This window comes from Electrona antarctica, assembly GCF_951216825.1.
Source record: "Electrona antarctica genome assembly, chromosome: 4".
Classification (NCBI taxonomy): domain Eukaryota; kingdom Metazoa; phylum Chordata; class Actinopteri; order Myctophiformes; family Myctophidae; genus Electrona; species Electrona antarctica.
This window is the reverse complement of record NC_136809.1, coordinates 281,109-353,197: the sequence shown is the minus strand read 5'-3', so window position 1 is coordinate 353,197 and position 72,089 is coordinate 281,109. Positions and strand designations below refer to the sequence as shown.

The 72,089-nt window shown below is 47.2% G+C and overlaps 2 protein-coding genes across 2 annotated transcripts in view; one reads left to right on the top strand and one right to left on the bottom strand.

Moving 5' to 3' along the window:
* Positions 1–10,564, top strand: part of slc8a1a (solute carrier family 8 member 1a) — a 42,459-nt gene extending 31,895 nt beyond the window's left edge. Inside the window, exons 19-20 of the mRNA XM_079499537.1 lie at positions 5,513–5,655; positions 8,878–10,564. Coding sequence (XP_079355663.1) covers positions 5,513–5,655; positions 8,878–9,111 — 377 coding nt within the window. The 3' untranslated portion in view covers positions 9,112–10,564. The remainder of the gene's footprint in view (positions 1–5,512; positions 5,656–8,877) is intronic.
* An 11,092-nt stretch (positions 10,565–21,656) lies between these two features.
* On the bottom strand, positions 21,657–68,231 carry LOC306922141 (voltage-gated delayed rectifier potassium channel KCNH1-like; the record flags this gene model as incomplete). Its single annotated transcript, XM_079499536.1, has 20 exons — positions 21,657–21,713; positions 21,848–21,935; positions 48,530–49,047; positions 49,753–49,923; positions 50,564–50,923; positions 51,089–51,285; positions 54,495–54,575; positions 56,587–56,758; positions 57,345–57,425; positions 57,802–57,920; positions 58,880–59,126; positions 62,757–62,936; positions 63,052–63,165; positions 63,642–63,752; positions 64,992–65,159; positions 65,989–66,107; positions 66,675–66,803; positions 66,891–66,997; positions 67,472–67,595; positions 68,159–68,231. 20 exons carry the CDS (start codon positions 68,229–68,231, stop codon positions 21,657–21,659), a joined length of 3,216 nt encoding a protein of 1,071 aa, XP_079355662.1.
* Between the last annotated feature and the right edge of the window lie 3,858 nt (positions 68,232–72,089).

Below are 72,089 nucleotides of genomic sequence, written 5' to 3'. Positions count from 1 at the left end.
CGGCAGCAGACAGCAGAGTGAGATGTTCCTCAGAGATGTTTTAATTCAGCGACACAGCATACAGCATACACCTCCGGACGGCATGACGCCGTCCGTTAGACTGACCCAGTTTCATAGAAATCTAATGGTTTAAGTACATTTACAATACACATAGCACCAGACTGGCCTTTGGCCACTCCCCAAGATAGGTAGAATCAGGATCACTGTGGCCCTTTGATCCACTGTTTAGCATTTAATTGCCCCTAGGTGTGACTCAGGAACTCAACAAACCATCCCCCTCATGTGACTGTCCTTCTCACTCCAGGTGGAATAACAAAGACAGGCCTTGCAGACGAAATGACTAGTGGCATAATTACTATAGTCAGACCTACTGAATAACAGGATCACCATATGCTATGCCCAAGAACATGAGATATTGTAAGAATAATTGGTTCCCAGATTCCACACTGCCCTTGCAGCATTTGCGCTAGGTGCAATGTAAACAGCACACAACACAATATTACTGAATTTGCGCGGTAGATAAAAGGGTCGCATACTTAGACATAGTATTTCAATTTCCTGGTTACACAACGACTCCCTCACAGTGAATTGGGAACACCATTTATCGTTTATGTAAACCGTGATCCCTCCTCCTTGGCTCTTAGCCGAGTCAGCTGTCCTGTCACAACGTACCAGAGTGAATCCGTCCAGGGAAACTAGTGAGTCCGGAACCGTCTCGTCCAACCACGTCTCGGTGATCACTTGCAGACACGACTCCCGGTACTCGTGTAGAACACTGGTGTTTAATCGTAGCATATGATCTACTCATATGATTGGACAATATACGGTGACATCACCATATGTATTATATTGCCTATATATGGACATCCTGTGATGGTGTCTCTCACCCACAGATTCCTCTCTCTCTGGTATTAACCCAGTGTCTCTCGCCCACAGATACCCCTCTCTCTCTAGTATTAACCCAGTGTCTCTCGCCCACAGATACCTCTCTCTAGTATTAACCCAGTGTCTCTCGCCCACAGATACCTCTCTCTCTAGTATTACCTCAGTGTCTCTCGCCCACAGATACCTCTCTCTCTCTAGTATTAACCCAGTGTCTCTCGCCCACAGATACCTCTCTCTCTAGTATTAACCCAGTGTCTCTCGCCCACAGATACCTCTCTCTCTCTAGTATTAATTCAGTGTCTCTCGCCCACAGATACCTCTCTCTCTCTAGTATTAATTCAGTGTCTCTCGCCCACAGATACCTCTCTCTAGTATTACCTCAGTGTCTCTCGCCCACAGATACCTCTCTCTCTAGTATTAACCCAGTGTCTCTCGCCCACAGATACCTCTCTCTCTCTAGTATTAACCCAGTGTCTCTCGCCCACAGATACCTCTCTCTCTCTAGTATTAACCCAGTGTCTCTCGCCCACAGATACCTCTCTCTCTAGTATTAACCCAGTGTCTCTCGCCCACAGATACCTCTCTCTCTAGTATTAACTCAGTGTCTCTCGCCCACAGATACCTCTCTCTCTAGTATTAACCCAGTGTCTCTCGCCCACAGATACCTCTCTCTCTCTAGTATTAACCCAGTGTCTCTCGCCCACAGATACCTCTCTCTCTCTAGTATAAACCCAGTGTCTCTCGCCCACAGATACCTCTCTCTAGTATTAACTCAGTGCCTCTCGCCCACAGATACCTCTCTCTCTCTAGTATTAACCCAGTGTCTCTCGCCCACAGATACCTCTCTCTCTCTAGTATTAACCCAGTGTCTCTCGCCCACAGATACCTCTCTCTCTCTAGTATAAACCCAGTGTCTCTCGCCCACAGATACCTCTCTCTCTCTAGTATTAACCCAGTGTCTCTCGCCCACAGATACCTCTCTCTCTCTAGTATTAACCCAGTGTCTCTCGCCCACAGATACCTCTCTCTCTCTAGTATAAACCCAGTGTCTCTCGCCCACAGATACCTCTCTCTCTCTAGTATTACCCCAGTGTCTCTCGCCCACAGATACCTCTCTCTCTAGTATTAACCCAGTGTCTCTCGCCCACAGATACCTCTCTCTCTCTAGTATTACCCCAGTGTCTCTCGCCCACAGATACCTCTCTCTCTAGTATTACCTCAGTGTCTCTCGCCCACAGATACCTCTCTCTCTCTAGTATTAACCCAGTGTCTCTCGCCCACAGATACCTCTCTCTCTAGTATTACCTCAGTGTCTCTCGCCCACAGATACCTCTCTCTCTCTAGTATTACCTCAGTGTCTCTCGCCCACAGATACCTCTCTCTCTCTAGTATAAACCCAGTGTCTCTCGCCCACAGATACCTCTCTCTCTAGTATAAACCCAGTGTCTCTCGCCCACAGATACCTCTCTCTCTCTAGTATAAACCCAGTGTCTCTCGCCCACAGATACCTCTCTCTCTAGTATTACCTCAGTGTCTCTCGCCCACAGATACCTCTCTCTCTCTAGTATAAACCCAGTGTCTCTCGCCCACAGATACCTCTCTCTCTCTAGTATAAACCCAGTGTCTCTCACCCACAGATACCTCTCTCTCTCTAGTATTAACCCAGTGTCTCTCGCCCACAGATACCTCTCTCTCTAGTATTAACCCAGTGTCTCTCGCCCACAGATACCTCTCTCTCTCTAGTATTAACCCAGTGTCTCTCACCCACAGATACCTCTCTCTCTCTAGTATTAACCCAGTGTCTCTCGCCCACAGATACCTCTCTCTCTAGTATAAACCCAGTGTCTCTCGCCCACAGATACCTCTCTCTCTAGTATTAACTCAGTGTCTCTCGCCCACAGATACCTCTCTCTCTAGTATTAACCCAGTGTCTCTCGCCCACAGATACCTCTCTCTCTAGTATTAACCCAGTGTCTCTCGCCCACAGATACCTCTCTCTCTAGTATTAACCCAGTGTCTCTCGCCCACAGATACCTCTCTCTCTCTGGTATTAACCCAGTGTCTCTCGCCCACAGATACCTCTCTCTCTAGTATTACCTCAGTGTCTCTCGCCCACAGATACCTCTCTCTCTCTAGTATAAACCCAGTGTCTCTCGCCCACAGATACCTCTCTCTCTAGTATAAACCCAGTGTCTCTCGCCCACAGATACCTCTCTCTCTCTAGTATTAACCCAGTGTCTCTCGCCCACAGATACCTCTCTCTCTAGTATAAACCCAGTGTCTCTCGCCCACAGATACCTCTCTCTCTAGTATAAACCCAGTGTCTCTCGCCCACAGATACCTCTCTCTCTAGTATAAACCCAGTGTCTCTCGCCCACAGATACCTCTCTCTCTCTAGTATTAACCCAGTGTCTCTCGCCCACAGATACCTCTCTCTCTAGTATTACCTCAGTGTCTCTCGCCCACAGATACCTCTCTCTCTCTAGTATTACCTCAGTGTCTCTCGCCCACAGATACCTCTCTCTCTCTAGTATAAACCCAGTGTCTCTCGCCCACAGATACCTCTCTCTCTAGTATAAACCCAGTGTCTCTCGCCCACAGATACCTCTCTCTCTCTAGTATAAACCCAGTGTCTCTCGCCCACAGATACCTCTCTCTCTAGTATTACCTCAGTGTCTCTCGCCCACAGATACCTCTCTCTCTCTAGTATAAACCCAGTGTCTCTCGCCCACAGATACCTCTCTCTCTAGTATTACCTCAGTGTCTCTCGCCCACAGATACCTCTCTCTCTCTAGTATTACCTCAGTGTCTCTCGCCCACAGATACCTCTCTCTCTCTAGTATAAACCCAGTGTCTCTCGCCCACAGATACCTCTCTCTCTAGTATAAACCCAGTGTCTCTCGCCCACAGATACCTCTCTCTCTCTAGTATAAACCCAGTGTCTCTCGCCCACAGATACCTCTCTCTCTAGTATTACCTCAGTGTCTCTCGCCCACAGATACCTCTCTCTCTCTAGTATTAACCCAGTGTCTCTCGCCCACAGATACCTCTCTCTCTAGTATTAACCCAGTGTCTCTCGCCCACAGATACCTCTCTCTCTAGTATTAACCCAGTGTCTCTCGCCCACAGATACCTCTCTCTCTCTGGTATTAACCCAGTGTCTCTCGCCCACAGATACCTCTCTCTCTAGTATTACCTCAGTGTCTCTCGCCCACAGATACCTCTCTCTCTCTAGTATAAACCCAGTGTCTCTCGCCCACAGATACCTCTCTCTCTAGTATAAACCCAGTGTCTCTCGCCCACAGATACCTCTCTCTCTCTAGTATTAACCCAGTGTCTCTCGCCCACAGATACCTCTCTCTCTAGTATTAACTCAGTGTCTCTCGCCCACAGATACCTCTCTCTCTAGTATAAACCCAGTGTCTCTCGCCCACAGATACCTCTCTCTCTAGTATAAACCCAGTGTCTCTCGCCCACAGATACCTCTCTCTCTAGTATAAACCCAGTGTCTCTCGCCCACAGATACCTCTCTCTCTCTAGTATTACCTCAGTGTCTCTCGCCCACAGATACCTCTCTCTCTCTAGTATAAACCCAGTGTCTCTCGCCCACAGATACCTCTCTCTCTAGTATAAACCCAGTGTCTCTCGCCCACAGATACCTCTCTCTCTCTAGTATTAACCCAGTGTCTCTCGCCCACAGATACCTCTCTCTCTCTAGTATTAACCCAGTGTCTCTCGCCCACAGATACCTCTCTCTCTCTAGTATTAACCCAGTGTCTCTCGCCCACAGATACCTCTCTCTCTAGTATTAACCCAGTGTCTCTCGCCCACAGATACCTCTCTCTCTGGTATTAACCCAGTGTCTCTCGCCCACAGATACCTCTCTCTCTCTAGTATTAACTCAGTGTCTCTCGCCCACAGATACCTCTCTCTCTGGTATAAACCCAGTGTCTCTCGCCCACAGATACCTCTCTCTCTCTAGTATTAACTCAGTGTCTCTCGCCCACAGATACCTCTCTCTCTCTAGTATTAACTCAGTGTCTCTCGCCCACAGATACCTCTCTCTCTGGTATAAACCCAGTGTCTCTCGCCCACAGATACCTCTCTCTCTAGTATTAACCCAGTGTCTCTCGCCCACAGATACCTCTCTCTCTAGTATTAACCCAGTGTCTCTCGCCCACAGATACCTCTCTCTCTAGTATAAACCCAGTGTCTCTCGCCCACAGATACCTCTCTCTCTCTAGTATTAACTCAGTGTCTCTCGCCCACAGATACCTCTCTCTCTCTAGTATAAACCCAGTGTCTCTCGCCCACAGATACCTCTCTCTCTAGTATTAACTCAGTGTCTCTCGCCCACAGATACCTCTCTCTCTCTAGTATTAACCCAGTGTCTCTCGCCCACAGATACCTCTCTCTCTCTGGTATTAACCCAGTGTCTCTCGCCCACAGATACCTCTCTCTCTAGTATAAACCCAGTGTCTCTCGCCCACAGATACCTCTCTCTCTAGTATTAACCCAGTGTCTCTCGCCCACAGATACCTCTCTCTCTCTCTAGTATTAACCCAGTGTCTCTCGCCCACAGATACCTCTCTCTCTCTAGTATAAACCCAGTGTCTCTCGCCCACAGATACCTTTGCCTCCAAGGTGTCTGCCACTCAGGACCAATATGCCGACGCCTCCATCGGAAACGTAACAGGAAGTAACGCCGTCAACGTCTTCCTGGGGATAGGCGTGGCCTGGAGCATCGCCGCCATCTACCACCAATCACAGGTCAGTATACTGGAGCCAACCACAGCTCAGTGGGCGTGGTCTATCTACCACCAATCACAGGTCAGTATACTGGAGCCAACCACAGCTCAGTGGGCGTGGTCTATCTACCACCAATCACAGGTCAGTATACTGGAGCCAACCACAGGTCAGTATACTGGAGCCAACCACAGGTCAGTATACTGGGGGGTGTGTTCTCTCCTCCGCGTCATCAGTGCCCATATACCCTGGGCGGGGTTTGGAGAAAGGGTCTTTCTGTGTGGAGTTTACATGTTCTCCCCGTGTCCCCTAGGGTAGGTACCCTCACATGTTCTCCCCGTGTCCCCTAGGGTAGGTACCCTCACATGTTCTCCCCGTATCCCCTAGGGTAGGTACCCTCACATGTTCTCCCCGTGTCCCCTAGGGTAGGTACCCTCACATGTTCTCCCCGTGTCCCCTAGGGTAGGTACCCTCACATGTTCTCCCCGTGTCCCCTAGGGTAGGTACCCTCACATGTTCTCCCCGTGTCCCCAAAGGGTAGGTACCCTCACATGTTCTCCCCGTGTCCCCTAGGGTAGGTACCCTCACATGTTCTCCCCGTGTCCCCTAGGGTAGGTACCCTCACATGTTCTCCCCGTGTCCCCTAGGGTAGATACCCTCACATGTTCTCCCTGTGTCCCCTAGGGTAGGTACCCTCACATGTTCTCCCCGTGTCCCCTAGGGTAGGTACCCTCACATGTTCTCCCCGTGTCCCCTAGGGTAGGTACCCTCACATGTTCTCCCCGTGTCCCCTAGGGTAGGTACCCTCACATGTTCTCCCCGTGTCGCCTAGGGTAGGTACCCTCACATGTTCTCCCCGTGTCCCCTAGGGTAGGTACCCTCACATGTTCTCCCCATGTCCCCTAGGGTACCGTTGAATGCCACTGACCTTGTCCCTTTCTCTTTGCAGAGGTTTGCGTCATCTGTGCATTTAACAATGTAGATATTATGTCCACTAGGGGGAGTAGAGAGCTATATAAAATCTGCCACCAGTCAAATCAACAGAGACAGAGAGAGAAATCAAACATCATACATAATGCACGTGGTTTTCTGTTAATGTTGACACAATATTAACAACTAATAATGTTGTAGAAGACAATGACGTGACGTGAAAAAAATTATATTTCCGTTTGTTTTCAAATTTTACACAGAAATAAATGCAAATTAATTGAAATGAGTCTTAATTATCAGCCCTGAAAATATATGACCGTCATCTTTAATATTTGTATAGGCTATTTAGACATAGTGCTAATTATTATTAATTGTAACTGATGTGAGCGCGTCATCGTACCAAAACCTAACGTTCTCATGGAAGACAGTTGACTGGCCCTTAAATAGGCTACCCGCTGCTATAGGCCTAAATGGCGTTATATCATTATCAACAATGATAGTATGATTTTTTTTAAAGGGTTAGGCTTATGTCTTTTTCATAAATTGCTTTGGACATGTGGAAAACTTAGTTAAACATGCAGAGTGACACATTAGGCATTAGGCCACTACTTTACCTGGATAACATCATCTTTTCGTTTTGACATTAAATAATAATCCTACCGTCACGTGTAGCGTTTGGTTTCATTAGCGTGATCGTGACAAAATAGCCTACAGCTGCTGCTGCCCACAGAGCATACATGAACGGTAAAGATACCAAGGATTGGACAACATGGAAGTAACACTGACTCGAAGCCGTTTATAAATCAGTCAGTGAACGGACGAGTCAACTTTTCACCTCCGTTTGGTGTGTCGTCGTCGTCCCCCCCACGCACAATCAGAAGCGTTTTCAAAGAGACGAGTAGGAAGGATATAAAGGCAGCCTGAAAGGCAAGCATTTGCATTCCAATGGGTTTGGAGCGTTGCGCTCTACGCGCAACGGCCAGGCATCAGGTCTGGTGTTTGGGAACCTCTAACACAGGCTGAGACACTAAAACTAGAATTTGGGGGAAGGGCGTAGTGCGGGCTGAGACTTTTAGACATAGAATGGTGGATATTTGCTCAGTTAATAGGCCTACTTGTAGTCTTGTACCATAACAGAAGGAAGTATCAAGCAAATGTGCACTGACGGCGCATGGAACCTTGGATGCATAACAGCCGATCACTTGTTATTTAATTAAGCCACTTACACATTTAGCTATGAGGTTTTTTAATTATGTCTTTGTGTGTATAGCGGCCTACATATAAGCATGCACAGCTATGTTATAGCCTACTTGGGGGATCCGTAGCCTAAATGCATGTCAAACTGTGGGTCCTTGAAATTAAACGGGTTGAGAAACACTGCTAGAGCCATACAAATCTTCTCTTATGGGGGTCCCTATGACATATCTTTTCAAATGGGTCCATGCAATCACCGCTGCGCTCTGAAAATAGCTGATCTACAAGCTCACAACGTGTCGAGGAGGACGCATTTCTGTATAATACAATTTTGTATAATCCGGGAATCAAACTAGAGGCAACCACTATAACACCACCACTTCAGCTGTGAAGAATGAGCATCCACCGGGAGGTTGATGGTATTTTATATCCCTATTTAAATTTTGACCTGTCCCTTAATACTTCCTATACTATATAGGATAATTTGAGCATAAATACCTTTTATTAGCACATGCATTCCATATATTCCATAGGGCTGGACCACACTTATGACATCATCAACTTGCAACAGGAGGAACAGTCCCTGAGTGAATGTTTCTCTATTTATGACAGAAATACAATATCTAAAGGTGTTTTTATTTTTTATTTTTAGTTATAGAGAGAAAGTATATAGTAGTAATAGTATGTTTTAAGGCATAGGCCTACTTGTCTTATTAGCCATGCAGGGTTCATGCACTACTATAAAAACATACTCAACGGCTCCACCTGCTGGTTGATTTTGGAACTGATTTTCCGATATGTGCAAAAGGAAAAAAACAGCTAAATGAAATGGGACGAGACGAATGGCACTTAACTGTAGGTACCCTCACATGTTCTCCCCGTGACCCCTAGGGTAGGTACCCTCACATGTTCTCCCCGTGTCCCCTAGGGTAGGTACCCTCACATGTTCTCCCCGTGACCCCTAGGGTAGGTACCCTCACATGGTCTCCCCGTGTCCCCTAGGGTAGATACCCTCACATGTTCTCCCCGTGTCCCCTAGGGTAGGTAACCTCACATGTTACCTACCCTCATGCTAGCGTGTTCATTATGTATTATTATAATGTATATGTTATATATTTCCAGGGCCGTGAGTTCCGCGTGGATCCAGGAACGCTAGCGTTTAGCGTCACCGTGTTCAGCATCTTGGCGCTGGTGGCCGTGGCCGTGCTGATGTACCGTCGCAGGCCGTCCATCGGAGGAGAGCTGGGAGGTCCGAGAGTCCCCAAGATTCTCACCAGCGCTTTGTTCTTCAGCCTGTGGCTCATGTACATCGTTCTGTCCTCCCTGGAGGCCTACTGCCACATCAAAGGCTTTTAGACCACGCCCACTGCCACATCAAATGATTTTAGGCCACGCCCACTGCCACATCAAGGGCTTTTAGGCCACGCCCACCGCTACATCAAAGGCGTTTAGGTCACGCCCGCTACCACATCAAAAGCTTTTAGGCCACGCCCGCTGCCACATCAAAGGCTTTAGGCCACGCCCACTGCCACATCAAATGCTTTAGGCCACGCCCACTGCCACATCAAATGCTTTCAGGCCACGCCCACCGCTACATCAAAGGCATTTAGGCCACGCCCGCTACCACATCAAATGATTTTAGGCCACGCCCGCTGCCACATCAAAAGCTTTTAGGCCACGCCCACTGCCACATAAAATGCTTTAGGCCACGCCCACTGCCGCATAAAATGCTTTAGGCCACACCCACTGCCACATCAAAGGCTTTTAGGCCACGCCCGCTGCCACATCAAATGCTTCTAAACGAGGCGTACTGCCACATCAAAGGCTTCTAAACGAGGCGTACTGCCACATCAAAGGCTTCTAAACGAGGCGTACTGCCACATCAAAGGCTTCTAAACGAGGCGTACTACCACATCAAAGGCTTCTAAACGAGGCGTACTGCCACATCAAAGGCTTCTAAACGAGGCGTACTGACACATCAAAGGCTTCTAAACGAGGCGTACTGCCACATCAAAGGCTTCTAAACGAGGCGTACTGACACATCAAAGGCTTCTAAGCGAGGCGTACTGCCACATCAAAGGCTTCTAAACGAGGCGTACTGCCACATCAAGGGATATTAGACCACTCCCACGATACTAGCTGGTGTGAGCTTGTATCTCTGGTTGGAGTTAGTTTGTAGACCGGCTATTTTCACTACACGCTTCACTACACGCTTCACTACACGCTTCACTACACGCTGCCTTGAGATTTTGACTACTAAAAAAACATGTTGAAGATCCCTGCTATATACATGTGTAGTATAGTGTGTTGCGTGTGTGTGTGTGTGTGTGTGTGTGTGTGTGTGTGTGTGTGTGTGTGTGTGTGTGTGTGTGTGTGTGTGTGTGTGTGTGTGTGTGTGTGTGTGTGTGTGTGCGCGTGTGTGGCTGTGTCTGTGCGTGTGTGCGTGCACACACTTGGGTCACAAGTTCGGTTGTATTCATGTGGTTTTAGTGACATTTCACTTTATTGAACAATTTAACCATAAATATATGTTTCTATTCCTTAGACTTTGAGCTGTTTGATAGAAAAATGATTTGATCACGTTTTGGACAAACTGACGTCCTGTTGTTGTGTGTTCGTGTTAGATCGTTCCATGTATCTGTTTGTTGTTGTATAATGTATGTAATGCACATATTGTATGTATAATGCACATGCATATTGTATGTCAAGCTGATATGTTTCAGTCAAACCACATTTTATTTTATTTATGTTTTTTACTTCTGGGTTTGAGTAAATCAGTTTCTCAGTCCAGTTGGTCAGAAATGGAACACTGAAAATAAAGCTCCAAAATTATCTAAAAAAAAAAAAGTCATGTAATGTATTCATTTATAGTAGCGTGTTTTCACATTAAGCAGCCTAGCATTAGCCTAGCCTAGCCTAGCCTAGCCTAGCCATTAGCCTAGCCTAGCATGTTTTCACATTAAGCAGCCTAGCATTCCTATTCTGGAGGATGTGGTAGATCTGTTCTGGGAGTTTCTGGAACAGTTTGCATTTTTTACTATAATTTCAACACCCAATATAGAATATTGTGTTCTAACTTGAATGATTTAAACACGGAGGCTACGATGGAGTCTGAAGAGGTGAGACTTCAGACTATACGGTCAAAGATTGGGAGTGAATCTGCAGCCTGCAGACTGCATGGAGTGAATCTGCAGCAGACGGCAGGGAGTGAATCTGCAGTCTGCAGACGGTCTGCAGTCTGCAGTCTGCAGACTGCATGGAGTGAATCTGCAGTCTGCAGTCTGAAGACGGTCTGCAGTCTGCAGACGGCATGGAGTGAATCTGCAGTCTGCAGTCTGAAGACGGTCTGCAGTCTGCAGTCTGCAGACTGCATGGAGTGAATCTGCAGTCTGCAGTCTGAAGACGGTCTGCAGTCTGCAGACTGCATGGAGTGAATCTGCAGTCTGCAGTCTGAAGACGGTCTGCAGTCTGCAGACGGCATGGAGTGAATCTGCAGACTGCAGTGAATCTGCAGTCTGCAGTCTGAAGACGGTCTGCAGTCTGCAGTCTGCAGACGGCATGGAGTGAATCTGCAGTCTGCAGTCTGAAGACGGTCTGCAGTCTGCAGACTGCATGGAGTGAATCTGCAGTCTGCAGTCTGAAGACGGTCTGCAGTCTGCGGTCTGCAGACGGCATGGAGTGAATCTGCAGTCTGCAGACGGTCTACAGTCTGCAGACTGCAGACGGCAGGGAGTGGGTCTGCAGTTCTGACTCCAGCACCGCTCCCTCTGTCCAACCTGGGGAGAGCACCGGACTGAGTTGATTTCTAATCAACGGCAGAGCAACATATCATGATGAGGTAAGTACAACCCAGACCTCTACCGTAACTCTTTATCTGCCCACTAGGTGGCAGCATAAGCACCTAACCAAGTCTGATCGAACCCTACAAACCCTCCCGCGCACTCAGATCAGCCAACGCAGAGAAGCTGCGGAAGTACCTTCACTAAAAACGCCGGGACAACGCTCCACACGTCCCAGACTCTTCTCCCATCTAAACTATGGAATGAACTTCCCATTGCAGTGAGAACTACAGACTCACTCCCAATCTAAACTATGGAATGCACTTCCCATTGCAGTCAGAACTACAGACTCACTCCCAATCTAAACTATGGAATGAACTTCCCATTGCAGTCAGAACTACAGACTCACTCCCAATCTAAACTATGGAATGAACTTCCCATTGCAGTCAGAACTACAGACTCACTCCCAATCTAAACTATGGAATGAAAATCCCATTACAGTCAGAACTACAGTCTCACCTCCAATCTTCCACCGTAGTCTGATAACCCACCTCTTCAGACTCCATCTTAGCCCGTAGTACTTGCCCTAGCCTCGACGACCTAACTTAGATAGCATTTTATGTAGACATAGCACTCAATAGTGTATAGTTTAATTATATAGCTATTCCACTATTAGGTTCTTAGCTTATGATTCACATATGAATCAAGTTAATTCCATAATTTAGATGAGTCTGTAGTTCTGACTGCAATGGGAAGTCCATTCCATAGTTTAGATTGGGAGTGAGTCTGTAGTTCTGACTGCAATGGGAAGTTCATTCCATAGTTTAGATTGGGAGTGAGTCTGTAGTTCTGACTGTAATGGAAAGTCCATTCCATAGTTTAGATTGGGAGTGAGTCTGTAGTTCTGACTGTAATGGGAAGTCCATTCCATAGTTTAGATTGGGAGTGAGTCAGTAGTTCTGACTGCAATGGGAAGTTCATTTCATAGTTTAGATTGGGAGTGAGTCTGTAGTTCTGACTGCAATGGGAAGTTCATTCCATAGTTTAGATTGGGAGTGAGTGTAGTTCTGACTGTAATGGGAAGTTCATACCATAGTTTAGATTGGGAGTGATTCTGTAGTTCTGACTGTAATGGGAAGTCCATTCCATCTTTTTTGTTCTTGCTTACTGTATATCGCTCTTGATTAAGAGCGTCTGATAAATGACTACATTATAAATTGTAAATAAAGATGCATGATATTGAAATCAACGCGGTATCCACATTTTTAAATGCATTTTTTTGTTGTTTCTCTGGTGAATGTAGACACTAAGCCCCTCCTCCCCACGAACAGCTGACACGCTTAAAGAGACAGAGACATAGTGCAGGCACACTGTAGTAGTGTCACGGAGATGCCAAAAGCCGCTCGTGGCAGGAATCAATCTCTTCCTGGTTTGTAGACCAGCTGGTGGATGAAAATTAAGCTCCACCCACAGCTGGTGGAAAGACCACCAGATGTCTACAAACCAGGAAGAGACTCCTGAAGAGACTCCTGAAGAGACTCCTGAAGAGACTCCTGCCGCGAGCGGCTTTTTGCTGCACATGGAAGCCCAAGTGTGTTTACACCCACAAGCAGACTGGCTGCTCTGCTGCAATACAAAGCCATTAAGGATGGTATTTAATATTAATAATTATAATAATAATAATAACAGTAACAATAATAACAATAATAATAATAACAATAACAATAATAATAACAACAATGGAAACAGGCATGTTGTCCCTTAAGGCTGGCATTTAATAAAAGAAAGAAAGCAGGTTCAATTAATTAATCATGAGTGTCACTTGGAGGAACGTTAAGGGTTAAATGAAATCGGTGGGGGGGGGGGGGGGGGGGTCATCAAGTTCAACTGGAGGTCATCAGAGGTCACAGTGAGGTCAGGGGTCAAGAAGGTCACACTGGTTCACAACATGCGGTCCTGGTCTCCCGTGGGGTCGGTCCTGTATGGTTCTCATAATGCTAATGCTAACGCTAAGCTAAATGCTAATGTTCTCATAATGCTACAGCTCGTCATATAAAAATATTATGCTTTTCAATGTTTCTAAAGATATATTTCTAAAACTGTTTCAATATGTTTCTAAATATATATTTCTCACACGCTGAACACAGCTGTGGATGCTTCAGATCATCGGCTGTTTACACCGTCACTACGAGAACAATATTCAGGACTTCTGGCGTTAATAATAGCATGTCAGTCTGCGTGTCGGGGGGGGGGGGGTGGGGGGGGGGGGTCTAGTCGGGGGGTCGCGACCTCTGTGGACCTCCGCTGTCATCTTCTTCGGGTGTTTTTTTGGGGGTGCCGTGCGTCCGTTGGCGAGCCTCCCGATCCATCATGGCGTCTTCAGGTGAAGTGTGGTACGTATGGTACAACCGCATGGTTTCTCCATCCATACAATGCAATACGTCTTCAGGTGAAGTGTGGCATCCTGCTGCATGTCCTGAAACACAACGTGATATACTGTACAATCACATGGTTTCTCCAACACACATAATACATAATATCGTTGCTGTCGGGAGGACACCTCATAACTCAACTTTTGAGGTTTTTGATTTTATTTCATTAATCAGTGCTACTGCACACCCTTTACGTCTGTGTGTTGTTTCATTAATCAGTGCTACAGAACACCCTTTACGTCTGTGTTGTTTCATTAATCAGTGCTATTGAACACCCTTTACGTCTGTGTTGTTTCATTAATCAGTGCTACTGAACACCCTTTACGTCTGTGTGTTGTTTCATTAATCAGTGCTATTGAACACCCTTTACGTCTGTGTGTTGTTTCATTAATCAGTGCTACAGAACACCCTTTACGTATGTGTGTTGTTTCATTAATCAGTGCTACTGAACACCCTTTACGTCTGTGTGTTGTTTCATTAATCAGTGCTACTGAACACCCTTTACGTCTGTGTGTTGTTTCATTAATCAGTGCTATTGAACACCCTTTACGTCTGTGTGTTGTTTTATTAATCAGTGCTACTGAACACCCTTTACGTCTGTGTGTTGTTTCATAAATCAGTGCTACTGAACACCCTTTACGTCTGTGTGTTGTTTCATTAATCAGTGCTACTGAACACCCTTTACGTCTGTGTGTTGTTTCATAAATCAGTGCTACTGAACACCCTTTACGTCTGTGTGTTGTTTCATTAATCAGTTCTACTGAACACCCTTTACGTCTGTGTGTTGTTTCATAAATCAGTGCTATTGAACACCCTTTACGTCTGTGTGTTGTTTCATTAATCAGTGCTACTGAACACCCTTTACGTCTGTGTGTTGTTTTATTAATCAGCGCTATTGAACACCCTTTACGTCTGTGTGTTGTTTTATCAATCAGTGCTATTGAACACCCTTTACGTCTGTGTGTTGTTTCATTAATCAGTGCTATTGAACACCCTTTACGTCTGTGTGTTGTTTCATTAATCAGTTCTATTGAACACCCTTTACGTCTGTGTGTTGTTTCATTAATCAGTGCTATTGAACACCCTTTACGTCTGTGTGTTGTTTTATTAATCAGTGCAATTGAACACCCTTTACGTCTGTGTGTTGTTTCATTAATCAGTTCTATTGAACACCCTTTACGTCTGTGTGTTGTTTCATAAATCAGTGCTACTGAACACCCTTTACGTCTGTGTGTTGTTTCATAAATCAGTGCTATTGAACACCCTTTACGTCTGTGTGTTGTTTCAATAATCAGTGCTACTGAACACCCTTTACGTCTGTGTGTTGTTTTATTAATCAGTGCTATTGAACTCCCTTTACGTCTGTGTGTTGTTTTATTAATCAGTGCTATTGAACACCCTTTACGTCTGTGTGTTGTTTCATTAATCAGTGCTACTGAACAACCTTTACGTCTGTGTGTTGTTTTATTAATCAGTGCTACTGAACACCCTTTACGTCTGTGTGTTGTTTTATTAATCAGTTCTATTGAACATCCTTTATGTCTGTGTGTTGTTTCATTAATCAGTTCTATTGAACACACTTTACGTCTGTGTGTTGTTTCATTAATCAGTGCTACTGAACACCCTTTACGTCTGTGTGTTGTTTCATAAATCAGTGCTACTGAACACCCTTTACGTCTGTGTGTTGTTTCATAAATCAGTTCTATTGAACACCCTTTACGTCTGTGTGTTGTTTCATTAATCAGTGCTACTGAACACCCTTTACGTCTGTGTGTTGTTTCATAAATCAGTGCTACTGAACACCCTTTACGTCTGTGTGTTGTTTCATAAATCAGTTCTATTGAACACCCTTTACGTCTGTGTGTTGTTTCATAAATCAGTTCTATTGAACACACTTTACGTCTGTGTGTTGTTTCATTAATCAGTGCTATTGAACACCCTTTACGTCTGTGTGTTGTTTCATTAATCAGTGCTATTGAACACCCTTTACGTCTGTGTGTTGTTTCATAAATCAGTTATATTGAACACACTTTACGTCTGTGTGTTGTTTCATAAATCAGTGCTATTGAACACCCTTTACGTCTGTGTGTTGTTTCATAACAGTGCTACTGCACACCCTTTACGTCTGTATGTTGTTTCATAAATCAGTGCTACTGAACACCCTTTACATCTGTGTGTTGTTTCATTAATCAGTGCTACTGAACACCCTTTACGTCTGTGTGTTGTTTTATTAATCAGTGCTACTGAACACCCTTTACGTCTGTGTGTGGTTTCATAAATCAGTGCTATTGAACACCCTTTACATCTCTGTGTGTTGTTTCATAAATCAGTGCTATTGAACACCCTTTACATCTGTGTTGTTTCATTAATCAGTGCTATTGAACACCCTTTACGTCTGTGTGTTGTTTCATTAATCAGTTCTATTGAACACCCTTTACGTCTGTGTGTTGTTTCATTAATCAGTGCTATTGAACACCCTTTACGTCTGTGTGTTTTATTAATCAGTGCTACTGAACACCCTTTACGTCTGTGTGTTGTTTCATAAATCAGTGCTACTGAACACCCTTTACGTCTGTGTGTTGTTTCATTAATCAGTGCTACTGAACACCCTTTACGTCTGTGTGTTGTTTCATAAATCAGTGCTACTGAACACCCTTTACGTCTGTGTGTTGTTTCATAAATCAGTGCTACTGAACACCCTTTACGTCTGTGTGTTGTTTCATAAATCAGTGCTATTGAACACCCTTTACGTCTGTGTGTTGTTTCATTAATCAGTTCTACTGAACACCCTTTACGTCTGTGTGTTGTTTCATAAATCAGTGCTACTGAACACCCTTTACGTCTGTGTGTTGTTTCATAAATCAGTTCTATTGAACACACTTTACGTCTGTGTGTTGTTTCATTAATCAGTGCTATTGAACACCCTTTACGTCTGTGTGTTGTTTCATTAATCAGTGCTATTGAACACCCTTTACGTCTGTGTGTTGTTTTATCAATCAGTGCTATTGAACACCCTTTACGTCTGTGTGTTGTTTCATTAATCAGTGCTATTGAACACCCTTTATGTCTGTGTGTTGTTTCATTAATCAGTTCTATTGAACACACTTTACGTCTGTGTGTTGTTTCATTAATCAGTGCTATTGAACACCCTTTACGTCTGTGTGTTGTTTCATAAATCAGTGCTACTGAACACCCTTTACGTCTGTGTGTTGTTTCATAAATCAGTTCTATTGAACACCCTTTACGTCTGTGTGTTGTTTCATTAATCAGTGCTACTGAACACCCTTTATGTCTGTGTGTTGTTTCATAAATCAGTGCTACTGAACACCCTTTACGTCTGTGTGTTGTTTCATAAATCAGTTCTATTGAACACCCTTTACGTCTGTGTGTTGTTTCATGAATCAGTTCTATTGAACACACTTTACGTCTGTGTGTTGTTTCATTAATCAGTGCTATTGAACACCCTTTACGTCTGTGTGTTGTTTCATTAATCAGTGCTATTGAACACCCTTTACGTCTGTGTGTTGTTTCATAAATCAGTTATATTGAACACACTTTACGTCTGTGTGTTGTTTCATAAATCAGTGCTATTGAACACCCTTTACGTCTGTGTGTTGTTTCATAACAGTGCTACTGCACACCCTTTACGTCTGTATGTTGTTTCATAAATCAGTGCTACTGAACACCCTTTACATCTGTGTGTTGTTTCATTAATCAGTGCTACTGAACACCCTTTACGTCTGTGTGTTGTTTTATTAATCAGTGCTACTGAACACCCTTTACGTCTGTGTGTGGTTTCATAAATCAGTGCTATTGAACACCCTTTACATCTCTGTGTGTTGTTTCATAAATCAGTGCTATTGAACACCCTTTACATCTGTGTTGTTTCATTAATCAGTGCTATTGAACACCCTTTACGTCTGTGTGTTGTTTCGCAAATATTGAACCAATGGAAAGTAATAAAAAACGCATTGGACAAAACCTCTTAACTCCATTGGACCCTCAGACTGTCTGCCAAAGCAGCTAACTCCACCCCCTCTCTCCCTCTCATGGAAGTAATTGAGAATATCTAAAGTCACAACACCAACTTTGATATAAAATAACCCAAAAAATATATGGTTTTATTAATTTCCTTAAAATGTATATTTTTAATTTCCTGAAAAATGAACATTTTGGAGTTATGACATTTCCTCCCAACAGCAGAGATATAATATGTCTTCAGGTGAAGAGCGGCACCTTGCTGCAAGTCCTGAAACCATACATGCTGTACAACAACAGGGTTTCTCTATCCAGACAATGCAATACCTTGTTGGGACAGGTTTATAGGCACCAATGTCCTCTGTCTTTCTGTCTCGCTATCCTCATCTGTACGTGTCCAAACCATCTCACTATCCTCTGTACGTATCCAAACCATCTCACTATCCTCTGTACGTATCCAAACCATCTCACTGTCCTCCTCTGTACGTGTCCAAACCATCTCACTATCCTCTGTACATGTCCAAACCATCTCACTATCCTCTGTACGTGTCCAAACCATCTCACTATCCTCCTCTGTACGTGTCCAAACCATCTCACTGTCGTCCTCTGTACGTGTCCAAACCATCTCACTATCCTCTGTACGTATCCAAACCATCTCACTATCCTCTGTACGTATCCAAACCATCTCACTATCCTCTGTACGTATCCAAACCATCTCACTATCCTCTGTACGTATCCAAACCATCTCACTATCCTCTGTACGTATCCAAACCATCTCACTATCCTCTGTACGTGTCCAAACCATCTCACTATCATCTGTACGTGTCCAAACCATCTCACTATCCTCTGTACGTATCCAAACCATGTCACTATCCTCTGTACGTATCCAAACCATCTCACTATCCTCTGTACGTGTCCAAACCATCTCACTATCCTCTGTACGTGTCCAAACCATCTCACTGTCCTCCTCTGTACCAATCCAAACCATCTCACTATCCTCTGTACGTATCCAAACCATCTTACTATCCTCTGTACGTGTCCAAACCATCTCACTGTCCTCCTCTGTACGTGTCCAAACCATCTCACTATCCTCTGTACGTGTCCAAACCATCTCACTATCCTCTGTACGTGTCCAAACCATCTCACTATCCTCTGTACGTGTCCAAACCATCTCACTGTCCTCCTCTGTAGGTGTCCAAACCATCTCACTATCCTCTGTACGTGTCCAAACCATCTCACTATCCTCTGTACGTGTCCAAACCATCTCACTATCCTCCTCTGTACGTGTCCAAACCATCTCACTGTCCTCCTCTGTACGTGTCCAAACCATCTCACTATCCTCTGTACGTGTCCAAACCATCTCACTATCCTCTGTACGTATCCAAACCATCTCACTATCCTCCTCTGTACGTGTCCAAACCATCTCACTATCCCTCCTCTGTACGTGTCCAAACCATCTCACTATCCTCTGTACGTGTCCAAACCATCTCACTATCCTCTGTACGTGTCCAAACCATCTCAATCTGGCCTCTCTGGCTTTATCTCCAAAACATCTGACATGCGCTGCTGTCCCTCTGATGTAGTCTGTTCCTGATCCTATCCATCCCTGTTACTCCCAGAGAGAAATTCAACATTTTAGTCTCTGCTACGTCCAGCTCTGCTTCCTGTCTTTTCCTCAGTGCGACTGTCTCTATAGCCCTTTCCACACCTAAGCGCAAAACGGTCGACAGCCACGCACTTCTTAAGCTCTGCGCAGCTTAAATTCAGAGTTTTTAGACAGCTGGTGGATGGAAAAGAAGCTCCACCTCCGCGGACTTTTTGTGCGGAGGAGAGCGTTTCCGGGAATCTGGCCGTCGCGCAAAAAGTCTGCGGAGGTGGAGCTTCTTTTCCATCCACCAGCTGTCTAAAAACTCAGAATTTAAGCTGCGCGCAGCCGAGAACGTGCGCGGCTCTTTCCATAGTGTGGCAGCACCTTAAATCTGTCTATTTGTCTGTATGCCTGCCTGCCTGCCTGCCTGCCTGCCTGCCTGCCTGCCTGCCTGCCTGCCTGCCTGCCTGCCTGCCTGTCTGTCTGTCTCTAAACCAAACACTACAGCTAACCCAGAGTCTATGATATTTATGGTGGAAAAAGTACTCAAATGGTATCATTACTGCAATACAGAAATACTCAGTAAAAGTCCTGAATTCAAAATGTACAAAAGTGTTGGCATCAAAGTACTCATTATGCAGAAGTCTTCAAATGTATCAAAAAAGATCACACCCGTGTGAACTGAGTGGTGTAAGGTATTATATAGCCTGATCAGCTGTGGTCTCACGTAATGTTTGACGTAATGAAATCAGCATCAACCAATCAGCATCAACCATGCTCATTTTTTGAGCACAGACAGACAGACAAACAAAGCCAGTTGTAGGAGTGGTTTACACCACTCAAAAATCATTTGAAAATAGCCGTCATAATATTCAACAGACAATAATAAATTAAAATGGGAGAAGTGTAATATAGGGCTGAAGTGGTTAAAATGGGAGAAGTGTAATATAGGGCTGAAGAGGTTAAAATGGGAGAAGTGTAATATAGGGCTGAAGTGGTTAGTGTATGTTCTGTAATAATCTAAATCTACAAAGTAACTAAAGTTTAAAAATAATTGTAGTTGGATAAAAGTACAACATTTGCTTTTCTAACCCTTTCCTCTACTAGGGGGGGGGGGGGGGGGGTGTTGGTATATAGGGGGGGGGGGGGGGGGGGGGGTGTTGGTATATAGTCTATTTCATTGGCCTTAAATATTGTCTATATTCATACATTCATGAATCCAACTGCCAAACATGACACAAATGTAAAAATAAAAATCATTCTGCTTTAAGTAACATGTGACATGTCAAACTAGGGGTTTTTCATGATTCTGATTCCATTCCAAGCATTAGTTTTGCACAAAAAACACTCCTTGGGCTACAAACGGCAATAGCCGTCATGACAAATGTGATGAGGTCAGCACATTTTGGGCACCTTTAGGCAAGTGGCTATGGCCGTTTTTCCCCCCAAGGATTGTATTATGTGTAAAACTAATGCTTGGAACCCCCTAGTTTGACACGTCACATGCTACTGAAAGCAAAAATAAACTTTGAAAATCTTGCCTTATATAGGATGTTAATGGTATGGTCACATATAAACCGTATATAGGATGTTAATGGTATGGTCACATATAAACACCTATAAAACAAATTGCTCAATGCCGACAGCCGGTCAGCAAGTGGATTCATGAATGTATGAATATAGACAATATTTTAGGCCCATAAAAAAAGACTATACACCAAATGACCCACTTTAAACAAAATAAGCCTGTGTTGACTGCCGGGGACTGACTTCCTGGAACTGAGCTGGGACTTGTAGTTCTCTCTAACCTCCCTGGGACTTGTAGTTCTCTCTAACCTCCCTGGGACTTGTAGTTCTCTCTAACCTCCCTGGGACTTGTAGTTCTCTCTAACCTCCCTGGGACTTGTAGTTATATCTAAGCTCCCTGGGACTTGTAGTTCTCTCTAACCTCCCTGGGACTTGTAGTTCTCTCTAACCTCCCTGGGACTTGTAGTTCTCTCTAACCTCCCTGGGACTTGTAGTTCTCTCTAACCTCTCTGGGACTTGTAGTTCTCTCTAACCCCCCTGGGACTTGTAGTCCTCCAGAGTTCCTGCATGGGGTTCAACAGAATTCATATTTACCGCTTACGTGGCCTTTGCTACTTTGGTTCTCTTCATCCTTTTCCTCCTCATCAGCGTGACCTAAAGGAGTATTACAATTAGTATTATTAATTATACTATTACAATAATATGTATAAGACCTGAGGAGTTTATCACAACATTATAAGTATTATAATAATATTATTATAAATATTATAATATAATATTTAAAAGACCTGAGGTCTCTTCAAGCCTGCGATGAGCAGCAGCAGTCTGGGCCGCGACTTGGTGAGCCAGCTTCTCAGTAGCGTCCCCTTGGGAAACCTGCAGGTATTACAACCACAAAAACTTATTGTATTGTTTTCCAAATAACGTAATCATTGTTAGAGTGTGTGTTCAGTAACAGTGTTAAATAGCTCTATATTGTGGGAGTAATCATTGCTATAGAGTGTGTTCAGTAACCGTGTTAAATAGCTCTATATTGTGGGAGTAATCATTGCTATAGAGTGTGTTCAGTAACAGTGTTAAATAGCTCTATATTGTGACAGTAATCATTGCTATAGAGTGTGTTCAGTAACAGTGTTAAATAGCTCTATATTGTGACAGTAATCATTGCTATAGAGTGTGTTCAGTAACAGTGTTAAATAGCTCTATATTGTGACAGTAATCATTGCTATATAGTGTGTGTTCAGTAACAGTGTTAAATAGCTCTATATTGGGACAGTAATCATTGCTATAGTGTGTTCAGTAACAGTGTTAAATAGCTCTATATTGTGACAGTAATCATTGCTATAGAGTGTGTTCAGTAACAGTGTTAAATAGCTATATATTGTGACAGTAATCATTGTTAGAGTGTGTGTTCAGTAACAGTGTTAAATAGCTCTATATTGTGACAGTAATCATTGCTATAGAGTGTGTGTTCAGTAACAGTGTTAAATAGCTCTATATTGTGACAGTAATCATTCCTATAGAGCAGGGTTCCCCAATAGGCGGCCCGCGGGCCATTTGCGGCCCGCGGAGCGCCCCCTTGTGGCCCCTGGGCAAGACCTCGACCTTGCACGTGCGGACTCGGCCCCCAGCCTGGTACCCTAGTCAAAATATGGCCCTTGAGGAAAATTAATTGGGGAACTCTGCTATAGAGTGTGTGTTCAGTAACAGTGTTAAATAGCTCTATATTGTGACAGTAATCATTGCTATAGAGTGTGTTCAGTAACAGTGTTAAATAGCTCTATATTGTAACAGTAATCATTGCTATGAGTCCTTGTTGTAGTCATTGTTGTATTGTTGTAGTCCTTATTGTATTGTAGTTTACAAATCGTCATCAGGTATCCATCCTGGTCTAACAAGGTAACCAGCATCCATCCATCCATCTTCAACCGCTTATCTGTAGTCGGGTCGCAGGGGCAACAGCTCCAGCAGAGAGCGCCACACTTCTCTCCCCAGAGCAACATTAGTGACTTCCTCCTGGGGGATTCTGAGGCATTCCAAGGCCAGTGAGTCGATGTGTTCCCTCCATCTGGTCCTTGGTCTGCCCGGGGTCTCCTCCCAGTGGAGATATAATCCATCTGGTCCTTGGTCTGCCCCGGGGTCTCCTCCCAGTGGAGATATAATCCATCTGGTCCTTGGTCTGCCCCTGGGTCTCCTCCCAGTGGAGATATAATCCATCTGGTCCTTGGTCTGCCCCTGGGTTTCCTCCCAGTTGAGATATAATCCATCTGGTCCTTGGTCTGCCCCAGGGTCTCCTCCCAGTGGAGATATAATCCATCTGGTCCTTGGTCTGCCCCGGGGTCTCCTCCCAGTGGAGATATAATCCATCTGGTCCTTGGTCTGCCCCGGGGTCTCCTCCCAGTGGAGATATAGTCCATCTGGTCCTTGGTCTGCCCCGGGGTCTCCTCCCAGTGGGCTGTGCCTCGAGGACCTCCCTAGGGAGACACCCGAGAGGCATCCAAACCAGCTGCCCGAACCACCTAAGCTGGCTCCTTTCCAGGTGAAGAAAACCAGTATGCCCACCCAGACCCCTCCAAGCCTCCTGATGCCCTTCCATAGCACCCATACCCTCCCTAGCACCCATACCCTCCATAGCACCCATACCCTCCATAGCACCCATACCCTCCATAGCACCAGGGTCATAGACCTCCATAGCACCCATACCCTCCATAGCACCAGGGCCATAGACCTCCATAGCACCCATACCCTCCATAGCACCAGGGTCATAGACCTCCATAGCACCCATACCCTCCATAGCACCAGGGCCATAGACCTCCATAGCACCCATACCCTCCATAGCACCAGGGTCATAGACCTCCATAGCACCCATAGCCTCCATAGCACCAGGGCCATAGACCTCCATAGCACCCATACCCTCCATAGCACCAAGGCCATAGACCTCCATAGCACCCATACCCTCCATAGCACCAGGGCCATAGACCTCCATAGCACCCATACCCTCCATAGCACCAGGGTCATAGACCTCCATAGCACCCATACCCTCCATAGCACCAGGGCCATAGACCTCCATAGCACCCATACCCTCCATAGCACCAGGGTCATAGACCTGCATAGCACCCATACCCTCCATAGCACCAGGGCCATAGACCTCCATAGCACCCATACCCTCCATAGCACCAGGGCCATAGACCTCCATAGCACCCATACCCTCCATAGCACCAGGGTCATAGACCTCCATAGCACCCATACCCTCCATAGCACCAGGGCCATAGACCTCCATAGCACCCATACCCTCCATAGCACCAGGGCCATAGACCTCCATAGCACCATACCCTCCATAGCACCCATACCCTACATAGCACCCATACCCTCCATAGCACCAGGGCCATAGACCTCCATAGCACCCATACCCTCCATAGCACCCATACCCTCCATAGCACCCATACCCTCCATAGCACCAGGGTCATAGCCTCCAGCATCTCTGGGTAAACCATTCATCGAGGACAAATCAAACATTAAACTGTGTTTCTTTGTCAATGGGTTAGGGTTAGGGTTAGGGTTATGGTTACCTATGTAACCCTGGCGGTGAATGTTAATGGGAAACAAACATTAAACCTATATGCTCAATAATTTAAAAAAAAAAGTGAGGGGCGCTAATATATTAATATATTAATATATTAATATGTTAATATATTAATATATTAAAGTCTAACTCATGTTGATTAGGTGATGCAATGGTGATGTAAAACAAACGGTGCAAACACAAACATTAAACGCCATTAACAATAAAGAGAACAATATGACGTAATGAGGCACATTATGACGTACATTTTCCCTTCATTGTCAATGCGTTTATACAAAGCAAACATTGAACTAAAGACAAACATTAAACCTGTCTATAGGAGGGGCTAGCGCCCCTCAAAAACACAACTCACATTAAAACACCTACAGATTTTTATAGACATGCTAATTAGCTTTTGACGCGGAGCAACGTTTTAAGTAAAAACAACAAAAGTAACAATAGAGAGCCTTCTAACCAGTCCTACAGCCTCACAACGGATAAGAATCACACAATGATAATAATATTAATATTCCTCCGTTTGGACTAAATCATACTTACAAACAACTTGCCTGAAATTCATCGAGAGTCAGAGATCTTAAAAATAAATAAATACATAAATATAAGCCCCGATATAAATCGTTCACAAACGCAACATGAAGTTAAAGTCCATCGGCTGTGTGTGTGTGCGCGTGTGTGTGTGTGTGTGTGTGTATGTGTGTGCGTGCGTGCGTGCGTGCGTGCGTGTGTGTGTGTGTGTGTGTGTGTGCGTGTGCGCGTGGGCGTCCGTGTGCGTGCGTGCGTGTGCATGTGTGCGTGCGTGTGCATGTGTGCGTGCGTGCGAGCGTGCGTGCGTGCGTGCGTGCGTGCGTGTGTGTGTGTGTGTGTGTGCGTGCGTGCGTGCGTGCGTGCGTGCGTGCGTGCGTGCGTGCGTGTGTGTGTGTGTGTGCGTGCGCGCCCCCAGGCTCTCTTACCAATTGACCCCGCACATTTGTTAGGTTGTGAACCGTCGGTTCGCGCTGAGCCGCATATATGAAGGTCTGGCTGGAAGCTTCACCACTGACTGAGCGCTCACAAAGCCCAGGGGGAGGGGCCTGTGGAACAAAGCAACGCCCACTCAGCACTTCTCGCTCTGCCCGGCTTAGAACGGCTGACCGGGCGGCGGCGGCCAATGGCAGCGCTCAGAGGACGCGTTGCCACGGCGACCAGCAGTTGGCCGCTATAAAAGGTTGGCAGGCCTCTCTCTCTCTCTCTCTCTCTCTTTTTGTGTTTGTTTTCTCGGGACAATGACAGGAACGAGAGGTCAGCCAAACTGTCATGGCTGACCCCTCACAGAGGAGGAGGGTCCCGGGGACCCCCCAGGGACCCCCATGGGTCCAGGGACCACTAGGGATCCCCCATGGACCCCCAAGGGACCATCTCTGGACCCCCCAGGGACCCCCAGGGGTTCAGGGACCCCCCAGGGGTCTGGGCCCAGGGACCACTAGGGATTCCCCAGGGACCCCCAGGGGCCCAGGGACCATCTCTGGACCCTATAGGGACCCCCAGGGGCCCAGGGACCATCTCTAGACCCCCCATGGACCCCCAGGGGTCTGGGCCCAGTGACCACTAGGGATCCCCCAGGGACCCCCAGGGGCCCAGGGACCATCTCTGGACCACCCAGGGACCCCCAGGGGCCCAGGGACCAACTCTGAACCCTATAGGGACCCCCACAGGGACCATCTCTGGACCCCCCAGGGACCCCCAGGGGTCTGGGCCCAGTGACCACTAGGGATCCCCCAGGGACCCCCAGGGGCCCAGGGACCATCTATGGACCCCCCATGGACCCCCAGGGGCCCAGGGACCAACTCTGAACCCTATAGGGACCCCCACAGGGACCATCTCTGGACCCCCCAGGGACCCACAGGGGCCCAGGGACCACTAGGGATCCCCCAGGGACCCAGGGACCATCTCTGGACCCCCCATGGACCCCCAGGGGCCCAGGGACCATCTCTGAACCCTATAGGGACCCCCACAGGGACCATCTCTGGACCCCCCAGGGACCCACAGGGGCCCAGGGACCACTAGGGATCCCCCAGGGACCCCCAGGGGCCCAGGGACCAGAGGGAGTACAACGAATCATGTTCAACCCAGATTCGGCACAAACAAGGGACTAAATTATTTTCGCTCCTATGCCACCAAAATGTGGAACGCCCTACCAACAGTCATTAAGACATGCGAATCCCTTGACTCCTTCAAAACCGCTCTCAAAGGGCACCTACGGATGGCTGCAATTCGAAACTGGCCCCCGTAAAATCTGAATCCCCCCCCACCGCCCCCCCTTTTTTCCCCTCACTGTATATGTTTCTTTTCCCTTTTTACCTCCATTATGATGAATTCCTGTACTGTTCTTTGTCTATATAGAAGTGTCTATTTGTACGTCTCTAAATGTTTTGATGAATTGAACATGGTGGACCCTGTTGTAAACAAGTGTAATGCTTAATTGGGTCGTCCACTCACAGTTAACAGCCTTTGTATTGAGTTTGTGCTTGAAATGTACTGTAATTCTGCAAACTGTTAATACAATTTTCAATCAATCAAAAACTCTGGTCCCCCCTGGGCCCCTGCATCTCTGGTCCCCCCAGGGACCCCCAGGGTCCAGGGACCATCTCTGGACCCCCCAGGAACCCCCAGGGGCCATCTCTGGACCCCCCAGGGACCCACAGGGGCCCAGGGACCACTAGGGATCCCCCAGGGACCCCCAGGGGCCCAGGGACCATCTCTGGTCCCCCCTGGGCCCCTGCATCTCTGGTCCCCCCAGGGACCCCCAGGGTCCAGGGACCATCTCTGGACCCCCCAGGGGGCCCAGGGACCATCTCTGGACCCCCCAGGGACCCCCAGGGGCCCAGGGACCATCTCTGGACCCTATAGGGACCCCCAGGGACCATCTCTGTCCCGATCACATTTCTTTGCTGCCGATCCGATTCAGATCATTTGGTTCTGAATACCGATTTTCTTTTAGAACACGTTTATATGCCATAATATCTCAACAGTACAATATCCAACATCACAGAGAATATCCAGTGTAATATCATGATATGGATATAATATTTATACTAGGGATGTCCCTACAGAGACTATAGAGGAACCATCGTTCATTTAAACCTGGTACAGTACAGACTATAGAGGAACCATCGTTCATTTAGACCTGGTACAGTACAGACTATAGAGGAACCATCGCTAATTTAGACCTGGTACAGTACAGACTATAGAGGAACCATCGTTCATTTAAACCTGGTACATTACAGACTATAGAGGAACCATCGTTCATTTAGACCTGGTACAGTACAGAGACTATAGAGGAACCACCGTTCATTTAGACCTGGTACAGTACAGAGACTATAGAGGAACCATCGTTCATTTAGACCTGGTACAGTACAGACTATAGAGGAACCATCGTTCATTTAGACCTGGTACAGTACAGACTATAGAGGAACCATCGTTAATTTAAACCTGGTACAGTACAGACTATAGAGGAACCATCGTTCATTTAGACCTGGTACAGTACAGACTATAGAGGAACCATCGTTCATTTAGACCTGGTACAGTACAGACTATAGAGGAACCATCGTTCATTTAAACCTGGTACAGTACAGACTATAGAGGAACCATGGTTCATTTAGACCTGGTACAGTACAGACTATAGAGGAACCATCGTTAATTTAGACCTGGTACAGGACAGAGACTATAAAGGAACCATCGTTCATTTAGACCTGGTACAGTACAGACTATAGAGGAACCATCGTTCATTTAAACCTGGTACAGTACAGAGACTATAGAGGAACCATCGTTAATTTAAACCTGGTACAGTACAGAGACTATAGAGGAACCATCGTTAATTTAGACCTGGTACAGTACAGACTATAGAGGAACAATCGTTCATTTAAACCTGGTACAGTACAGAGACTATAGAGGAACCATCGTTCATTTAGACCTGGTACAGTACAGAGACTATAGAGGAACCATCGTTCATTTAAACCTGGTACAGTACAGACTATAGAGGAACCATCGTTCATTTAGACCTGGTACAGTACAGACTATAGAGGAACCATCGTTCATTTAGACCTGGTACAGTACAGACTATAGAGGAACCATCGTTCATTTAAACCTGGTACAGTACAGAGACTATAGAGGAACCATCGTTCATTTAGACCTGGTACAGTACAGAGACTATAGAGGAACCATCGTTCATTTAAACCTGGTACAGTACAGACTATAGAGGAACCATCGTTCATTTAAACCTGGTACAGTACAGACTATAGAGGAACCATCGTTCATTTAAACCTGGTACAGTACAGACTATAGAGGAACCATCGTTCATTTAAACCTGGTACAGTACAGACTATAGAGGAACCATCGTTCATTTAAACCTGGTACAGTACAGAGGCTATAGAGGAACCATCGTTCATTAAAACCTGGTACAGTACAGACTATAGAGGAACCATCGTTCATTTAAACCTGGTACAGTACAGACTATAGAGGAACCATTGTTCATTTAAACCTGGTACAGTACAGACTATAGAGGAACCATCGTTCATTTAAACCTGGTACAGTACAGACTATAGAGGAACCATCGTTCATTTAAACCTGGTACAGTACAGACTATAGAGGAACCATCGTTCATTTAGACCTGGTACAGTACAGACTATAGAGGAACCATCGTTAATTTAGACCTGGTACAGGACAGACTATAGAGGAACCATCGTTCATTTAAACCTGGTACAGTACAGACTATAGAGGAACCATCGTTAATTTAGACCTGGTACAGTACAGACTATAGAGGAACCATCGTTCATTTAGACCTGGTACAGTACAGACTATAGAGGAACCATCGTTCATTTAAACCTGGTACAGTACAGAGACTATAGAGGAACCATCGTTCATTTAGACCTGGTACAGTACAGAGACTATAGAGGAACCATCGTTCATTTAAACCTGGTACAGTACAGACTATAGAGGAACCATCGTTCATTTAAACCTGGTACAGTACAGACTATAGAGGAACCATCGTTCATTTAAACCTGGTACAGTACAGAGGCTATAGAGGAACCATCGTTCATTAAAACCTGGTACAGTACAGACTATAGAGGAACCATTGTTCATTTAAACCTGGTACAGTACAGACTATAGAGGAACCATCGTTCATTTAAACCTGGTACAGTACAGACTATAGAGGAACCATCGTTCATTTAAACCTGGTACAGTACAGACTATAGAGGAACCATCGTTCATTTAGACCTGGTACAGTACAGACTATAGAGGAACCATCGTTAATTTAGACCTGGTACAGGACAGACTATAGAGGAACCATCGTTCATTTAAACCTGGTACAGTACAGACTATAGAGGAACCATCGTTAATTTAGACCTGGTACAGTACAGACTATAGAGGAACCATCGTTCATTTAGACCTGGTACAGTACAGACTATAGAGGAACCATCGTTCATTTAAACCTGGTACAGTACAGAGACTATAGAGGAACCATCGTTCATTTAGACCTGGTACAGTACAGAGACTATAGAGGAACCATCGTTCATTTAAACCTGGTACAGTACAGACTATAGAGGAACCATCGTTCATTTAGACCTGGTACAGGACAGACTATAGAGGAACCATCGTTAATTTAGACCTGGTACAGTACAGACTATAGAGGAACCATCGTTCATTTAGACCTGGTACAGTACAGACTATAGAGGAACCATCGTTCATTTAAACCTGGTACAGTACAGAGACTATAGAGGAACCATCGTTCATTTAGACCTGGTACAGTACAGAGACTATAGAGGAACCATCGTTCATTTAAACCTGGTACAGTACAGACTATAGAGGAACCATCGTTCATTTAAACCTGGTACAGTACAGACTATAGAGGAACCATCGTTCATTTAAACCTGGTACAGTACAGACTATAGAGGAACCATCGTTCATTTAAACCTGGTACAGTACAGACTATAGAGGAACCATCGTTCATTTAAACCTGGTACAGTACAGAGGCTATAGAGGAACCATCGTTCATTAAAACCTGGTACAGTACAGACTATAGAGGAACCATCGTTCATTTAAACCTGGTACAGTACAGACTATAGAGGAACCATTGTTCATTTAAACCTGGTACAGTACAGACTATAGAGGAACCCTCGTTCATTTAAACCTGGTACAGTACAGACTATAGAGGAACCATCGTTCATTTAAACCTGGTACAGTACAGACTATAGAGGAACCATCGTTCATTTAGACCTGGTACAGTACAGACTATAGAGGAACCATCGTTAATTTAGACCTGGTACAGGACAGACTATAGAGGAACCATCGTTCATTTAAACCTGGTACAGTACAGACTATAGAGGAACCATCGTTAATTTAGACCTGGTACAGTACAGACTATAGAGGAACCATCGTTCATTTAGACCTGGTACAGTACAGACTATAGAGGAACCATCGTTCATTTAAACCTGGTACAGTACAGAGACTATAGAGGAACCATCGTTCATTTAGACCTGGTACAGTACAGAGACTATAGAGGAACCATCGTTCATTTAAACCTGGTACAGTACAGACTATAGAGGAACCATCGTTCATTTAAACCTGGTACAGTACAGACTATAGAGGAACCATCGTTCATTTAAACCTGGTACAGTACAGAGGCTATAGAGGAACCATCGTTCATTAAAACCTGGTACAGTACAGACTATAGAGGAACCATTGTTCATTTAAACCTGGTACAGTACAGACTATAGAGGAACCATCGTTCATTTAAACCTGGTACAGTACAGACTATAGAGGAACCATCGTTCATTTAAACCTGGTACAGTACAGACTATAGAGGAACCATCGTTCATTTAGACCTGGTACAGTACAGACTATAGAGGAACCATCGTTAATTTAGACCTGGTACAGGACAGAATATAGAGGAACCATCGTTCATTTAAACCTGGTACAGTACAGACTATAGAGGAACCATCGTTAATTTAGACCTGGTACAGTACAGACTATAGAGGAACCATCGTTCATTTAGACCTGGTACAGTACAGACTATAGAGGAACCATCGTTCATTTAAACCTGGTACAGTACAGAGACTATAGAGGAACCATCGTTCATTTAAACCTTGTATCAAAAGTCAAAGTCGTACGATTTGTCAGTGCAGTGAAATTTGTTCTCCGCATTTGACTCATCTCTTGGAGCGGTGAGCTGCAGCCGTGCCACGCTCTGGAATCATTTGATTAGTAGATCAATCCAACCCTTGATGCTGAGTGCCAAGCAGCGACTGACCCCCCAATCCAACCCTTGATGCTGAGTGCCAAGCAGGGACTGACCCCCAATCCAACCCTTGATGCTGAGTGCCAAGCAGGGACTGACCCCCCCAATCCAACCCTTGATGGTGAGTGCCAAGCAGGGACTGACCCCCCCAATCCAACCCTTGATGGTGAGTGCCAAGCAGGGACTGACCCCCCCAATCCAACCCTTGATGCTGAGTGCCAAGCAGGGACTGACCCCCCAATCCAACCCTTGATGCTGAGTGCCAAGCAGGGACTGACCCCCAATCCAACCCTTGATGCTGAGTGCCAAGCAGGGACTGACCCCACCATTCCAACCCTTGATGCTGAGTGCCAAGCAGGGACTGACCCCCAATCCAACCCTTGATGCTGAGTGCCAAGCAGGGACTGACCCCCCAATCAAACCCTTGATGGTGAGTGCCAAGCAGGGACTGACCCCCCCAATCCAACCCTTGATGCTGAGTGCCAAGCAGGGACTGACCCCCCAATCCAACCCTTGATGCTGAGTGCCAAGCAGGGACTGACCCCCAATCCAACCCTTGATGCTGAGTGCCAAGCAGGGACTGACCCCCCCAATCCAACCCTTGATGCTGAGTGCCAAGCAGGGACTCACCCCCAAGCCAACCCTTGATGCTGAGTGCCAAGCAGGGACTGACCCCCAATCCAACCCTTGATGCTGAGTGCCAAGCAGGGACTGACCCCACCATTCCAACCCTTGATGCTGAGTGCCAAGCAGGGACTGACCCCCAATCCAACCCTTGAGGCAGAGTGCCAAGCAGGGACTGACCCCCCAATCAAACCCTTGATACTTAGTGCCAAGCAGGGACTGACCCCCCCAATCCAACCCTTGATGCTGAGTGCCAAGCAGGGACTGACCCCCCCAATCCAACCCTTGATGCTGAGTGCCAAGCAGGGACTGACCCCCCCAATCAAACCCTTGATGCTGAGTGCCAAGCAGGGACTGACCCCCCAATCAAACCCTTGATGCTGAGTGCCAAGCAGGGACTGACCCCCCAATCAAACCCTTGATGGTGAGTTCCAAGCAGGGACTGACCCCCCCAATCCAACCCTTGATGCTGAGTGCCAAGCAGGGACTGACCCCCCCAATCCAACCCTTGATGCTGAGTGCCAAGCAGGGACTGACCCCCCAATCCAACCCTTGATGCTGAGTGCCAAGCAGGGACTGACCCCCAATCCAACCCTTGATGCTGAGTGCCAAGCAGGGACTGACCCCCCCAATCGAACCCTTGATGTTGAGTGCCAAGCAGGGACTGACCCCCCCAATCCAACCCTTGATGCTGAGTGCCAAGCAGGGACTGACCCCCAATCCAACCCTTGATGCTGAGTGCCAAGCAGGGACTGACCCCCCAATCAAACCCTTGATGCTGAGTGCCAAGCAGGGACTGACCCCACCATTCCAACCCTTGATGCTGAGTGCCAAGCAGGGACTGACCCCCAATCCAACCCTTGATGCTGAGTGCCAAGCAGGGACTGACCCCCCAATCAACCCCTTGATACTTAGTGCCAAGCAGGGACTGACCCCCCCAATCCAACCCTTGATGCTGAGTGCCAAGCAGGGACTAACCCCCCAATCCAACCCTTGATGCTGAGTGCCAAGCAGGGACTGACCCCCCCAATCCAACCCTTGATGCTGAGTGCCAAGCAGGGACTGACCCCCAATCCAACCCTTGATGCTGAGTGCCAAGCAGGGACTGACCCCCCCAATCCAACCCTTGATGCTGAGTGCCAAGCAGGGACTGACCCCCTCAATCCAACCCTTGATGCTGAGTGCCAAGCAGGGACTGACCCCCCCAATCCAACCCTTGATGCTGAGTGCCAAGCAGGGACTGACCCCCAATCCAACCCTTGATGCTGAGTGCCAAGCAGGGACTGACCCCCCCAATCCAACCCTTGATGCTGAGTGCCAAGCAGGGACTGACCCCCCAATCCGACCCTTGATGCTGAGTGCCAAGCAGGGACTGACCCCCAATCCAACCCTTGATGCTGAGTGCCAAGCAGGGACTGACCCCCCCAATCCAACCCTTGATGGTGAGTGCCAAGCAGGGACTGACCCCCCCAATCCAACCCTTGATGCTGAGTGCCAAGCAGGGACTGACCCCCCCAATCCAACCCTTGATGCTGAGTGCCAAGCAGGGACTGACCCCCCAATCCAACCCTTGATGCTGAGTGCCAAGCAGGGACTGACCCCCCCCAATCCAACCCTTGATGCTGAGTGCCAAGCAGGGACTCACCCCCAATCCAACCCTTGATGCTGAGTGCCAAGCAGGGACTGACCCCCCCAATCCAACCCTTGATGGTGAGTGCCAAGCAGGGACTGACCCCCCCAATCCAACCCTTGATGCTGAGTGCCAAGCAGGGACTGACCCCCCCAATCCAACCCTTGATGCTGAGTGCCAAGCAGGGACTCACCCCCAATCCAACCCTTGATGCTGAGTGCCAAGCAGGGACTCAACCCCAATCCAACCCTTGATGCTGAGTGCCAAGCAGGGACTGACCCCCCCAATCCAACCCTTGATGGTGAGTGCCAAGCAGGGACTGACCCCCCCAATCCAACCCTTGATGCTGAGTGCCAAGCAGGGACTGACCCCCCCAATCCAACCCTTGATGCTGAGTGCCAAGCAGGGACTCACTCCCAATCCAACGCTTGATGCCGAGTGCCAAGCAGGGACTGACCCCACCATTCCAACCCTTGATGCTGAGTGCCAAGCAGGGACTGACCCCCAATCCAACCCTTGATGCTGAGTGCCAAGCAGTGACTGACCCCCCAATCAAACCCTTGTTGGTGAGTGCCAAGCAGGGACTGACCCCCCCAATCCAACCCTTGATGCTGAGTGCCAAGCAGAGACTGACCCCCCCAATCGAACCCTTGATGCTGAGTGCCAAGCAGGGACTGACCCCCCAATCCAACCCTTGATGCTGAGGGCCAAGCAGGGACTGACCCCCCCAATCCAACCCTTGATGGTGAGTGCCAAGCAGGGACTGACCCCCCCAATCCAACCCTTGATGCTGAGTGCCAAGCAGGGACTGACCCCCCAATCCAACCCTTGATGCTGAGTGCCAAGCAGGGACTGACCCCCCCAATCCAACCCTTGATGGTGAGTGCCAAGCAGGGACTGACCCCCCCAATCCAACCCTTGATGCTGAGTGCCAAGCAGGGACTCACCCCCAATCCAACCCTTGATGCTGAGTGCCAAGCAGGGACTGACCCCCCAATCAAACCCTTGATGCTGAGTGCCAAGCAGGGACTGACCCCCCCAATCCAACCCTTGATGGTGAGTGCCAAGCAGGGACTGACCCCACCATTCCAACCCTTGATGCTGAGTGCCAAGCAGGGACTGACCCCCAATCCAACCCTTGATTCTGAGTGCCAAGCAGGGACTGACCCCCCAATCAAACCCTTGATACTGAGTGCCAAGCAGGGACTGACCCCCCCAATCCAACCCTTGATGCTGAGTGCCAAGCAGGGACTGACCCCCCCAATCAAACCCTTGATGCTGAGTGCCAAGCAGGGACTGACCCCCCCAATCCAACCCTTGATGGTGAGTGCCAAGCAGGGACTGACCCCCCCAATCCAACCCTTGATGCTGAGTGCCAAGCAGAGACTGACCCCCCCAATCCAAACCTTGATGCTGAGTGCCAAGCAGGGACTGACCCCCCAATCCAACCCTTGATGCTGAGTGCCAAGCAGGGACTGACCCCCCCAATCCAACCCTTGATGGTGAGTGCCAAGCAGGGACTGACCCCCCCAATCCAACCCTTGATGCTGAGTGCCAAGCAGGGACTGACCCCCAATCCAACCCTTGATGCTGAGTGCCAAGCAGGGACTGACCCCCCCAATCCAACCCTTGATGGTGAGTGCCAAGCAGGGACTGACCCCCCCAATCCAAACCTTGATGCTGAGTGCCAAGCAGGGACTGACCCCCCAATCCAACCCTTGATGCTGAGTGCCAAGCAGGGACTGACCCCCCCAATCCAACCCTTGATGGTGAGTGCCAAGCAGGGACTGACCCCCCCAATCCAACCCTTGATGCTGAGTGCCAAGCAGGGACTGACCCCCCCAATCCAACCCTTGATGCTGAGTGCCAAGCAGGGACTCACCCCCAATCCAACCCTTGATGCTGAGTGCCAAGCAGGGACTGACCCCCCCAATCCAACCCTTGATGGTGAGTGCCAAGCAGGGACTGACCCCACCATTCCAACCCTTGATGCTGAGTGCCAAGCAGGGACTGACCCCCAATCCAACCCTTGATTCTGAGTGCCAAGCAGGGACTGACCCCCCAATCAAACCCTTGATACTGAGTGCCAAGCAGGGACTGACCCCCCCAATCCAACCCTTGATGCTGAGTGCCAAGCAGGGACTGACCCCCCCAATCCAACCCTTGATGGTGAGTGCCAAGCAGGGACTGACCCCCCCAATCCAACCCTTGATGCTGAGTGCCAAGCAGGGACTGACCCCCCCAATCCAACCCTTGATGCTGAGTGCCAAGCAGGGACTCACCCCCAATCCAACCCTTGATGCTGAGTGCCAAGCAGGGACTGACCCCCCAATCAAACCCTTGATGCTGAGTGCCAAGCAGGGACTGACCCCCCAATCCAACCCTTGATGGTGAGTGCCAAGCAGGGACTGACCCCACCATTCCAACCCTTGATGCTGAGTGCCAAGCAGGGACTGACCCCCAATCCAACCCTTGATTCTGAGTGCCAAGCAGGGACTGACCCCCCAATCAAACCCTTGATACTGAGTGCCAAGCAGGGACTGACCCCCCCAATCCAACCCTTGATGCTGAGTGCCAAGCAGGGACTGACCCCCCCAATCAAACCCTTGATGCTGAGTGCCAAGCAGGGACTGACCCCCCCAATCCAACCCTTGATGGTGAGTGCCAAGCAGGGACTGACCCCCCCAATCCAACCCTTGATGCTGAGTGCCAAGCAGGGACTGACCCCCCCAATCCAACCCTTGATGCTGAGTGCCAAGCAGGGACTGACCCCCAATCCAACCCTTGATGCTGAGTGCCAAGCAGGGACTGACCCCCCAATCAAACCCTTGATGCTGAGTGCCAAGCAGGGACTGACCCCCCCAATCCAACCCTTGATGCTGAGTGCCAAGCAGGGACTGACCCCCAATCCAACCCTTGATGTTGAGTGCCAAGCAGGGACTGACCCCCCAATCAAACCCTTGATGCTGAGTGCCAAGCAGGGACTGACCCCCCCAATCCAAACCTTGATGCTGAGTGCCAAGCAGGGACTGACCCCCCCAATCCAACCCTTGATGCTGAGTGCCAAGCAGGGACTGACCCCCAATCCCACCCTTGATGCTGAGTGCCAAGCAGGGACTGACCCCCCAATCCAACCCTTGATACTGAGTGTCAAGCAGGGACTGAAGCCCCAATCCAACCCTTGATACTGAGTGTCAAGCAGGGACTGACCCCCCTAATCCAACCAATGATACTGAGTGTCAAGCAGGGACTGACCCCCCCAATCCAACCCTTGATGCTGAGTGCCAAGCAGGGACTCACCCCCAATCCAACCCTTGATGCTGAGTGCCAAGCAGGGACTGACCCCCCAATCAAACCCTTGATGCTGAGTGCCAAGCAGGGACTGACCCCCCAATCAAACCCTTGATGGTGAGTGCCAAGCAGGGACTGACCCCACCATTCCAACCCTTGATGCTGAGTGCCAAGCAGGGACTGACCCCCAATCCAACCCTTGATTCTGAGTGCCAAGCAGGGACTGACCCCCCAATCAAACCCTTGATACTGAGTGCCAAGCAGGGACTGACCCCCCCAATCCAACCCTTGATGCTGAGTGCCAAGCAGGGACTGACCCCCCCAATCAAACCCTTGATGCTGAGTGCCAAGCAGGGACTGACCCCCCCAATCCAACCCTTGATGGTGAGTGCCAAGCAGGGACTGACCCCCCAATCCAACCCTTGATGCTGAGTGCCAAGCAGGGACTGACCCCCCCAATCCAACCCTTGATGCTGAGTGCCAAGCAGGGACTGACCCCCAATCCAACCCTTGATGCTGAGTGCCAAGCAGGGACTGACCCCCCAATCAAACCCTTGATGCTGAGTGCCAAGCAGGGACTGACCCCCCCAATCCAACCCTTGATGCTGAGTGCCAAGCAGGGACTGACCCCCAATCCAACCCTTGATGTTGAGTGCCAAGCAGGGACTGACCCCCCAATCAAACCCTTGATGCTGAGTGCCAAGCAGGGACTGACCCCCCCAATCCAAACCTTGATGCTGAGTGCCAAGCAGGGACTGACCCCCCCCAATCCAACCCTTGATGCTGAGTGCCAAGCAGGGACTGACCCCCAATCCAACCCTTGATGCTGAGTGCCAAGCAGGGACTGACCCCCCAATCCAACCCTTGATACTGAGTGTCAAGCAGGGACTGAAGCCCCAATCCAACCCTTGATACTGAGTGTCAAGCAGGGACTGACCCCCCTAATCCAACCAATGATACTGAGTGTCAAGCAGGGATTGACCCCCCAATCCAACCAATGATACTGAGTGTCAAGCAGGGACTGACCCCCCCCCCAATCCAACCCTTGATACTGAGTGAACTCAGTTTGGCTCAACCCAGAGCCAAAAGCAATTCCACTTTCATCCATAGGGGGCGCCGCAAATGCGAAAAGTTTGTCGCAAAATCATGATTGCGACTTTTCTAGTTATATGAGTTATAATACTAACCTGCTACTAGTTATAATGACTAATACGGACTCAATTGAAGGGAGCAACTACCAGCTGTGGGGTGTGGGGAACATACCAACTACCAGCTGTGGGGTGTGGGGAACATACCAACTACCAGCTGTGGGGTGTGGGGAACATACCAACTACCACCTGTGGGGTGTGGGGAACATACCAACTACCAGCTGTGGGGTGTGGGGAACATACCAACTACCAGCTGTGGGGTGTGGGGAACATACCAACTACCAGCTGTGGGGTGTGGGGAACATACCAACTACCACCTGTGGGGTGTGGGGAACATACCAACTACCAGCTGTGGGGTGTGGGGAACATACCAACTACCAGCTGTGGGTTGTGGGGAACATACCAACTACCAGCTGTGGGGTGTGGGGAACATACCAACTACCAGCTGTGGGGTGTGGGGAACATACCAACTACCAGCAGTGGGGTGTGGGGAACATGCCAACTACCAGCTGTGGGGTGTAGGGAACATACCAACTACCAGCTGTGGGGTGTGGGGAACATGCCAACTACCAGCTGTGGGGTGTGGGGAACATACCAACTACCAGCTGTGGGGTGTGGGGAACATACCAACTACCAGCTGTGGGGTGTGGGGAACATACCAACTACCAGCTGTGGGGTGTGGGGAACATACCAACTACCAGCTGTGGGGTGTGGGGGACATACCAACTACCAGCTGTGGGGTGTGGGGGACATACCAATTACCAGCTGTGGGTTGTGGGAAACATACCAACTACCAGCTGTGGGGTGTGGGGAACATACCAACTACCAGCTGTGGGGTGTGGGGAACATACCAACTACCAGCTCCTGTTTACACCTGGGAAAAACTGAATCCATTCTCTTTGGCTCTAATAGTAATCTCAGCAAGGCAAATGGCTTCTTGGCTAGAGTGGGTGACAATGTTATCACACGTAAAGATGAAATTACCTACCTAGGTTCCATCCTGGAGGCTAATCTTTCCGGTGATAAAATGGCCACCAACGTAATCAAAAAGGTCAACCATAGAACAAGATTCCTTTACAGGATCTCCTCACTGGTCGACAAAAACACCTTGAAGACCTTAACAGGAGCCCTTGTACAGGGTTTCTTTGACTATGCATGCACCTCCTGGTACCACATCACCTCAAAGGCCCTTAAAACCAGGCTCCAGACTTCCCAAAACAAACTGGTCAGGCTCCTACTTGACCTCGCCCCCAGAACCCACCTCACCCCTGCCCACTTCGACAGGCTGGAAGGAATTAGGGTCGACGACAGAGTACAGCATCTTGCAATGGGTCTGGTCCACAAGATTCGATACACCACCACCAAGATACCCATGTACCTGTCTAGATACTTCCTTAATGTTAACGAAGTCCACACCCACAACACCAGAGGGAGTGCAACGAACCATGTACAACCCAGATTCGGCACAAACAAGGGACTAAATTATTTTCGCTCCTATGCCACAAAAATGTGGAACGCCCTACCAACAGTCATTAAGACATGCGAATCCCTTGACTCCTTCAAAACCGCTCTCAAAGGGCATCTACGGACGGCTGCAATTCGAAACTGTCCCCTGTAAAATCGGAATCCCTCAAACACGGACGCAAGGACAACACAAGTGACGGTCGCGGCCACACAGCCAACTCAAGGTATGGCCACTGAGCCGACTTGGGGACCCAACGCAAGGACAACACAAGAGACGGTCACGGCCACACAGCCAACTCAAGGTACGGCCACTGAGCCGACTTGGGGACCCAACACAAGGACAACACAAGAGATGGTCACGGCCACACAGCCAACTCAAGGTACGGCCACGGAGCCGACTTGGGGACCCAACGCAGCTCCTCCAAGGAAAACAAACAATTGAACGGAGCTGAACGTGAATCCCCCCCACCGCCCACCCCTTTTATTTCCCTCACTGTATATGTTTCTTTTCCTTTTTACCTCCTTTATGATGAATTCCTGTTCTGTCCTTTGTCTATATAGAAGTGTCTATTTGTGTGGGGAACATACCAACTCCAGCTGTGGGGTGTGGGGAACATACCAACTACCAGCTGTGGGGTGTGGGGAACATACCAACTACCAGCTGTGGGGTGTGGGGAACATACCAACTACCAGCTGTGGGGTGTGGGGAACATACCAACTCCAGCTGTGGGGTGTGGGGAACATACCAACTACCAGCTGTGGGGTGTGGGGAACATACCAACTACCAGCTGTGGGGTGTGGGGAACATACCAACTACCAGCTGTGGGGTGTGGGGAACATACCAACTACCAGCTGTGGGGTGTGGGGAACATACCAACTACCAGCTGTGGGGTGTGGGGAACATACCAACGACCTGCTGTGGGGCGTGAGGAACATACCAACTACCAGCTGTGGGGCGTGGGGAACATACCAACTACCAGCTGTGGGGTGTGGGGAACATACCAACTACCAGCTGTGGGGTGTGGGGAACATACCAACTACCAGCTGTGGGGTGTGGGGAACATACCAACTACCAGCTGTGGGGTGTGGGGAACATACCAACGACCTGCTGTGGGGCGTGAGGAACATACCAACTACCAGCTGTGGGGCGTGAGGAACATACCAACTACCAGCTGTGGGGTGTGGGGAACATACCAACTACCAGCTGTGGGGTGTGGGGAACATACCAACTACCAGCTGTGGGGTGTGGGGAACATACCAACTACCAGCTGTGGGGTGTGGGGAACATGCCAACAGTGGGAGGGTTTGTTTAGAGAACTCTATGTGTGGATCATTTAGAAAATAGTATCTGACACTTTAAAATGTGTATTATGAATGAAGTGTGAAGTCTCTGGACATTGATGCACTGGTTTGATTGTGGAATCAATCCGGGGTTGGTTTGGTCCAAATGGGAGGGGCCTAGCCTTTATAAGAGGACCTGTCATTGGTCCACACCATGGGAGGGGCCTAGCCTTTATAAGAGGACCTGTCATTGGTCCACACCATGGGAGGGGCCTAGCCTTTATAAGAGGACCTGTCACTGCCCAGCAATCAATGTAGGATTGTAGGACCAGAACAGACCTAGAGAGAGCCAACCTGGCAACCTAGCAGAACAGACCTAGAGAGAGCCAACCTGGCAACTGGCAGAACAGACCTAGAGAGACAACCTGGCAGAACAGACCTAGAGAGAGCCAACCTGGCAACCTGGCAGAACAGACCTAGAGAGCCAACCTGGCAACCTAGCAGAACAACCTAGAGAGCCAACCTGGCAACCTGGCAGAACAGACCTAGAGAGAGCCAACCTGGCAACCTGACAGAACAGACTTAGAGAGAGCCAACCTGGCAACCTGGCAGAACAGACCTAGAGAGCCAACCTGGCAACCTGGCAGAACAGACCTAGAGAGCCAACCTGGCAACCTGGCAGAACAGACCTAGAGAGCCAGTCCTATTCTACTGTTTTGAGTATTTTGGACTATTTGTCCTAGTTTTGGGTAATTGGAAGAGCTGAGTCAAGTGCCTTGTTTGCATTGAGTCAAAGCGTGACAGTGTCTTTTTTGTTTGTGCTGCAGCCCTTCAAGGCCTCACTCACACGTAGACACACTTGTGTCCTGTGTCTTCTGTGTGTCTTCTGTGTGTCTTCTGTGTGTCCTGTGTCTTCTGTGTGTCTTCTGTGTGTCTTCTGTGTTTCCTGTGTCTTCTGTGTGTCTTCTGTGTGTCCTGTGTCTTCTGTGTGTCCTGTGTCTTCTGTTTGTCCTGTGTCTTCTGTGTGTCCTGTGTCTTCTGTTTGTCCTGTGTCTTCTGTGTGTCTTCTGTGTGTCCTGTGTCTTCTGTGTGTCTTCTGTGTGTCTTCTGTGTGTCCTGTGTCTTCTGTGTGTCCTGTGTCTTCTGTTTGTCCTGTGTCTTCTGTGTGTCTTCTGTGTGTCCTGTGTCTTCTGTGTGTCTTCTGTGTGTCTTCTGTGTGTCCTGTGTCTTCTGTGTGTCCTGTGTCTTCTGTGTGTCCTGTGTCTTCTGTGTGTCCTGTGTCTTCTGTCTGTCTTCTGTCTGTCTTCTGTGTGTCTTCTGTGTGTCTTCTGTGTGTCCTGTGTCTTCTGTGTGTCATGGCCGCCGCAATGCATTTCCAATCTGAGTCACATGGTTTGATGACACAACATTGTTGCATGGCTGTCATGCAACAAGGTTGTGTCTTCAAACCATGTGACTCCCTTTGGAAATGCATTGAGGTGTGAGTGAGGCCCAATAGATCTGAAATCGTTGTGTGTGTGCGTGTGTGTGTGCGTGCGTGCGTGCGTGCGTGCGTGCGTGCGTGCGTGCGAGAATCAGAGAGAGAGAGAATCAGAGAAAGAGGGGAGAGAGAGAGAGAGAGAGAGAGAGAGAGAGAGAGAGAGAGAGAGAGAGAGAGAGAGAGAGAGAGAGAGAGAGAGAGAGAGAGAGAGAGAGAGAGAGAGAGAGAGAGAGAGAGAGAGAAAATCAGAGAAAGAGGGGCGAGAGAGAGAGAGAGAGAGAGAGAGAGAGAGAGAGAGAGAGAGAGAGAGAGAATCAGAGAAAGAGGGGAGAGAGAGAGAGAGAGAGAGAGAGAGAGATAATCAGAGAGGGAGAGAGAGAGAGAGAGAGAGAGAGAGAGAGAATAATAATAATAGCAGATCTGTAGATATTTTTTAATTTGTTTTTATTTAGTTTCTGTGGAAAAATGAGAATTTGACCAACATGTTTACATCATTGTTTTAGTTGACAGTAACGATTATAAACTTTAATGTTTAAAAAGCTTCTAATGTAAACAGTGCAGAGATGGAGCAATGTAAGAATAATAATGTACACATAATTACAACAATAACTGTGTATAAATGTACACATAATTACAACAATAACTGTGTATAAATGTGTTTATTCAAACAGTGAATTCAAAAGCTTGTTTTCTAAGTTGGCTCTATTATGTTGTTACACTATTACAAGTTATATGTTTGTTGTTACAAACACTATGCAACATTATGTTACCAAACATGTTTATCAGTTGCTGGTGGCGTAATATAAAAAAAACTATACAAATTATTCTTACATATGAGTACAATATAAAAGTAATTTTATGTATGAGTACAACAATAAAAGTATTATGTATGAGTACTAATATAAAAGTCATTTTATAGCCTTGTTTAAAATATAAAAGCAATCTTATGTTTAAAATATAAAAGTAATCTTTTATACGAGTCGATATTAAAGTGGAAAGCTACTTATAACATGTCTACAGTGGATTTTTATGAAACCAACACTTTGTAGATAGGAAGAGGATAATTCAAGCTTTCCGTACAGCTGCAATGTTGGTGAGTTTGATGTTGTTTAATGTTATTGTATATAATAATGATGAATTGCATTTTTATAGCGCTTTTCCAAGTGCTCAAAGCGCTTCATAATGGTTCATTCATTCATACATTGGGAGGTGAAGCAGCGAACAGTCGACGCCAGCGTCCTCACTTCCCACATTCAGACACCAATGGTGGCGAGCTCACACCGACCATGGGTTCAGTGTCTTGCCCAAGGACACTTCGACATGTAGACAGGAGGAGGAGCCGCGATTCGAACCGCCGACCCAGGGATCGTTGGACGACCTGCTCTACCTCCTGAGCCACAGCCGCCCCGTAATTGCTCTACTGATGGACCTCGAATCAACTGATGGCCCTCCAATCAACTGCTCAACTGATGGCCCTCCAATCAACTGCTCTACTGATGGCCCTCGAATCAACTGCCCTCTTCAATTATTGGACCATTGCTCTCCTTTTTGAGTGGTGCGACCACTCCTATAGACAGCTATGTGTGGCTGTGTCCCTAACCACTCCTATAGACAGCTATGTGTGGCTGTGTCCCTAACCACTCCTATAGACAGCTATGTGTGTGGCTGTGTCCCTAACCACTCCTATAGACAGCTATGTGTGGCTGTGTCCCTAACCACTCCTATAGACAGCTATGTGTGGCTGTGTCCCTAACCACTCCTATAGACAGCTATGTGTGTGGCTGTGTCCCTAACCACTCCTATAGACAGCTATGTGTGTGGCTGTGTCCCTAACCACTCCTATAGACAGCTATGTGTGGCTGTGTCCCTAACCACTCCTATAGACAGCTATGTGTGTGGCTGTGTCCCTAACCACTCCTATAGACAGCTATGTGTGTGGCTGTGTCCCTAACCACTCCTATAGACAGCTATGTGTGTGGCTGTGTCCCTAACCACTCCTATAGACAGCTATGTGTGTGGCTGTGTCCCTAACCACTCCTATAGACAGCTATGTGTGTGGCTGTGTCCCTAACCACTCCTATAGACAGCTATGTGTGGCTGTGTCCCTAACCACTCCTATAGACAGCTATGTGTGTGGCTGTGTCCCTAACCACTCCTATAGACAGCTATGTGTGTGGCTGTGTCCCTAACCACTCCTATAGACAGCTATGTGTGTGGCTGTGTCCCTAACCACTCCTATAGACAGCTATGTGTGTGGCTGTGTCCCTAACCACTCCTATAGACAGCTATGTGTGGCTGTGTCCCTAACCACTCCTATAGACAGCTATGTGTGGCTGTGTCCCTAACCACTCCTATAGACAGCTATGTGTGTGGCTGTGTCCCTAACCACTCCTATAGACAGCTATGTGTGGCTGTGTCCCTAACCACTCCTATAGACAGCTATGTGTGTGGCTGTGTCCCTAACCACTCCTATAGACAGCTATGTGTGGCTGTGTCCCTAACCACTCCTATAGACAGCTATGTGTGGCTGTGTCCCTAACCACTCCTATAGACAGCTATGTGTGGCTGTGTCCCTAACCACTCCTATAGACAGCTATGTGTGGCTGTGTCCCTAACCACTCCTATAGACAGCTATGTGTGGCTGTGTCCCTAACCACTCCTATAGACAGCTATGTGTGGCTGTGTCCCTAACCACTCCTATAGACAGCTATGTGTGGCTGTGTCCCTAACCACTCCTATAGACAGCTATGTGTGGCTGTGTCCCTAACCACTCCTATAGACAGCTATGTGTGTGGCTGTGTCCCTAACCACTCCTATAGACAGCTATGTGTGGCTGTGTCCCTAACCACTCCTATAGACAGCTATGTGTGTGGCTGTGTCCCTAACCACTCCTATAGACAGCTATGTGTGGCTGTGTCCCTAACCACTCCTATAGACAGCTATGTGTGGCTGTGTCCCTAACCACTCCTATAGACAGCTATGTGTGGCTGTGTCCCTAACCACTCCTATAGACAGCTATGTGTGTGGCTGTGTCCCTAACCACTCCTATAGACAGCTATGTGTGTGGCTGTGTCCCTAACCACTCCTATAGACAGCTATGTGTGGCTGTGTCCCTAACCACTCCTATAGACAGCTATGTGTGGCTGTGTCCCTAACCACTCCTATAGACAGCTATGTGTGGCTGTGTCCCTAACCACTCCTATAGACAGCTATGTGTGTGGCTGTGTCCCTAACCACTCCTATAGACAGCTATGTGTGGCTGCGTCCCTAACCACTCCTATAGACAGCTATGTGTGTGGCTGTGTCCCTAACCACTCCTATAGACAGCTATGTGTGGCTGTGTCCCTAACCACTCCTATAGACAGCTATGTGTGGCTGTGTCCCTAACCACTCCTATAGACAGCTATGTGTGGCTGTGTCCCTAACCACTCCTATAGACAGCTATGTGTGGCTGTGTCCCTAACCACTCCTATAGACAGCTATGTGTGGCTGTGTCCCTAACCACTCCTATAGACAGCTATGTGTGTGGCTGTGTCCCTAACCACTCCTATAGACAGCTATGTGTGGCTGTGTCCCTAACCACTCCTATAGACAGCTATGTGTGTGGCTGTGTCCCTAACCACTCCTATAGACAGCTATGTGTGGCTGTGTCCCTAACCACTCCTATAGACAGCTATGTGTGGCTGTGTCCCTAACCACTCCTATAGACAGCTATGTGTGGCTGTGTCCCTAACCACTCCTATAGACAGCTATGTGTGGCTGTGTCCCTAACCACTCCTATAGACAGCTATGTGTGGCTGTGTCCCTAACCACTCCTATAGACAGCTATGTGTGTGGCTGTGTCCCTAACCACTCCTATAGACAGCTATGTGTGTGGCTGTGTCCCTAACCACTCCTATAGACAGCTATGTGTGTGGCTGTGTCCCTAACCACTCCTATAGACAGCTATGTGTGGCTGTGTCCCTAACCACTCCTATAGACAGCTATGTGTGGCTGTGTCCCTAACCACTCCTATAGACAGCTATGTGTGGCTGTGTCCCTAACCACTCCTATAGACAGCTATGTGTGTGGCTGTGTCCCTAACCACTCCTATAGACAGCTATGTGTGTGGCTGTGTCCCTAACCACTCCTATAGACAGCTATGTGTGTGGCTGTGTCCCTAACCACTCCTATAGACAGCTATGTGTGTGGCTGTGTCCCTAACCACTCCTATAGACAGCTATGTGTGGCTGTGTCCCTAACCACTCCTATAGACAGCTATGTGTGTGGCTGTGTCCCTGGCTGGCTGTGTCCGAGCACGGCAATAGCATATCGCTCTGATGTGCGTGCTTCCCTTTGGACTCTATTTACAATGTCCATGGTTACTGTCTTCACTGAGACAATGTCCATGGTTACTGTCTTCACTGAGACAATGTCCATGGTTGCTGTCTTCACTGAGACAATGTCCATGTGTAGCAGTGGCTCAGAGCCTCTGCCTGATGGCCTCAAAAGTCTAATATCTCCACAGGTCCAGAGGGATATCCCTTAGGTCTAGTGGTTAAGATGTTGGACTTTCACGTGGAAGGCCTGAGTTCGAATCCCGGGCGTTACACATGGTTAATGTCTTCACTGAGACAATGTCCATGGTTACTGTCTTCACTGAGACAATGTCCAAGGTTTAGGACAGGCTGTCTTCTCTGTCACGATAGAGCACTGAAGTGTGGTATCACTGCTGCTAGAGGCCAATGGGTCACGGAATATATATTTTATATATCCAAAGAGTAAGACTTTTTTCTTTTCATTTTCAAACAGATGTTATCAAAATAATGTAAGTGAAAATCCTAAACGACAAACCTGACAGGATCATATGGGTTTGAGCTGTTTATTTTTCACATTTCACGCAATGCGGGATATTCAATAGAAAACAAATATATATATATACTTCCGTGACCCAGAGTGTTAGCGGGAGTGATGTCAGGACTTAGGACACGCCTCCTCTCTGTGGGAATCGTTTTTAGGACAGTTCGTCCTCTCTGTCGGAATGGGGCGAAGGCGGACGGGAGATTGGGAAGCAGCTGGGGTCGTCAGAGCTGGTGGACCTCAGCAGATGTAGCATGTTAGCATCAGGGTGGCTTGATGGCGTGTTAGCATCACGTAGCAGATGTAGCATGTTAGCATCAGGGTGGCTTGATGGCGTGTTAGCATCACGTAGCAGATGTAGCATGTTAGCATCAGGGTGGCTTGATGGCGTGTTAGCATCACGTAGCAGATGTAGCATGTTAGCATCAGGGTGGCTTGATGGCATGTTAGCATCACGTAGCATATGTAGCATGTTAGCATCAGGGTGGCTTGATGGCATGTTAGCATCACGTAGCAGATGTAGCATGTTAGCATCAGGGTGGCTTGATGGCGTGTTAGCATCACGTAGCAGATGTAGCATGTTAGCATCAGGGTGGCATGGTGGCGTGTTAGCATCACGTAGCAGATGTAGCATGTTAGCATCAGGGTGGCATGGTGGCGTGTTAGCATCACGTAGCAGATGTAGCATGTTAGCATCAGGGTCGCATGGTGGCGTGTTAGCATCACGTAGCAGATGTAGCATGTTAGCATCAGGGTGGCTTGGTGGCGTGTTAGCATCACGTAGCATGTTAGCATCAGGGTGGCATGGTGGTGTGTTAGCATCACGTAGCAGCTGTAGCATGTTAGCTAGCTGGCACTCCAGCGCCGCCATGCGTCGGTTCAGCGCCCACATGTCTCCTCTCAGCTCGCGTTTCATCTCCAGGACACAGGGGGCGCTGGCGCCCCATTCCGGCATCGCGGCGTCGATGCACTTCGCGTCCGTGATGTGCGCAGGGCTGGGGGGCGGAGTCCTTGCGCTGGTTCCCCCACCCATGATGTCCAGCCGCGGGTCGCTCTCTAGCCAGGGACTGTCACTGTCCAGTCGCGGGGTGATGATTTCACTGTCCAGTCGCGGTGTGATGATGTCATTGCCCAGTCGCAGTGTGATGATGTCATTGCCCAGTCGCGGGGTGATGATGTCACTGTCCAGTCGCGGGGTGATGATGTCACTGTCCAGACGCGGTGTGATGATGTCACTGTCCAGTCGCGGGGTGATGATGTCACTGTCCAGTCGTGGGTCGCTCTTGGCGACGATGCCGCTGTCGCACGAGTCCGTCTTCCTCAGCGGCGAGTCGTCGGAAACGCTGCTCCAAGACTCCGCCTCCCCCACAGAGTCCTTAAAGACACAGTGACATGTTCACATTTAAAGAGACAGTGACATGTTCACATTTAAAGACACAGTGACATGTTCACATTTAAAGACACAGTGACATGTTCACATTTAAAGACACAGTGACATGTTCACATTTAAAGACACAGTGACATCACAGTGACATGTTCACATTTAAAGACACAGTGACATGTTCACATTTAAAGACACAGTGACATGTTCACATTTAAAGACACAGTGACATCACAGTGACATGTTCACATTTAAAGACACAGTGACATGTTCACATTTAAAGACACAGTGACATGTTCACATTTAAAGACACAGTGACATATTCACATTTAAAGACACAGTGACATCACAGTGACATGTTCACATTTAAAGACACAGTGACATGTTAACTTTTAGACACTAACAACATTATAAGCTTTAGTCGCAGAGTCCTTTAAAGACACATACCTTGTGTTAAATGCTGGATATTCAAATGACTCTGATGAATTGTTGAATAGACCACAATGGAAACAAGCCTCTAGGCCTTTTGTGTCCGTCCATGTGGCGTATTTTAATACGCCAATAAAGTATGAATCAATCAATCAATCAATCAATCAATCAATCAATCAATCAATCAATCAATCAATCAATCAATCAATCAATCAATCAATGTTCAGTCCAGTTAAGATCTGTTTTGGACGCATGTGTTTGTTTATCTACCTTGAAGCGGCCCCAGCCTTTAGCCTTGTTGGGAGGAGCCTCCACCACAGCTCCGTTCTGATTGGATGAGGAGAAGGAAGGGGGTGGAGCTCCATGGAGCATCACCCTACTGGAGGAGGGGGCGTGGCCCTCAGTGGTCACTGTGACGATGTCAGTGGATGCTGGGATCTGCTGGTTGTCGTGGAGACACGATATGCTACGGTGTTAGCATGATAGCGCTAAAACATGATGGATGCTACGGTGTTAGCATGCTAACGCTAAAACATGATGGATGCTACGGTGTTAGCATGCTAACGCTAAAACATAATGGATGCTATGGTGTTAGCATGCTAACGCTAACCCTAAAACATGATGGATGCTATGTTGTTAACATGCTAATGCTAACCCTAAAACATGATGGATGCTATGGTGTTAGCATGCTAACGCTAACCCTAAAACATGATGGATGCTATGTTGTTAACATGCTAATGCTAACCCTAAAACATGATGGATGCTACGGTGTTGACGTGGGAGACACGTTGGATGAAAAGTCAAAAACAAAAGGTAAATCCACAAATACTAGGTAAAAAAGCGAATTGGACTGTTATAGCGCCACCATGAGGCATATTTGAAAATATTAGCTTGGCATTTCTTCCTTGACCTAGTGGGAATGTTTCACCGAAAGTTTTGCGGCACATCAGTTCAAAACGTTTTGTTCAAGGCATTTTGTTCAAAACGGACCACTCATGCAAACTGGAAGCCAATCTTAGCCAATCAGGATGGAATATGAAAAATGGGGCATATTTGAAGAGAATATGGTGGCATTTCTTACAATAACCTTCAGCTGGGCGACGGGTCCTGCAGTCTCCGCATCAGGCCGTGGTCCCTGTGTTGGCACGATGCTAATGGTGGCCGCTAGGCGGGCCTCAGGGGGTCCCTGCATCGGCACGGTGCTAGCAGCCGCCGCCAGGCGGGCCTCAGGGGGTCCCTGTGTCCCCCTGAGGCCCGCCTGGGCTCCCTGCGTTGGCACGGTGCCTGCGGCCGCCGCCAGCCGAGCCTTCCTGCGCTGGAGGAAGCGTCGGAACAGCCGGCGCACCGGGTGGTCCTCGGGGATGTTCAGAGGACCTTCGCTCTTCATCCTCAACATCTCCTCTTCCTCACGCCTCACGTCGGCGATCTTCCTGAACACGATCTGCGGGAAACACTTTCACTTTATTAAACAACAACGTTTAAACACAGGCAGACAGGCAGGCAGGCAGACAGACAGACAGACAGACAGACAGACAGACAGACAGACAGACAGACAGACAGGCAGGCAGACAGGCAGACAGACAGACAGACAGACAGACAGACAGACCCTCTTCCTCAGGTTGTAGGTGAGCAGGAGGTTCTTGGAGAAGTGGACGCTGAACGGCGTGTAGAACGCCAGGACTTCCTGCAGAGCGTCTCTCTTGATGGCGTGAAGGTCACAGTAGGTCAACGCGCGCACGTTAGCGCATGACTGAGCAAGCGTCGGCTCTTTCCAGAACACGGCCCCAAACACATCTCCTTTACCTGAAGACAAAACATACTAGACAGATCACACCCTAACACACCCTAACACATCACACCCTAACACACCCTAACACATCACACCTTAACACACCCTAACACATCACACCCTAACACACCCTAACACATCACACCCAAACACACCCTAACACATCACACCCTAACACACCCTAACACACCCTAACACATCACACCCTAACACACCCTAACACATCACACCCTAACACACCCTAACACATCACACCCTAACACACCCTAACACATCACACCCTAACACACCCTAACACATCACACCCTAACACACCCTAACACATCACACCCTAACACACCCTAACACATCACACCCTAACACACCCTAACACAACACACCCTAACACACCCTAACACATCACACCCTAACACACCCTAACACATCACACCCTAACACACCCTAACACATCACACCCAAACACACCCTAACACATCACACCCAAACACACCCTAACACATCACACCCAAACACACCCTAACACATCACACCCTAACACATCACACCCAAACACACCCTAACACATCACACCCTAACACATCACACCCTAACACACCCTAACACATCACACCCAAAAACACCCTAACACATCACACCCTAACACACCCTAACACATCACACCCTAACACACCCTAACACACCCTAACACACCCTAACACACCCTAACACATCACACCCTAACACACCCTAACACACCCTAACACACCCTAACACATCACACCCAAACACACCCTAACACACCCTAACACACCCTAACACATCACACCCTAACACACCCTAACACACCCTAACACACCCTAACACATCACACCCTAACACACCCTAACACATCACACCCTAACACACCCTAACACACCCTAACACACCCTAACACATCACACCCAAACACACCCTAACACACCCTAACACACCCTAACACACCCTAACACATCACACCCTAACACACCCTAACACACCCTAACACACCCTAACACATCACACCCAAACACACCCTAACACATTACACCCAAACACATCTCCTTTACCTGAAGACAAAACATACTAGACACATCACACCCTAACCCAGAACACATCTCCTTTACCTGAAGACAACTAGACACATCACACCCTAACCCAGAACACATCTCCTTTACCTGAAGACAACTAGACACATCACACCCTAACCCAGAACACATCTCCTTTACCTGAAGACAACTAGACACATCACACCCTAACCTAACCTGAAACACGTCCCCGGACATGGCACCTTTACCTGGTAACAAAACACCCAAAGACATACTAGACACAAGAGGACGTCCCACATTAACCGTTTCCGTACATAGGACGTCGCCACACGTCCTAGGGAATGGAACCGGGAGTTGCCTACGACGTCTGAGGACGTCCTAGCGCATCCTCAATGATAAGAATATTCTGAATTTTTCCCTTTTTTTTATTTGTCAGTACGCCTCTCGGCTACCGTATGCTCCGCTCTGTCCCCATGTTAGCTTATCATTGAGTTAGCCGTTAGCGCGGCGGAAAGAATGACTCGTTTCTCCTAATCCAGGGTGCTCTCCGTGGTGTTGAACGGATCGATATGCTGGCGCTTCTGTAACAGGATTGTTATTGTATTTGAAGTCCGTCAAAATTATTTTGTATATTTGGTTAATATATGCAGGGCTCTCTGTAATTTTCCCTCTGGTGTAACTGCGCCCTCTGGTGGCGGGTGGTGTCTATATAAGTGACAGGAAGCTAGCAGCGTGTCCTCTCATGCTGCTGTATTTCCTGTCATGGTAGGTTACAAACAGCTCCGTGATTTTTCATGTATTAAGCAAAAAAACGCTAATTTCACTTAAATCAAAGTACATGTTGAGTGATATGAATGTTGTGGACATGTTTTACAATCAGTCAGTAAGTTGAAATTGTACTGTTTTGTCTTGTCCTGATGTGTTGTTTAGGGGACCTGTGTCTGAGCCTCATACAGTCACACCACCAACCACATGTGTGTTGTTGTTGTTGTTGTTCAACAGGTATGTTGTGAAGGGAAATATGTTCTTTGCTTTCATGATGTTGAATATTTGTAAGAGCCTCTGCATTAAGTTGGTATTTTATTTGTAAATTAATTCATTGTTAAATATACAAAAAATAACAGGTTTGTGGCTACATTTGTCATAATTCATGTTGGGAAAAAATAAACTTGTTAAAACTATACGATCACACTGTGAATAAGTCCTCTCATGCTGCTGTATTTCCTGTCATGGGGAGCTGTGTCTGAGCCTCATACAGTCACACCACCAACCACATGTGTGTTGTTGTTGTTGTTCAACAGAGTTGGCAATAAATGCTGTGAACCTGAGAGAAGTTGTGGTGTCATCAATCTGCTGGAAGTGAGCCAGAATAGAGGGGTTACACTTCATTTCTGCTCCTCACCCGTCTCTCCCGCAAAATATGAACGCTTTTTGGATCATATATCGTATAAACTAAAACCATCGCAATATAAGCTAGCTATGAACTTTTTTTAGTAGATTGTTTCCGGGTCACGGCTTTCCGAGTAAAAGCGGCCATGTTGTTCCGGCCCCCCAGAGCTCCTATTTTGAAGGACTTCCGGCACTGATTGTGTTAACATGATGTTGGATCTACTCAAGAAAGACGCAGGAGCGCAAAGCACCGACGAGCTGGTCGGATGTATGGAGAACCTGGATGACTGGAAGAACTGGTCAGATGTATGGAGAACCATCTGGGATGACTGGAAGAACTGGTCAGATCTATGGAGAACCATCTGGGATGACTGGAAGAACTGGTCAGATCTATGGAGAACAATCTGGGATGACTGGAAGAACTGGTCAGATGTATGGAGAACCAGGATGACTGGAAGAACTGGCCAGATGTATGGAGAACCATCTGGGATGACTGGAAGAACTGGTCAGATGTATGGAGAACCATCTGGGATGACTGGAAGAACTGGTCAGATGTATGGAGAACCATCTGGGATGACTGGAAGAACTGGTCAGATGTATGGAGAACCAGGATGACTGGAAGAACTGGCCAGATGTATGGAGAACCAGGATGACTGGAAGAACTGGCCAGATGTATGGAGAACCTGGATGACTGGAAGCCACCATGGTCATGTGACTGAACTGTTTAAATGGACTACAGTTTAAATGGACTACAGATCCATGATCATGTGACAGGTCAGAGGTCATCTCACCTAAGATGGCAACCACCTCGTCGTCCTGGATGACCTCTAAGGACCCCGACACCACGAAGCACAGGCTGTCCACGCTCTCGCCTGATTAAAAACACACATACGTATACAGGTAAGTACAATACAGTACAACACAACACAACACAAATCCCTACCAGACAGGTAAACACACAGACATACAGGTAAGTACAATACGACATAATACAACCATGTGCGATACGATACGATACGATACGATACGATACGATACGATACAACATGATACATACAGGCAACACATCCCTATGCCAGTGGTTCTCCACCACTTATCAGAATATATAATATATTATAATAATATTATCAGATTATATAAGATACACCACCAAGTTAACCTGACTCCGCCAGATGGGGCAGCAGAGAGTACACTGGGTTCCCCCCTCCCAGTGTAGAGTCAGAGGCTGCGTTCGAATTGCTAGGGTTGTTCCCTACTCCCTACTCCCCATACGGGGACCCAGACTCAGTGGACTCAAATAGTGATTAATTCGGACAATACTCCCTGTATGGGGAGCACCGACTCTGACGTCAATATCGGTAGAGGGCGCTATAGGTCCGCGGGTTCATGTACTTTTTATTTGCATTGTAATCCCCATAGGGTTTTTTCAGATCGCCTCATAAAGAACTGTATGAAAAATAAACAAATCATCCCGGCCGTTTCACTCAATTGGATATGAAGAATCAACTGACTACAAAAAACCAGTCAAAACGCTGTTGCTGAAATGATGATAAAAAGGTTATTATTTTAAAATAACATAGGCCTATGATTATTATCAATAAATTAATATTATATCCATTATCCAGCAATATGAAAACAGTGCACCACCTTGACAATATGAAAATATCAGCAGCATGATTATGAACCCCCGCTAATCCTGGGGGGGGGGGGGGGGGGGGGGGGGATACGGTAAAAATAGCCGATCTATAAGCAACGCGACGTCCGTGTTGTGAGCTTGTAGATCGGGTACTTTTGGTAAAGAATTACCAAAAGTAGCCAATCTACAAGCTCTGCTCACAATACGGACGTTAACAGAAACAGCAGTCCAATAAATTACTGCCTACATAATGAAGTTGTAATGTATTTAGCGCAATTAAATGAAATCATGTTAGATAACATATATTTTTTAATGGCAGGAATTAATTAATATGAATAAAACATATGTTCGGAGACACAATTAATGTGTCTCACATGCATGTACAAAATATATATTGGACTTTAGCACATAGCTTTACAACCTCACCAACCTTAATCCAAAAACTATTAAAATATAAGGCCTTCTACAGCAAGCAACTGTTTTATTATAAATAAATAAAACAAATCAATTGCAAATAAATGCACAGATCATTTGTCTCGAGATCTGTAGCTTTGAGATCCGCCAGGGAAGAAAAGAGAGGGGAAACGAAAGTTTAAAAAGTACATTTGTGTTGATTTCTTTCGCTGGTTCAACTTCTGCCTCTTCTGAGTTGGAGCGCAATAAGCGCATGCATGCAGAAGCAGCGCACGTGCGCGCAAACGCGTGCATGTGCGCTCAAGAGCGAGCTTGCGCAATGCATTATGGGGCAGATTTGCTTCGCTGTGTTTTTGTAGTGACCATCGGATGGTCCCTACAATTCCCGGTGCATTGTGGGATACTTCAGTCCACTACATTAGGGTGCAAAAATGCTCACTACATATTCGGACACTATAACAAAATGGCGGAACCCCAAAGTAGTGCACTATATGGGGCATAGGGAATGAATTCGAACGCAGCCAGAGTGTACTCTAACCCTAACCTCTGCTGCCCCATCTGGCGGAGTCAGGTTACCACCAAGTACCACCTCAGAATAATTTATATATATCTACTCTTCAACTACCACCATTAAAATGCAGTAGCGTCCACCTAACCTATCCCATCCTATTCACACAGGAGGGAAATTTATTCCAATTCATATATAGAAATATAAGAATTATGTATTTTTCCAGTTGTGTCAGCCAAAGAAAACTTACAACAATAAAACCAAAATACAACAAACCGACGCTCTCGTCTGAATGGAAACTGGGCTGTGATTGGTCGGTTCCTACCGGCGTGGTAGATGAGGTCACCAGGCGCGCTGTGATTGTTCGTGAACTGCACGGCCAGCGCTCGCAGACACCCGTCGCTGGCCAATCGGAACGCAGGATGCTCTTTGAACACCTGCTTGTTCATGTGAACGCAGATGTCTGCACGCATGTCCTTAGGACAGATCTGTAAGACCTAATATGGGCATAAAGAACATGTCCTTAGAACAGATCTGTAAGACCTATGGACATAAAGAACATGTCCTTAGGACAGATCTGTAAGACCTAATATGGACATAAAGAACATGTCATTAGGACAGATCTGTAAGACCTAATATGGACATAAAGAACATGTCCTTAGGACAGATCTGTAAGACCTAATATGGACATAAAGAACATGTCCTTAGGACAGATCTGTAAGACCTATGGACATAAATAATATGTCCTTAGGACAGATCTGTAAGACCTAATATGGACATAAAGAACATGTCCTTAGGACAGATCTGTAAGACCTATGGACATAAAGAATATGTCCTTAGGACAGATCTGTAAGACTTATGGACATAAAGAACATGTCCTGATATGGACATAAATAACATGTCCTTAGGACAGATCTGTAAGACCTATGGACATAAAGAACATGTCCTTAGGACAGATCTGTAAGATCTATGGGCATAAAGAACATGTCCTTAGGACAGATCTGTAAGATAAATAATATATGAATTATAGTTTTCATTATTCTATTAGTTTTATAGTTTTATTAAAGTCATTATTATAAATACCTTGTCGGTGTCGATGCCTCTGGTCACAGACCATGTAGAAACAATGTAATCCATCACTCTCTCGCTCAGGCCTTGTGGAACCTGGTAATGGTTTACAGTTCTGGTTAGTGTTATTAATACAGTTAATACAGTAATAAAACTAATATAATAATATATTCATGATAACTAGAGGACCTGGTAGAGTGTGAGGAATTAGTCTCAGAGGGTGTTTAGCATCTCGTGGTAGCGTGCGGTGTTGGGTTAGTATTATTAGTGTTTAGTATAGCGCGTCGCAGTCCCGCCCCCTACCAGGGCCCAGGAAATGATTTCCTGTTCATCTTCCTCATAGACATTTCAAAAAGTATTTATTTAAAGACCTTTTAAGCGTCGTACAAAGCCAACTCGAGTTGTGAGAAATCATGACAACAATTCTTTGGGCCGAACAAATAATTAGAAAGAATAAGAAAACCTGGTAGACCTGGTAGAGTGTGAGGAAGTCTCGGACGGTGTTCAGCATCTCGTGGTAGCGTGCGGTGTTGGCGTACATCTGCTGGAAGATGGTCGTCACGTTACCGAAGATGGTGGCGTACAACAGGGCTGTGAGACAGGTTGAGAGACAGACAGGTTGAGAGACAGACAGGATGAGAGACAGACCGGTTGAGAGACAGACAGGTTGAGAGGGAGACAGGATGAGAGACAGACAGGATGAGAGGGAGACAGGATGAGAGACAGGTTGAGAGACAGACAGGTTGAGAGGGAGACAGGTTGAGAGACAGACAGGTTGAGAGACAGACAGCAGAGACAGGTTGAGAGACAGACAGGTTGAGAGACAGACAGGTTGAGAGACAGACAGCAGAGACAGGTTGAGAGACAGACAGGTTGAGAGGGAGACAGGTTGAGAGACAGACAGGTTGAGAGACAGACAGCAGAGACAGGTTGAAAGACAGACAGGTTGAGAGACAGACAGCAGAGACAGGTTGAGAGACAGACAGGTTGAGAGACAGACAGCAGAGACAGGTTGAGAGACAGACAGGTTGAGAGACAGACAGCAGAGACAGGTTGAGAGACAGACAGGTTGAGAGGGAGACAGGTTGAGAGACAGACAGGTTGAGAGACAGACAGCAGAGACAGGTTGAAAGACAGACAGGTTGAGAGACAGACAGCAGAGACAGGTTGAGAGACAGACAGGTTGAGAGACAGACAGCAGAGACAGGTTGAGAGACAGACAGGACAACGTCTCTCTCGTTAGTCGTTTTTTTTCTCGTTTGTTTTTGGCTTACATCCGATCATCATCATGGCCACGGCGAAGATCTAACCCTAACCATAACCCTAACCCTAACCCTAACCCTAACCCTAACCCTAACCCTAACCCTTACATCCGATCATCATCATGGCCACGGCGAAGATCTAACCCTAACCCTAACCCTAACCCTAACCCTAACCCTAACCCTAACCCTAACCCTTACATCCGATCATCATCATGGCCACGGCGAAGATCTAACCCTAACCCTAACCCTAACCCTAACCCTAACCCTAACCCTAACCCTAACCCTTACATCCGATCATCATCATGGCCACGGCGAAGATCTTCTCTCCGTCGGTGGTCGGGGCGATGTTTCCGAAGCCGATGGACGTCAGGCTGGTCATGGTGAAGTAGAGCGACGTGATGTAAACGCTGTCCTTACTGGGCCCGCCCTCCCACAGGCCACTCCCACTGGTGTTGAAACGGTACGGAGAGCCCACCTCCTCCGCGAGGAGGTAGAGCCAACTGTCCACGCGCACCTGGTTACTGGCATCAATTACCTGTAGATTATAAATATAACACAATATAACTCACCTGGTTACTGGCATCAATTACCTGTAGATTATAAATATAACACCTGGTTACTGGCATCAATACCTGTAGATTATAAATATAATACACCTGGTTACTGGCATCAATACCTGTAGATTATAAATATAATACACCTGGTTACTGGCATCAATACCTGTAGATTATAAATATAATACACCTGGTTACTGGCATCAATTACCTGTAGATTATAAATATAATAATAATAGTAATAGTAATAACAATAATAACTAGAAAGGTCGCAATTTAAAAAAATTGCAAAGTGTGGTTGCCGCAGTGGCTTACATATGCCCCTCCCACTGATATTGCCAGCCAATTACAATGTCACGTCACCCCTGCGATCATGCGTAAGTAATTCGGAGGGGATTTATCCCCCCAAAAATATCTTTTCTGCAAGAAACAGTTAATTTTTTTGCATTTGCGGCGCCCCCTATGGATGAAAATGGAATCGCTTTTGACTTTTGGTTGATTAAACCACCCGCGACATCTGATTCAAATTTGGGATGGATTGGACATTCCGTTCGGGATTTGTGACATTTTTTGTAAAATAGGCCCCTCCCACTAACTTCGGACGACGATTAACACATTGAGCGGCCAGGGTTATTTAATCCATTACATTCATGCACCCAGTCGATTTATAAACACGGACCCTTTTTCCGGATGGACCGGGCGGAAGTTCATGATGTTGTGTAGCAGCTAACAATAGCCACACCACTGTGGAGTCGATCGACAACAACGGGAGACAAGAGACTAGCGACCAGACTAGCGACTGGACCGCGGAGCGCCGTCTAACACAGGATCTTTTTTCAGAAAAAGACGGGATGATTTAGATCGCGAGTTATGAACGTTTTAAGATTTTCGTTTTCATCAGCTAAACAGGGGAGGGAGTTTTTCGATGACGCCTCACTCTTGCGCGTCACCGAGGAGAGCCGAGCAGGCGCGCCTGGGCTATACAGCCAGGCGATCCGTTCTCGTATCAATAAACTTCGTATTTTGGACAATACTTCGTCTTGAGCGTCGGGCGTTACTAATAGAAAGGACAAAGAACTTCGTCCTGGGCGTTCGGAGTGTTAAGGCCGAACGATACGTACAAAAAAAAATCTAAAAATCTGAATTTTTTAAAACGCAGTCCGATAGGTCCAGAGATCACGTGTACCGATTTATGTGAGATTCGGACAAAATCTGTAGATTTAGAAAATAAAAGTGTGTTTTGAAGAAAATTCAAAATGGCTGAAAATCTATCCGGACGCAAATGGGCGTGGCCTATATGGGGAGATGCGTCATGGCCCAAGGAATACAGGGAGAAAATAATTTTACGACCTACGGTTCAAGAGTTATAAGCCAAAACGTAAAATGGCCACCATGAGGCCGACCGATAACATTATAAGTTAATTCATTTTTGTAATTATTATGAACCTACCCTCCAAGTTTTGTAACTGTAGTGCTTTCAGTCTCAGAGGAAAAAATACTTGAACGTGATTTTTCGCATTTTCCCATTCATGTCAATGGGGAAATTTAATGCACGAATACATTAATATCAATTAAACTATACAATATTTCTCTTAGCAATGAGCAAGCACACCATTCCCGATGAAGCCGGTCAATTTGAGATATGGCTCAAGTGCGTACAGTCAAAACTGTGGGAGGAGTCTTACTCCAAAAAAAAAAAAAGTCTTACTCCAGTCAAAATAAAGTAGGCAACCACACTAATAATGGTAATAACAATAACAACTAGAAAAAGTGCCCTTCTGGGCACAGGTCTCCACCAGGAGGATAGGACAGGTCTCCACCAGGAGGATAGGACTGTGTGAGATGTTACAGGTCTCCACCAGGAGGATAGGACTGTGTGAGATGTTACAGGTCTCCACCAGGAGGATAGGACTGTGTATGATGTTACAGGTCTCCACCAGGAGGATAGGACTGTGTGAGATGTTACAGGTCTCCACCAGGAGGATAGGACTGTGTGAGATGTTACAGGTCTCCACCAGGAGGATAGGACTGTGTATGATGTTACAGGTCTCCACCAGGAGGATAGGACTGTGTGAGATGTTACAGGTCTCCACCAGGAGGATAGGACTGTGTGAGATGTTACAGGTCTCCACCAGGAGGATAGGACTGTGTGAGATGTTACAGGTCTCCACCAGGAGGATAGGACTGTGTGAGATGTTACAGGTCTCCACCAGGAGGATAGGACTGTGTGAGATGTTACAGGTCTCCACCAGGAGGATAGGACTGTGTGAGATGTTACAGGTCTCCACCAGGAGGATAGGACTGTGTATGATGTTACAGGTCTCCACCAGGAGGATAGGACTGTGTATGATGTTACAGGTCTCCACCAGGAGGATAGGACTGTGTATGATGTTACAGGTCTCCACCAGGAGGATAGGACTGTGTATGATGTTACAGGTCTCCACCAGGAGGATAGGACTGTGTATGATGTTACAGGTCTCCACCAGGAGGATAGGACTGTGTATGATGTTACAGGTCTCCACCAGGAGGATAGGACTGTGTGAGATGTTTTGCAAAATGTTTAGGAGTAATATAAACATGTTTTTGGTTTGTTTGTTTTTTGCAACAATTTTCTTCATTTTGTTGAGGAAATGCAGAGCCAGATCACTCATAGCATCTCTGAGGATAGAATTCTGGATGAGCAGGACATGTGCAGCATTTTGAACGAAACGGGCCACTCCTGAAAACTTTGGAAGGCAATGTTAGCCAATCAGTGTAGAATCTGAGAAATCCAACAGACTCGTCTTGATCACATGACTACAGAGATCATGTGTACCGATTTGCGTGAGATTTGGATGAAATCAGTGCGACTAACATAAGCAATGTCTTTTGCAGAAATCGGCCTCATGGTGGCACTATAACCGGCAGATGTGGAGGGATGCAGGGACAATGTTTTTCCATGGCCTCTAGGGAGTGTGCATACATAAGTTGTATACAGATCGATGCAGTTATAGCTAAAAACAGGAATTGGCCTGTTATAGCGCCACCATGAGGCTGATTTGGAAAAAAAATTGTGGCATGTCGTCCTCGGCCTAGTGGAAATGTGCGTGTATAATTTCACGGAAATTGCACACTGCGTTTGTGATTTGTGGCATTTTGTTCGAAACGGACCAATCATGTGAGCTTTGGAAGCCAATCTTAGCCAATCAGAATGGAAGATGGGAAATGGTGCAAATCTGTGTTGATCACATGACTATGGAGATAATGTATACCGAATTGTGTGATGTATGGATAAAATGTGTACGAGTAATCTACAGAAATGTGTTTTGCCTAAATCGGTCTCATGGTGGCGCTATAACAGGCCGTTGAGGAATATTTGGGGCAGAGGTTTGTCGTTGGCATCCAGGGAGTGTGTGTGCAAAGTTTGGCATGGATCGGGCCAACGGTGCCGGAGATTAGCTGGTAACAGACGGACGGAAGGAAGGAAGGAAGGACGGACGGACGCACACACACGGACGGAGTGCAAAACATACTCTCTCCCCATGCCTTCGGCCTGGTGGAGACAATAACAATAATACTAATGGTAATAACAATAACAATAATAACAATAACAATAACAATAATAATAATACCTCATAGTCTCCTATGCTGTACCAGATACAGGCCAGCCAATGAGCAGCCAGGCCGAACACACAGACCAATAGCATCAGCACAGCTGCTCCGTACTCGATGTAATGATCCAACTTCCTGGCGACGCGTCCCAACCTGAGCAACCGCACCACCTTTAATGAGCTGAAGAGGGAGCTGATGCCCTGGGGGAGAGGAGAGGAGAGGAATTCATTTAGAGTGCAGTGGAGAGGAGAGGAGAGGAGAGGAGAGGTTCCATAGACTTTAATACATGTAGGGAAAGGAGAGGAGAGGTTATACCTCATCAACGTTGTCAAATGCGTTGATGACATCATAGGGCAGACAGGACAGAAGGTCTATGATGAACCAGGTCTTTACGTAGTTCATCCTGATCAGCTGAGCGTCCGAGATCACCTGGAAATATATATAAATATATACACATATAGTCCTATAAATATATACACATATAGACCTATAAATATATACACATATGTAAACAAGTGTAACAAGTGTAATGCTTAATTGGGTCGTCCACTCACAGTTAACAGTCTTTGTATTGAGTTTGTGCTTGAAATGTACTGTAATTCTGCAAACTGTTAATAAATATTTCAATCAATCAATCAAAAACTTATAAATATATACACATATAGACCTTGCGTTGCGTTGCTGAGGTTGGTTGTGAGTTGTTGTGACAGGGTGGCTGTGAGTTGTTGTGACAGGGTGGCTGTGAGTTGTTGTGACAGGGTGGCTGTATCGGTTCTGGCATGGTGGCAAAGAATGTCTCTATGTAGGCCTATTCTTACTTATTACCTCCTATGTTATATATACTTTTCATTAGACAGACAGACAGACAGACAGACAGACAGACAGACAGAGTTCAGAGGTCAGACCTCCCCCGCCGGGCCCACGAAGGTCGTGTGGAAGTTCATCACGATGTCGACCAGGAAGATCACGTCTACGACCGAGTCGACCACCAGCCAGGTCACGTTGTTCTGTTTGTTCTGTAACGACACCATGGAACCATAATAACCATGTTATTCTACGCTACGCTACGCTACGCTACGACCAGGTCATGTTGTTCTGTTTGTTCTGTAACGACACCATGGAACCATAATAACCATGTTATTCTACGCTATGCTACGCTACGACCAGGTCATGTTGTTCTGTTTGTTCTGTAACGACACCATGAAACCATAATAACCATGTTATTCTACGCTACGCTACGCTACGCTACGACCAGGTCATGTTGTTCTGTTTGTTCTGTAACGACACCATGAAACCATAATAACCATGTTATTCTACGCTACGCTACGCTACGCTACGACCAGGTCATGTTGTTCTGTTTGTTCTGTAACGACACCATGAAACCATAATAACCATGTTAGTCTACGCTATGCTACGCTACGCTACGACCAGGTCATGTTGTTCTGTTTGTTCTGTAACGACACCATGAAACCATTGAAGAATATGTCCTACAAAGAGAGACTGCTTTTCCTCTCCCTATAGCTCATAAACACTTAAATAAGAAAAAAAAGAAAGTCGGAGACAGACAGGCAAATGAATGAGGGTTTCCCGAGTCCAGTTTATTTGCAGAGTTCAGAATACAGCATCAGCCATGGGGGCAGGCCCCATGGATCCTCCATCAGCCTCTCGGCGTCCGGAGACTACTAACTGTTACAAACATTTTCAGTAGACTTTATACAACTCAAAGACAGAGACATCAAAGGGAAAATGCAAAGGTGGTCTCAATGTCTCAATGTCTGTGCCCATATAAGATAATGGTCACCAGGAAGGACAGAGCTAGGAGGCACAGTATGCGTTCTGGCCTGCTATCAGCAAACAACCCCCGACCATTTGTTTGGTCAAGCCCTATTCTGAAATGACTAGCCTCTAGTCTGTGTCCTGACATGTTTGCCCAGCTGAGAGACAATGTAATGTCACACTATACTAAACAGTTATTTAAGCTATATTAGTATGAATTGTGGTTTCCAGATACCACACCATAATAACCATACGCTATGCTACGCTACGCTGCGACCAGGTCACGTTGTTCTGTTTGTTCTGTAACGATACAATAAAACCATGTTATTCTACACTACGCTATGACAGTACTACTATAATACGTGTGGTCTTAAAGAGACAGTACTATTATAATACGTGTGGTCATAAAGAGACAGGACGTACCTTAAAGGAGACATTATAAGGGACGTACCTTAAAGGAGACATTATAAGGGACGTACCTTAAAGGAGACATTATAAGGGACCATGATGGCCGTATAGAACGTCAGTATTAAGATGATCCAGTCCCAGGTCGTCTTAAAGAGACAGTAGTGCAGAATGATGTGGGGCGGAGTCTTCGGTGCTTCCTGTTTATACTGAGGAAGAATGTCTGAACCCAGCTGGAGGACCTGGCCAATGAGAGAGCACAAAACAAGACCATGTGACTGGACCTGGCCAATGAGAGAGCACAAAATAACACCATGTGACTGGACCTGGCCAATGAGAGAGCACAAAAAAAGACCATGTTACTGGACCTGGCCAATGTACCTCTCTATAAACAGTATACCTGTAGGGTCAGGTGTAGCTCTATATATAAACAGTAAACAGTATACCCGTAGGGTCAGGTATATATAAACAGTATACCCGTAGGGTCAGGTATATATAAACAGTATACCCGTAGGGTCAGGTATATATAAACAGTAAACAGTATACCCGTAGGGTCAGGTATATATAAACAGTATACCTGTAGGGTCAGGTATATATAAACAGTAAACAGTATACCCGTAGGGTCAGGTATATATAAACAGTATACCCGTAGGGTCAGGTATATATAAACAGTATACCTGTAGGGTCAGGTATATATAAACAGTATACCCGTAGGGTCAGGTATATATAAACAGTAAACAGTATACCCGTAGGGTCAGGTATATATAAACAGTAAACAGTATACCCGTAGGGTCAGGTATATATAAACAGTAAACAGTATACCTGTAGGGTCAGGTATATATAAACAGTATACCCGTAGGGTCAGGTATATATAAACAGTAAACAGTATACCTGTAGGGTCAGGTATATATAAACAGTATACCCGTAGGGTCAGGTATATATAAACAGTATACCCGTAGGGTCAGGTATATATAAACAGTATACCCGTAGGGTCAGGTATATATAAACAGTATACCCGTAGGGTCAGGTATATATAAACAGTAAACAGTATACCCGTAGGGTCAGGCGTACCTCTGCTAGTCTGGACGTCTTGTGGACGTTCTCTCCTTTCTGGACGGTCGGAGCGAGTTGCTGCAGAACTGCTTTACTGCTGGTCAGAGCTCTGGTCAGTCGGGCAAGTTTACCCCACCCTAAAAATATATATAGACATAGATATAACACAAAAATATATATACAAACGTTAATTTTGCCCCACCCTAAAAAAATACAAAAATAAAACGCACAGAGCGTTGCAGTTCCGCCCCCTCGAGAGACCCGGAAAATAAATCCCTGTTCATTTTCCTCATAGACTTTTCAGAAAGTATTTATTTAAAGACGTTTAAGCTGCGGACAAAGCAAACTCATGTCGTGACAAATCATGACAATAAACACAATGTTTTGGGCCAAACAAAGAATTAGAAAGTAGAAAAAAACGGCAGGTTACAACACTATTTTTGTTGTTTTTTCTTCTTTGTAATTATTTGTTTGGTCCAAAATATTGTGTTTGTCACGACTCGAGTTGGCTTCGTACGACGCTTAAAAGGACTTTAAATAAATACTTTTTGGAAATGTCTATAGGAAAAATGCATTGGGATTCATTTCCTGGGCCTGGCGCCGTCATGAAAGGGGGCGGGACTGCGACGCTCTATAACATTGGCACTCAATTTCCTCTCAGCCAATCACAGAGCTACAGCTGGGGCCATTAGAGCTCCACCCACCTTTTGAAGAGTCATCTTCTATTGGCTGCTTGAAGGCAGTGATGTCACTGAAGGTGCACAGAAACAAGACAACTTTCTCCTGTTCGTTTTTGATCGGAGCGATACTGACGAAAAACCACACAGGCATTCCTGGAGAGAGACAAACATGGATGTTACTGTACTTTATCTAAACGAACTAACCGTCAACTAATAATAATAATAATAATAATAACGTACGGTTCTTCTTGTACATCAGCATCTCATAAGAGTTATTTTCATAATTATCGAACGTCTGTCGAACTTTATGGATGTTGTCTCTGTCCGTCAGCTCGCCGTACATGAAGCTGTGAGGGACAAATCAATGATGATGTCATCATTCATGTTATGAATTAGGTTATCGTCCATAAGGTTATCCTAGTCAAATATGGTATATAGTCTATTTATTGGCCTAAAATATTGTCTATATTCATACATTCATGAATCCACTTGCTGACCAGCTGTCGGCACACACTCACCCCATAAACAAAAATCATTTGGATCATCAGATATCGATGAATGTTGATTGATGGTGTTAATATTATTGGTTGTAATGACAGTGTTCTACCTGCAGGTGTTAATATTATTGGTTGTAATGACAGTGTTATACCTGCAGGTGTTAATATTATTGGTTGTAATGACAGTGTTCTACCAGCAGGTGTTAATATCTAATTGGTTGTAATGACAGTGTTCTACCTGCAGGTGTTAATATTATTGGTTGTAATGACAGTGCTCTACCTGCAGGTGTTAATATCGTATTGGTTGTAATGACAGTGTTCTACCTGCAGGTGCTGCTCTTGTGCATGACCTCGGCACGGTGGAAACCCGACAGCTTGCAGAATCCATCGTTGCTGTAAACGATCGGCCAGTCTACGATCTGAGCGTTGCCGAGCACGAAGTTAGTATCTGTAACACATTGATTGATTGATTGATTGAAATATGTATTAACAGTTTGCAGAATTACAGTACATTTCAAGCACAAACTCAATACAAAGACTGTTAACTGTGAGTGGACGACCCAATTAAGCATTTGTTTACAAGAGGGTCCACCATGTTCAATTCATCAAAACATTTAGAGACGTACAAATAGACACTTCTATATAGTCAAAGAACAGAACAGGAATTCATCATAAAGGAGGTAAAAAGGGAAAATAAACATATACAATGAGGGGGGGGAAAAGGGGGGGGGGGGGTTATTATTATCATTATCATTATTATTGTTATTGTTATTGTTATTATATTAATAATAATAATAATTATTAATATTATTATTGTACAGATTATAAAACCTCCCGGTGGGGGCTCCTTACTGTATAAACACATCATATAGATGTAGTTCGATTCTAACCTCCAGCTGAATCTCACACACACGCACGCACGCACGCACGCACGCACGCACGCACGCACGCACGCACGCACACACACACACACACACACACACACACACACCATTATAATGTTTTACTTACCGTTGGATCTTCGGACGATATTCTCCAGGAAAGTATTCTGTGGAGCAACGAGTCCTCTGCGCCTCCCCGCCATCCTCTACGCTGCACACACACACGCACGCACGCAGGCAGGCAGGCAGGCACGCACGCACGTGCGCGCGCACACACACACACACACACACACACACACACACACACACACACACACACACACACATACACACACACACACACACACAGGCAGTCAGGCACGCGTGCGCACGCACACAGACACGCCACTGCGCGTGCCTCTACATGTTCGTCCTATTTGTCTTTCAAGGTCTGTCTCTCTCTCTCTCTCTCTCTCTCTCTCTCTCTCTCTCTCTCTCTGTGTGTCTCTGTCTAGGTCTCTCTACCGGATGCAGGGTGCTGGTGGTGACAGGAGGACTCCAGGCTGCAACCATCTGCTATTCTGAGACATTGTACGGGGGCAGAAAAGCTCTATTTTACCCCATTAAAAAAAGACAAATACACCTGTATTTTTCCCATAATAACATGCGTTATTTACAAACCTGTGGTTGATTTACAGTGTATGGTTGAAACATGGAGCTGTGTTCCAGTCCCCCGGGGGGAGGGGGGGTGAAAGCCAGTTCCCACCTGATGTCGTGTGTGAGTCCTTCCTGCTCCAGATCGGACTGAATAATGGCTAGCTTGCATAACGAGGACTTAAGTCATCCATCCCGATCTTGACCACGCCGTGTCTGTAGTACACGCCATTACCTGGCAAGAGGATGATACGATCTCCCAGCATGCAACAGTACATCATGTTCACGCTTTCTCCAGTCGCGCAACGGTGCGATCCATCCAGTGGCCACGCGGGCCTTTCCACAGGGTGCGTTTTGTCCGACATACCATTGGTCCGATAACGGCAATCTATCTCAAACCCTCACCCTATCCATAACCTCCCACGGGGCAGCACACCTAAACCTAACCTTAACCCTCACCCAACCCTTAACGCATCCCTCACCAACCTTAATCCGGTCGTCTTAACGCACCCCTCACCAACCTTAATCCGGTCGTTTTAACGCATCCCTCACCAACCTTAATCCGGTCGGACCAATGCTCCTTTGAACCAATGATATGTCGAACCAAAGTATGCCTCCCCTTTCCACAAGGGCGCAACCTTCTTCCAGGAGAAGGTCTCTGGATTGAATCTCCACATTCAAAGAAGATTGTTGCAAATCCAAATAAATTAAACTTTGATACAATGTGAAGTAGTCAGTGTACACTAGCTTGGATATCAGTGTACATTTTATTTCCCCCTCAAAATAACAAAAAAAAACACAGCCATTAATTCCAAACTGCTGGCAACCAAAGTGAGTAAACCTTTAAGTGAAAATGTCCAAATTGGGCCCAAGTGTCAATATTTTGTGTGGCCACCATTACTTTCCAGCACTGCCTTCACCGTCATGGGCATGGAGTTCACCCTCCTTCACCCTCCTGGGCATTGAGTTCACCCTCCTGGGCATGGAGTTCACCCTCCTTCACCCTCCTGGGCATGGAGTTCACCCTCCTTCACCCTCCTGGGCATTGAGTTCACCCTCCTTCACCCTCCTGGGCATTGAGTTCACCCTCCTTCACCCTCCTGGGCATTGAGTTCACCCTCCTGGGCATGGAGTTCACCCTCCTTCACCCTCCTGGGCATTGAGTTCACCCTCCTGGGCATGGAGTTCACCCTCCTTCACCCTCCTGGGCATGGAGTTCACCCTCCTTCACCCTCCTGGGCATTGAGTTCACCCTCCTGGGCATGGAGTTCACCCTCCTTCACCCTCCTGGGCATGGAGTTCACCCTCCTTCACCCTCCTGGGCATTGAGTTCACCCTCCTTCACCCTCCTGGGCATGGAGTTCACCCTCCTTCACCCTCCTGGGCATGGAGTTCACCCCCCTTCACCCTCCTGGGCATGGAGTTCACCCTCCTTCACCCTCCTGGGCATTGAGTTCACCCTCCTGGGCATGGAGTTCACCCTCCTTCACCCTCCTGGGCATTGAGTTCACCCTCCTTCACCCTCCTGGGCATGGAGTTCACCCCCCTTCACCCTCCTGGGCATGGAGTTCACCCTCCTTCACCCTCCTGGGCATTGAGTTCACCCTCCTGGGCATGGAGTTCACCCTCCTTCACCCTCCTAGGTATTGAGTTCACCCTCATGGGCATGGAGTTCACCCTCCTTCACCCTCCTGGGTATTGAGTTCACCCTTCTGGGCATGGAGTTCACCCTCCTTCACCCTCCTGGGCATGGAGTTCACCCTCCTGGGCATGGAGTTCACCCTCCTTTACCCTCCTGGGCATGGAGTTCACCCTCCTTCACCCTCCTGGGCATGGAGTTCACTTTCCTTCACCCTCCTGGGCATGGAGTTCACCCTCCTTCACCCTCCTGGGCATGGAGTTCACTTTCCTTCACCCTCCTGGGCATGGAGTTCACCCTCCTTCACCCTCCTGGGCCTGGAGTTCACCCTCCTGGGCATGGAGTTCACCCTCCTGGGCATGGAGTTCACCCTCCTTCACCCTCCTGGGCATGGAGTTCACCCTCCTTCACCCTCCTGGGCATGGAGTTCACCCCCCTTCACCCTCCTGGGCATTGAGTTCACCCTCCTGGGCATGGAGTTCACCCTCCTTCACCCTCCTGGGCATGGAGTTCACCCCCCTTCACCCTCCTGGGCATTGAGTTCACCCTCCTGGGCATGGAGTTCACCCTCCTTCACCCTCCTGGGCATGGAGTTCACCCTCCTTCACCCTCCTGGGCCTGGAGTTCACCAGAGCTTCACAGGTTGCCACTGGAATCATCTCCCACTCCTCCATGACGACATCAGGGAGCTGGTGGATGTAAACCTGGTGGATGTAAACCTGGTGGATGTAAACCTGGTGGATGTAAACCTGGTGGATGTAAACCTGAGGATGTAAACCTGAGCGATACGACTTGTCTTTGTACTCATCACCTGGTTGCCGCCAAACACGGAACCATTCCTGGTTCCGTGGAAGGTTAATTCTAACCCTAATTAAATAAGGTTAGCAAGCGAGACCGTACGGTGGACTCCATGTTGCTCCCTGGAAGGAAAGAAGACTGTACGGTGGACTCCATGTTGCTCCCTGGAAGGAAAGAAGACCGTACAGTGGACTCCATGTTGCTCCCTGGAAGGAAAGAAGACCGTACGGTGGACTCCATGTTGCTCCTGGAAGGAAAGAAGACTGTACGGTGGACTCCATGTTGCTCCCTGGAAGGAAAGAAGACTGTACGGTGGACTCCATGTTGCTCCCTGGAAGGAAAGAAGACCGTACGGTGGACTCCATGTTGCTCCCTGGAAGGACAGAAGACCGTACGGTGGACTCCATGTTGCTCCCTGGAAGGACAGAAGACCGTACGGTGGACTCCATGTTGCTCCCTGGAAGGACAGAAGACCGTACGGTGGACTCCATGTTGCTCCCTGGAAGGAAAGAAGACTGTACGGTGGACTCCATGTTGCTCCCTGGAAGGAAAGAAGACCGTACGGTGGACTCCATGTTGCTCCCTGGAAGGAAAGAAGACCGTACGGTGGACTCCATGTTGCTCCCTGGAAGGAAAGAAGACCGTACGGTGGACTCCATGTTGCTCCCTGGAAGGAAAGAAGACCGTACGGTGGACTCCATGTTGCTCCCTGGAAGGAAAGAAGACCGTACGGTGGACTCCATGTTGCTCCTGGAAGGAAAGAAGACCGTACGGTGGACTCCATGTTGCTCCCTGGAAGGAAAGAAGACCGTACGGTGGACTCCATGTTGCTCCCTGGAAGGAAAGAAGACCGTACGGTGGACTCCATGTTGCTCCCTGGAAGGAAAGAAGACCGTACGGTGGACTCCATGTTGCTCCCTGGAAGGAAAGAAGACCGTACGGTGGACTCCATGTTGATCCCTGGAAGGAAAGAAGACCGTACGGTGGACTC